This window comes from Leptinotarsa decemlineata, unplaced genomic scaffold (genome assembly GCF_025532065.1).
Source record: "Leptinotarsa decemlineata unplaced genomic scaffold, Ldec_3_MD MMD2_P_RNA_scaffold_4, whole genome shotgun sequence".
Classification (NCBI taxonomy): domain Eukaryota; kingdom Metazoa; phylum Arthropoda; class Insecta; order Coleoptera; family Chrysomelidae; genus Leptinotarsa; species Leptinotarsa decemlineata.
This window is the reverse complement of record NW_027412531.1, coordinates 6,142,195-6,214,283: the sequence shown is the minus strand read 5'-3', so window position 1 is coordinate 6,214,283 and position 72,089 is coordinate 6,142,195. Positions and strand designations below refer to the sequence as shown.

Below are 72,089 nucleotides of genomic sequence, written 5' to 3'. Positions count from 1 at the left end.
AATAGAAATTTTTCCAAAATTCCATCTATTCAACAGTCTCAAGTAGCTCCGCTAACACTTTCGATTATCCCTATATTGAATAGAAATTTATACAAAATTCGATCTATTCAACAGTCTCAAGTAGCTCCGCTAACATTTTCAATTATCCTTATTTTAAATAGAACTTTCCCTAAAATTCTATCTATTCAACAATCCTACTAGCGCCGTTAACACTTTCAATTATCCCTTTTCAAATAGAAATTTCCACAAAATTCTATCTATTCAACAGTCTCAAGTAGCTCCGCTATCACTTTCAATTATCCCTATTTTGAATAGAAATTTCCCTAAAATTCTATCAAGTAGCTCCGCTAACATTTTCAATTATCCTTGTTTTAAATAGAAATTCCTCCAAAATTCTATCTATTCAACAGTCTAAAGTATCTCCGCAAATATTTTCAATTATTCCTATTTTAAACAGAAATTTCTTCAAAATTCTATCTATTCAGGACATATTTCGGTGTATCCTTTCCGAGGCTCTGGTCTATCATATATATTTCTCAGTCGTAGAATCTTCATTAAGAGTCGTAGGGGGCTGTAGAAAATCATTCCTCGGAGCCGTAGAGGGCTGTGTGGCATGGATAAGTTGTTAGAAATGCAAGTTTATAAATGCACAGAATGGAAATCTCATATAACTTCACTAATGCTTTGAATTATCTCCATTTTAAACAGAAACTTCCCAAAAAATTCTATCTATTCAACAATCAAATAGTCACTAACACTTTCATCTATCTTTTTTAATAGAATTTTCCCCCAAAATCCTATTTTATAACCATATTTTTACCTCGAAAATATGTTAAATAAAAAAATTTTAATAGATTAAAAATTTCTGATATTTTTTCCAATTCAACATATTTTGCAAAAAAAAATGTTTGCACAAATTTTGCCCATTATAAAAATTCTATGGAACCTAGTAAAATTTTTGCAATTTTTTGAAAGCACCTTCCTCAAAATAGGTCAAAATTGAGTCTTCTTTTTTTGCTTACTTTTTTCTTTCAATTTTCTATTCTTATAACTTATATAATTTATTTTTGATACTTTTTTCCTGTATTTTTTTCAACATATTTTTCTTATCACTCATTTTTTAACAAATTTAGCACCTAAAACTTTCAAAATTAAATTTTTAATAATTTTACCAATAAATTATCATTTGCAATAATTCAATTTATATGATTTTCATTCTTCAATTATATAAATATTTTCTGGTATATTAAGGATAAAGTAACCTTTTTTTTCGAATAATTTTATGGTATTATATAAAAATTATATTTATTAATAATTTATTATATTTTGTTAACTATACATAATTATATTCATATACTAATGAATATATTATTTTTAATTTTCAGTACCTACTTAAATATTGAATATAATTCCGATAATTTTGTGTAATGTAATTTTTTGCCATTTTTTTGTATTTTTTTTCTTAGGACTTTTTCTGATAAAAAATTTTTACTAGAAAATTCCTATGAAAATAAACAAACTGCCAGAAAAAACTATGCACCAAAAGTTCATAAAAAAATTACATAAGCTTTTTCTAATAAATGCCTTGGTATGAACTATAAGAAAAAGTATAAGAAAAAATAAGGGAAAATCCCCATCATAGAGTTTCTCTAATATATTAAATTATCCAAAGATGCTCGATACCTGACAAAAGGATAATTTTTATAGAATAAATCATGTGTGAAATTGCCCACCACCACACTCTCGTAAATTACATTTAATGGCATTACCCATTTCTACAAATATCAAAAATTTGTGTACATTGAATACTAAAATGTATAAAGATAAGCTAATTTAGCTTCTGGATCCATGCCCCATTTATAAAGGTTTTACCCCTTTTCTTTATAATTATAAAAATATTTAAATTATTACTTTTTCCCTTTTCAATTTTTGGTGCTCTGATGGTTATTTCTTCATATTCTTGATTTGGAATATAGATTGGTTTGGAAATTAATCTTCTTTCAATTATTTCCTTATTGAAATCCCAGCAAAGATTATACCCCTCTGAATTAGCAATAAAATATTTTATCACACAAAAATTTTGTTTTCAATTTTGATATTAAATAATTTAAATGAATTCATTTTCAGAAATTTCAATTTTTTCATAAATTTAATATTGAATTCAGCCCTTCTATTGAAAATTGGAATAGTAAAAATAGCATTTACTTTATCAACTTAGCAAAAATTAAGTCCTATAGTTATTTTAACATATAATCTTAATACAATTAATTTTTTCGTTTTTATTTCTGCTATAGTAAGAGGAATTTTAGTATTAAATCAAATTAGATTACGAACAATTTTAGCTTATTCCCCTATTAATCATATAGCTCAAATATTAGCAAGAATTTTATTTATAAAAATAATTTGATTTTAGTATTTCTGTATTTACTCTATAATTTTAATAGACATTATTTTTATGTATTTGAAATTTTGCAAATTTTTCATTTAAAACAATTAATTTATTCAATAAATCAGTATAAATAAAAAAAATTATATTTTATTCAAATTTTTTGAATTACAGGGTTGCCACGACTTTTGGTAAAATAGGAGTCAATTTAATGCGTGGAGTGAAATGAAAATATACATTATGTATATAACGCTCGCGCTCCCAATCGGATTTATGATGAACTAAAAATGTATATTTACTTTCATTTTTGACACTAACTTACTTCCATTGAACTGTCTATTACTGACATCTGGTATATATATATATATATATATATATATATATATATATATATATATATATATATATATATATATACATATATAGGTAGGTCGTAGGTCATACAGACCTACGACTTTGTAAGGTAACGGACCCCTAGTTGACAGTGATCCAGTAGTTGACAATATAACTTTCATTTTCACAAAATAAGCTAAGTTTTATTATTAGAAACCAGAGATTTACAGTATAGAATAGTGATGCCATCTATCTGTTTATCCCATAAGTTAAAACTTCCTACCTTTAGCAAATTCAATATGGCAGCAAATCACAGTTGCTCAATTTTATGTTGTGGATAAAATTAGTAGTTTTTAAAGAAAAGTGTTTAGAAGGTTAGTATTTTTGCACAACATATGGCATGTTTATTTGTTTGTATTAAATTATTGTAAAACCCGAATGTATATTGCAAGCTATAAGCTAACCCAAAATATGCTTAAAATGTAGCTATGTCATTGTTACAATATTTTAAGTAGGTGTCATCTACTGGTTCTTATATTCGTATAATGTACCGGTAGTCGACATGGATGTCAACTACTACTGAAATAATCGTTAAAGTAATTTGTTCCTAACCACGCTTTACGGCCCTTCTCAAAGCGTGTTGTTTTTTCTAAAATATTTTCAAGGGGATACTTCGATCTGTACCAGTAGATGACAGCATGCCATTTACCAGATCACATGTCTGTCAACTACTGGTGTTTCTTTATTTCAGATATTTTATGATGCCGCCAACTAAAGGAAATATGTTTCGATATTCAAAAGAGCAAATGGAATCTGCATTAGCTGCGATTTCAAATGGTCAATCGGTTGCTTCTGCAGCTAAAAACAATGGAGTGACCAGAAGTACATTAATAAATAGAATTAATAAAAGCATGTCAAAATTTAGAGAAATAGGCCCAGATTCCATTTTGACGAAGGAAGAAGAAAAAAATATTGTTCTTTGGATATTTACAATGGCTGGGTTTCCAATAGGTAAAGAAGCTTTACTTACCAGCGTTCAACACTTAATACAAGAACTGAAAAGAAAGAACCCTTTTAAATCAGATAGATCTGGGCGGAAATGGTACTACAGTTTTTTGAAACGAAATCCAGAAGTATCTACAAGGACTGCTCAAAATTTAACAATAAGTAGAGCTTCAGTAACTAAGAAAAGTATATTAAATTGGTTTCAAGAAATTAAAACTTATTGTAACGGAACATAAGTATGAGGAAGTTTTGAATGATCCCTCACGAGTATTTAATGGAGATGAGTCTGCATTCTTTCTGAATCCAAAAGGTAGTAAAGTCTTGGCAAAGAAAGGCGATAAAACTGTATATCAGCAGGTCAACAGTGATGACAAAGAATTCCTTACAGTTTTAATAACTGGAAACGCAGCTGGAACGATGGCACCTCCAATGATATTGTTTCGTTACGAAAGAATTCCAAGAGACTTAACTGTCAGTGTTCCTGAATGGTGGGGTATTGGGAAGAGCGAAACTGGTTGGATGACTGGAGAAACATTTTTCGAATACATCACAAATGTCTTTTATCCATGGTTGTTAAATGCCGGTATTACTTTGCCAATAATTCTTTTCACGGATGGACATGCATCACATTTAATATTACATCTTAGCAAATTCTGTGAAAGTAATAAAATAATTTTGATTGCCTCATTTCCAAATGCCACTCATCTCATTCAGCCTATGGATGTAGGTGTGTTTCGTACACTTAAGGATGGTTGGAAAAATAAAGTTCAGCAATGAAGATTAACCAATAATGATGCTCCTGTGTTAAAAAAGGTTCACTTTTCCCCCTTGCTTGCTGAACTACTGGAAGAAAGAGTGACACCAACTGTACTTAAAAATGCATTTCGAAAATCTGGTCTTGTTCCTTGGAATCCAAATGCTGTTATCCTAATGGACACTGATATACATGAATCTGATATACCCAATCATTGCAACGCTGCGGCAAGTCACAAAATCAAAGTGTTAGAAGTTGGTCTTAAAGTTCTTAGAAGATAATATTGATGAGGAGAAAATTGCAATATTTAAAAATAGAGATGAATGGGATGGAGACATACGTGATCATTCTTTATCTACTTTTTTTAAAGAAAAAATGTCTGAATTAAACGTTGTTAAATCCCAAATAATAAAAAATGGAGATTTAAAAACAAAAAAAAATGAAAATTTAAGGGAAGAAACTATAGTACCTTCTGAATATAATGTTTCTCTAGAGGAGCCAAATTTTGGTAATGAGAGGAAAGAAACTGAAGTACCTTCTGAATCTAATGTCCCTCTAGAGGAGCCAAATATTGGTAATGATAGGAAAGAAACTGAAGTACCTTCTGAATCTAATGTTTCTCTAGAGGAGCCAAATATTGGTAATGAAAGGGAAGAAACTAAAGTACCTTCTGAATCTAATGTTCCTCTAGAGGAGCCAAATATTGGTAATGAGAGGGAAGAAACTGAAGTACCCTCTGAATCTAATGCCCCTCTAGAGGAGCCAAATATTGGTAATGATAGGAAAGAAACTGAAGTACCTTCTGAATCTAATGTTCCTCTAGAGGAGCCAAATATTGGTAATGAGTTATTTAAAACACCCTCATCTCCTGTTAACTCACCAACTAAAACAACAAAACATTTTACTCCCGAAAGAAGTCAAACAGAAGCCCTACAATTGAGACAACCGTCGACATCATCATATGTGGTTCCATCTCCATTTAAAAGAGCTCTATTTTGGCCTGAGCCCAAACAGTCAAAGCAATTGAAATGAGCTAAGAAAGAAAAAGTACCTTCAGTTATTACAATGGCAACAATATCACAAGAGAAAGCAAATGGAAAAAGCAGTACAAGAGGAAAATAAAAAACTAAGGGCGGAGGAAAGAAAACGGAAAAAGAAGAACGTGAAAAAATAAAAAAAGAAAAACAAGAAAAAGTGCAACTTATAGGAAATAAACGAAAAACGCGCAAAAGAAAAGTATTTATTTCTTCAGATTCAGAAAGTTGTGAAAAATGGCAAGAGTCTGGTGATAGCCTTGATGGTATCAGTTTTGTGTGGAATGGTACAATATTGAACAAAAAGATAAAGTGTGTGACACAGAAAAAGATACAAATTTAGATTTTAAAATTGAAGAACGTAATACAGACCCGACAACTGAAAATATACCTAACAATGGACAAAACTCCACACAAGTGTATAAAGAAGGTGACTATATTCTTGGGTCATTTCCAGGTAAAAAAAGGGGAATATAAATTTGTGTGCGTTATACAAGAAGTGTGCAATGATGAAGTTGAAGTTGTAGGTATGACGGCTTGTGATGAAACAAAAACCGTATTTAAGTTGAATGAGAAGGTCGTAAGTTTCATTAATATTTCCTAAATCATTGAGAAGTTAGAATTTCCCAATATTACTTGTGCTGGAGATCGATTAAAATATGAATTTAAGAAAATGCTTGAAGTTGATGGATAGTTGAAATATCGTCAATTACTGGATCCTGTAGGTGTCAACTACTGGAGTTTTGAAAATATTGAATGTCATCTACTGGTTAATTTGCAACCTGTAAGAAAATCTAGCATTTTTTGTTTAATATTACATTTTGTAAATATTTTCAGTTAATTTCTTATTTTACAAATATTAACAACTATCTTGAGACATAGTCAATAAAAATATTTAAATCTGTAACCGTTTTATTCTCAGATTTGTATATATTTTTTTCTTAAGCTGTCAACTACTGGTTCCGTTACCTTAGGTACGTGTGGCAGATACCCAACGGAAAAACAAACAACTCACCCAGCTAATGCCGCGCAGAGAGTTGAAGTAAAAGCATCAGGCACTTGTGCAACGTCTTCGATTTGGAAAATTCGTCGCAAACTATTTCCCACTATGAAAAGCAGAATTTAATTTTGTTTGGTCGATCCGACCAACCGATAGAGATGGGCCCAAAAGAACCGAACTGGTTTTTCGGAACAGGTATCAGTCAACTGTTCAGTGAACCTGTTCTTTTCGATGAATTGAACTTGTTCAGACGGTGAGTGGCTATTCCAAAGACGCTTGCGCAAGTTGGTGCTGGAACTGGATGACGGGACCGCTATGTGACCTGTGCTCTCGACTGCACCGAGCATGGACAAGTCATAATCGTTTTCCATGAAATTTTGAACATAAAAAATGCAAAACGAATTAATTAAATACCCACCTGTTGCAAAATTGTAGGTCCCTGTCCCTGTAAATTCTTCTCAACGTGGGTTTTTACTGTTCCTTTAGTGCAGTGTTTCTCAAAGTGTGCGCCGTGGCGCCCTGGAGTGCCGTAGAACCTTTACTGGGGTGCCGAAGGCCACGGGTGAGTCTCAAGGTACAACGTTTCACAACATAGATAACTGAGAGTAAAGGTAATACGTCGGTACCTATTAAAAAAATCCTCTGATAATATGATAATATCAGTAATTGCAAAATGCAATCCGTTCAGACAGCCACCTACCTACTTTTATTAACTAAATATATAATGTAATGTTTACGTTCGGGGCGCCGCGATAACCTTCAAAAAACATAAGGGAGCCGTGAATTCGAAAAGTTTGAGAAACACTGCTTTAGTGGGTAGGATTTTCACCGTGGGGTGTTTTTTTAAGCATGTGACGCTTCAAATTTGTCACGGAAGATTTGAAGGAAATAACCTGCTTGCAAATTTCACATTGCAGTTGTTTCTCTGTGATTGAAAAGAAATTCAAAGATGAGACGTCATTTAAGAATAGGTGAACATGAACAGTTAAAAAGAACAGGTTCTCGATAAGAACTGGAACAGTTCGAACAAGTTCTTCAAATTTAACTGTTCAGTGCCATCTCTACCAACCGATAGGCCGCCGGTTTCGGGGTGATTGCCCCATCATCAGTACCGGGCATGGTCTCTTCAAAACGGTGTGAACCGTCTGAGTATCACGACCAAATGAATGCCATCATCGTCACTTCTTCCAGGTTTGGAGACCAGCTCCCCTACCCTTTTGGCTGATTATTGGCCTTGAGAGGGACCAATGGGTACACAACTGATAGATGACGGCATGAAGTCCTAAGACATCAGTGCCGTCCTTCACGGGATACCCCTACCTGGCTGGGGTGGGGTGGATGAAAAAGTTATTCGTCCGTTAACGGGGGACATGAGGGCCTCATTCGACAGAGTGTCGGGGCCTTCTATATCGAGAGGGGTCGTTTACAGCATAATATGTGGCTTCCCTAACTAACGGGTTTTCATGAGTTTCCGTTTTTTCGAAAACTCTCTCATTCCTCGACTGGATGGACTGCCGAATGGAAGGCAGCTGCAAATCTCTGCGGATGGCTTCATTCCGCACGAACCAAGGAGCATTCACAATCATCCTAATTAACTTATTTTGCAACCTACCCAAAATGGAACTGTTGGACGGAGCCGCTTGTCCCCAGACGCCTGAAGCGTACATGATGGCAGGCTTGAACATCGTGTTATAGATCGTAATTTTGTTTTTTTAAAGTCATCTTTGATTTTCTATTGATCAGAGGGTACAGACTGGCTATCCGACCCTCCATCTTAGATTTGACGTACATAATGTGCGGGTTCCAAGTGAGCCTGCGGTCTATCAAAAGGCCGAGGTACTTTACCCGCGCTTGCCAGTCAATCTCCCTTCCAGAGATTCTCACTTTTCTGGCCGGAGAAGATAGTTATCTTCCCATGGTTATCGCCTGAGTCTTTTCCGGGTTTACTCGGATTTTCCAATCGAGGTACCAGCGCTCGAGGTCGTCCAATGCACGTTGCATGTAGACGACGCCGAGCTCTCGACCCATGGAAGATGAGAGAAGAGCCGTGTCATCGGCGTACAGGGATATCTTCACTCGTTCGGACCTAGGCAGGTCGCTGGTATAGAGCGAATACAGCGTCGGAGAGAGCACGGCCCCCTGTGGCACTCCAGCGAGGATCTCTCTGTTGTCAGATAGAGAGCCCTCTACACTGACCTGAAAAGTTCTGCCTTTCAGGAAAGACCCGATCCACCGGATCAGGCCCCGAGGTAGGTCGAACGCGTTTAGCTTGTGTAGAAGGCCTTCGTGCCATACTCGGACGAAGGCCTTCGAGATGTCTAAAAGCACAATATGCACCTTTTTATTAGTATTGAGCTCGCTGATGGTATTTTCGACCAACCTTAGAGCCTGTAGTTCAGTGGAGTGATCCCTCCTGAAGCCGAATTGTTCATTAGGCAGAACATTTCGGTCCTCAACTTCTTCGTTGAGTCTTTGCAGTACAACTCTTTCAGCCAGCTCAGCCGCCGACGAGAGTAGACTGATCGGGCGATAGTTCTGCGGGAACAGCAGGTTCTGACCCTGTTTCGGGAGCATGACGACGATCGCATGCTTCCACCTTCTAGGGAAGTGTCTGAGGGCCAACGAACTGTTGATTAGACTTAAAAGAAATTCGACGCAGTTTTCCGGGAGTCTCTTCAACAACCTGTTGGTTATTGAGTCGGCCCCCGGAGCTTTCTTGGCTTTTGCAGCCTTGATGTGACCCTTCAGCTCTTCCATAGAAGCCGGACGGATGTCGTCGTCGTCATTTTCCCTGAGGAGTCGGTGAACCCGGTCTTCCAGCAGCATATCGCGATCGATGTCGTCATCGTCGTCAACGTTAAGTTGAAACTGACGTTCCATCGTGTCTGCAAAGGCTAACGCCTTGTCGGCGGGGGAGTAGCACACTCCACGCTCTCTGTGAATGGGTGAGAGAGCAGTCTTCTTCCCCCTGAGCCTACGAGTGACTCGCCAAAGCTCGTCACTCCCAGGTTCGAAGGATTCCAAGAGCTCTTCCCACCTTTCGTTTCGGTGCTCAAAGATGGCCTGTTTGACTGGCCATCCTGTTCGCCGCTGTTTTGTCCCCTGGGAAAAGGGTTCGCTGATAGAGCCTTCTCAGGCGATTTCTCTCTCGTATCAAGGCTTTGATACGAGGGGGAAACTCGTTGTAGCTCTTCAGCGGACACTCCTCCCTGGAGGTGGCCGCTCGAAACGCATCATTCACAGAAAGCTCGAAACGCTCAACTGCCGCGTCGAGTTCGTCGGGAGAGTCGAGTACCCCAGGAGTGGCGCGCATCTCTTTGAGCTGGGCTGTGAAGACATCCCAGTCCGTCTTAGATCTCACGAGATACTCAGGGGGAGGAAGATCATCGCCCAGTACCAGGATTACTGGATTATGATCAGAATCCAGTTCCGACAGAACGTAAATTTCGCTAGTCAGAGAGACGTTTCTGAGAAGCGCAATGTCTAGTACGTCAGGCCTAGTCTGCCCGCGATAGTACGTAGGCTCATCTGGTCCCAGCACAAGATATTCATGTCTGTCAACATGCGCATGGAGCGCTTGGCCGTTTCGATTTGTGGCTCTGCTCCAAGGTATGTGCTTGGCATTGAAGTCGCCAGCAGCAATTGTCGGAATGTTGCTTCCCATCAGCAGTTCATCCAGAGATTCTGGGAGTAGACGAATGTTCGGAGGGTTGTAGACCGAGATTATTCTGTGACAACCCCTTCTCAGTTGAATTTCGATCTCCACAGCCTCAGTACCGTGCAATCGAGCACTGTCAATGCCGTATTGGACACACTGCAGGGATCGCTTGACAAAAATGCCAACTCCCCCTCCAGCACGTCCAACACGTTCTCTGTGAAAGAATCTGTAGTTTGGAATGACAATAGATTCGTTCCTTAGATGTGTCTCTTGGACTAGAGCCACATCTATGTTGTTCTCAATTAAAAAGTTTTCGAAGTCCAGCTTCTTTGAACGAATGCCATGAGCATTCCAAAAAACTATCATCAGAGATCTAGGCAACGTTGGTTGCGCCCTTGGATGCAGCTTTTGCAAAGCTGACCCCCTCCTGGACGCGTCCAGACCCCGCAGGTCTCCCTGAGGAGGCTGGTTTCCTGGTTGTAGTCTACCCCTTTTTTTGTATCTTTGGGTACGCGGGGCAGCCGCGATAGTTGGCTGTATGTGCCCCCTTGCAGTTATTGCACTTCGGAGGGTCAGTCTTAGCCTTTTTGCAGGCACTAGTCAAGTGCCTGCCAGCGCATTTGACGCAGATGGGCACTGTCAAGCAATTGCGTTGGCAGTGACCAAAGCGCTGACATCGGTGACATTGACCCACCGAAGTTTTTGCGTGCTGGGGTTCGACCTGAACCTTCACGCTTAAGAGGTCTTTGACCTCAAAAATATGCTTCTGGTCCCTGTCTACCAAGACGAGGACCAGAGGCATAGGTTTGCCAGCGCGCTTCATGCGCGTGACGCTGGTGAGGTCAAAGCCTTTTGCTTCGAGCTCCTCACGAACATCAGTGACTGCCAAGTGCTCTGGCACTCCCCTGATAACGGCACGTAGTTGCCGCTCTTCAGGGAGCGAGTAAGTATGGTGAGGGATTTTTTCCTTCACCAAAAGCCTTGCCAGACGCCGATAGTCGTCAGGAGACTCCGGCTGGACTTTGATACCGTCATGTAGATTGACGGCTTTCGAGAACTTGATATTCTCTTGAGCCGTCAGTTTCAGCAGCGGTACCCATTTGTCCTTCTGTCGGACAACAATGGGTGGAATTCTGGCCTTTGAAGCTGAAGACGGGATGTCTTGCTTCAGAGGGGTAGGGGGTGGGTTCCTCATCATGTAGAGTTTTGACGGTGTTTTCAGATTTTTCGGAGGCACTGTCGTTTGATTCTTTGGCATTTGTGTCCATTTCTGCATCACCAGTACTTAGTTTGCTTGAAGTGGCCACCTCATTAGCCCGATCTTTGGCTATTTGATGAGAGGAGGTCTCGGATTCTGAATAATATTTCCGAGCCTCGTCTCTGACGTTATCCAAAGCCGCTTTCTTTTTCAGCTTTTTAAGCTTCTTTTTAGCTGGCTTTGGTTAATCTGTAATTACTTTTTTGGTCCATTCGTCAATTCGACGTCTCGAGACATCAGGCAGCGGTGGAAAGCCGTCATTGAGTCGTCTCTTTTTGGAGGCGGTGGAAGCGAAGGAAAGTACGCTCATGTTGTCATGTTGTCAGCATCACTGAACTTGCGTTCGGAGAAATAGTCACGAGTAGGTGGAGCATTAGCCACTCCCTGTTCACGGTCCGCCAACACGTGGCGGTCGTTCCCAGGGCTTGGCAATGCTTTGCCAAGCAAGTCCGACTGAGTCAGACCAAGAGCCGAGATCAGTTGGCTTATAAAGCCAATAATCTCGCCCTTCTCCTTCCCAGCCAGGCTGCATACCAGTTCCTCTATACTGCCGTGACTTGAAACACTGTATTGAAACAACCAGTAGCTCTGAGCACCAAGAAAGTAACGGAAAAGAAATATTCAAACGTTCTCACCAGAAACGTTTTCGCTTGCGCAAAACAACACAACGCACGAACTACACCGAGCCAGAAACACTACAGCACGGCTGGTCATTCACTGAGAAATCCGCAAAAACACGCTATATCGCTGAGACACGTCTGCACACTTCGATGGTCAGCACGACCAAATTAAAATAATTCCACTATAGTCATAGAATCTCTCTGCAGTTGATTTAGTGGGATGTCCACTGCGCCACCTGCAGACAGAGCCGGGAAACATTAATTATTATTCCGGCTCCGACTCCGGAGTATACTTGTGGAATTGTTTCCTGGCTCTGTCTGCGGGTGGCGCAGTGGACATCCTAAATCAACTAACTAACTAACTAACTAAATCAACTGCAGACAGATTCTATGACTAGCTGGAATTGTCACCGATACCCAAGAAACGCTAAGAATTTAGATGCTTAATTATAATAAATATTTTATTTAACGGTGTACTGACTCTCGGACTAAGATTAAAAAAAATTGGAAAAGGAAAATCGGCGGAGAGTAAACTCTCGATCGTTCTGTATGAACGATGAGTCTAGTTTTGACTTCTGTTATGGTTTAGTTGAGACTTGTGCAGTCATTGACTTCAGTTATAGTCTACTTAAGACTTGTGTAGTCTTTTTAGACTTCAGTTATAGTTTATTTTGAGACTTTAGTAGTCTAGCAGTTAGTGAGCACGTGGTCGTACTCGTGGTCTAAGTTCTGAGAAGCAGTCTCAGAACGAAGCAGCTCCTGATAGGATGCCTCTAGTTTTACTAGCTACCGAAAGCTACCAGACTGTAAGCGAGTTGGAGGACGAGAGGCGATAAAGCAGTAACGATCTTGGGCATCGACGTAGATTAAAAACCGCAATAAGTTTGCACAGAGCTATTCTTTTCAAGTGTCTGGGAAGTAGTTGAAACCCAAATGAATTCGTTATGACACACTGAGATCAGTGATATATTAGCTTTTATCAAAGCTACCAAACAATCAGAGTCTTTCAGCTTTAACAATTGAACTAGAGTCGCTGTGCGACAACAAATACTTTCGAGTCCAACGAGGGAGATCCCAGGAAGAGGCTTCCGTCGGCGTATTCACTATACGCATAGCGAATACAGCCGGAAGTACGCCAACCCGCATTGTTTATAAGAGCTTCCACTAACAATTATTATTGCACTAACAATCGGCGGCTTTGAACGCCCCTCTGTTTTCGGGAAATTAGTATCCTATAGGAATGGTTAGGCAGGTAAAGTCGCGGTTGTTTTCCTCCTAGATAGTGCTTGTAGGGAAACTTCTAGTCCGGTCCTAGCGGCCAACGTGGAGGCTAGTCGTACCCTCGCGGTTTTTGTTTTAGCTTATTATCTCACTCCTAGGGATTCAATAATAAATTGCGATAAGTAGATTTCGCGAAAGAGAAAGCCAAGGCGGCTACCGGCTCTGGTCTTGTGGGATGCTCGGCGTCGACGGAAGGACCTACTTGCCTGGCCAGGCATGAAAAGTCGATAACCGTGAGAAAATGAACAGCAATTTTCATTTTCAAACAACGCCGAGTCGTCTACAGAATTATTTTCATTTGGTCGTGATACTCAGACGGTTCACACCAATTTGAAGAGACCATGCCCGGTACTGATGATGGGGCAATCACCCCGAAACCGGCGGTCTATCGGTTGGTCGGATCGACCAAACAAAATTACATTCTGCTTTTCATAGTGGGAAATATATATATATATATATATATATATATATATATATATATATATATATATATTTTATTGATGCAACTAATTTTCCTTTATTTTGAGTATTTCAATATTAAATTCTACAAAAAGAATTTGAGCTTTATATCTTCTATTAATTATCTGCGAGCGCTTTCAACAGTTGGTAGTACTGTCATCTTCTGGCACTCCTCAAACTGAACTGGTCATCCTGTTGTTTGTCTCTTTATACGGTCAGAGCGTCTTAACTCAGGTATTTCAGGTACTTCAGGTAAATTTGCCTGTATTTGTTCTGCATCAGGTACTCTTCTTCGTGTTAGATCTTCTCTAGGAATGTGTATGGTTTTGTTTAATATATTGAATGTGAGATCTTGTTGTGTTTTGATTTGTACTTGTTCCTCGATAAGTGATTTATGACTGTTGAATTTATGGGTGTTCAAGTTTTCCCAAATGTCCATGCGGTGTCCCTTGTTGTTTTATCAGTTTTATGATCTCTGGTGGGGGAAATTATGTTTGTTTTGTATGGCGTGTGTTGCAAGGTTTGATTTATATACTGTTGGATTTATGTATGCCTTTTTGTGCTCATTGTACCTTTGGATCAAAAACTATGTTCCAGCATTGAGGAAGAACACAACTCAAAACTTAACTACCTGGACATAACCATAGGATATAACCACAACAAAACACAATTTCAAATGGCAATATACAGGAAACCTACACAAACAAGCTCCACCATACCCGCAAGTTCAAACCATCCACCATCACACAAAATGGCTGCCTATAACGCATTCATATATAGAATGTTAAGGATACCACTCAGCAATGAAGCCCGAAACAAAGAACGGAAAATCATATACCAAATAGCGAACGAAAACGGATACACCCAAAAGACAATAGATAAAACAGAATCAAACAAAAAATACAGAACAAGGATCAAGCCACCCCAACAGACAAAACAACACAACGATGGACAGCATTTACGTACGTAGGACACCAAACCAAAAAACTAACAAACATCTTCAAACCACTGAACATCAACATCACATACAAGCCGAACACGAAGATAACACAAAAAATTAAAAACTATGAAAAAGAAGAAGACAAAGACCAAAACGGGATATACAGTATACAATGCTCGGACTGCAACAAATTCTATATCGGCCAAACAAAAAAAAAACTGATCCAAAGGTACAATGAGCACAAAAAAGCATACATAAATCCATCAGTATATAAATCAAACCTTGCAACTACAAACTTGAACATCCATAAATTCAACAGTCATAAATCACTTATCGAGGAACAAGTACAAATCAAAACACAACAAGATCTCACATTCAATATATTAAACAAAACCATACACATTCCTTGAGAAGATCTAACACGAAAAAGAGTACCTGATGCAGAACAAATACAGGCAAATTTACCTAAAGTACCTGTAATACCTGAGTTGAGACGCTCTGACCGTATAAAGAGACAGACAACAGGATGACCAGTTCAGTTTGAGGAGTGCCAGAAGATGACAGTACTACCAACTGTCGAAAGCGCTCGCAGATAATTAATAGAAGATATTAAGCTTCAAATCCTTTTTGTAGAATTTAATATTGATATATATATATATATATATATATATATATATATATATATATATATATATATATATATATATATATATATATATATATATATATATATATATATATATATATATATATATATATATATATATATATATATATATATATATTTGTGAGAAGAATGTCGGTAAGTAAGTTGGTAGAATAAACGCCATTCAATCACAATTCCTCATTATTTTAGATTTCATTAGAGATTTCAGGATTTACGTTGCGTTTTCAGGATTTCAGATTGATTTCACAAGATTTCTACTTGATGTGCACACCCGAATTATCGAAGTGAGATATTCCTTGCATTAGTGTATTGTAGTGTAGGTTTCGTCAAAAAAAATGAGAATAGGGCCCCCTGTATTTTCAGTCAGGTCAAAATTATTCGAGAAATATTCACCTCACCAAGAAAATAATCGAAAAAACATTTGTAAAAACTCTTGTTTGGATTCTTTATGTCGAATAAAAATAAGATACCCAAGTGTTTGTACTAACTTCAGTCATATTTAAAAAAAAAATAACCACACACTTTTTTCTGTCTTTCAACAATTTTTACAAAACAAGTTAATCAATGGTCATACCCAATCTAAAAAAGTAGACCGGTTTTTATTGCATGTCAAAAACTTAGTGGGTTGCATGAACAGAGTTGGCTGTGTTATCAAGTTTGAATCTCGAAAACTAAGATATATATTTTTATTGACAGGATTTTTTTATATGTAGGTATTACATAAATTATTGAATTAGGATTATTGAGGAATAAATTTGTTACTCTTGAAAGCAATGAAAGTCAATTTTTTGGCTTGAATGGGCCAGTGCGTTAAATTATGCTAGCATATATTTGGTAGTTATTTAAAAGCACTCACCTGATTTTGTAAAGAGAGTTTCTTGAAGATTCCCAATGGTGAATTATTATTCTCGCGAATATAACGTTCCCTAATCACTCACAATGCATCAGAACAAAACATCACTGGTTTTTATTTGGGTTTTGGGTAAAAAGAGTTCAAAATCGCGTGAAAGCGATCACTGCAATTGAGTTTGATTGCCTTACTATCTCTTTCGCTGCTAGGGGGTGCTGAACTTTATATTCAATCGTTCAACCGTTCAACGATTTCGTAAGTAACTTGATTCGTCAAGACAGTGTTCGTTTGAAGTTTTTCAAATGTGGTAATCTTTGCTGCAATGAAGAAAAATGTTTCCTCTTGTTCTGATGTTCTTTCAGTCGTGGTTCCTCCTCAAAAAAATTTTATTCATTTATTTTTTCACCACTTTTCAATGTCTTGACCATGTGATACAAATACCTAGCAATGAAAAAAATTCTTGAACAGGCAACTGATAAAGGCGTTGTCACTTCTTAGCGTATTACTATTGTTAGGTACTCAAAAAATGATATTTTTGTATGGCAAGTGCAAGGTGATTTTGATTATCAATGAGGGCACTCTCTCCGAATAGATAAGAGGATTTCAGTCCTGGATCACGATCCAGTGATCAAACATTGGCTGATCATATTGATAGGGCCGCCCCTACCATACGGCGAACAGAGAGTCCAAGAGAGCGCCTCATTGGTCAAGGAAATAAACTCGCTATTGAATGCACTATTTAAATCATCATATCATAATACACTATTTACTTCTGACATCAAGACTAGATCACAAAATTAGTCATCTACAAGAGTAAAAATATTTTTCAAGGACAAAAGACAAGCACTACAGGAAAATCCTTAAGGCGATCTAAGATCAATGCCTTACGAAAGTAGTGATTCATATTGGATTTGAATCGCTGGAGATTAAGTCCATTTGGAAAACGTTCTCAGGAAGTTCATTTCACGTAAACGCAGTTCTCCAAATGAAAGGATTTTTGAACAGGGAAGTTCGAGATGTACTGATTCCGAACACTATTTCAAACTTTTGAGAAGCAGCCTTTGCAATTCCAGCGACATGATTGTGCCAAGACATATTGGTGTCCATTTTAACCCCTATTCAGTTCGGAGACATTTATCTTTTCAGTTAATCAGTTATTTATTATAAGGAAACTGAAGCCTAATCCTGAAAAGTTTGTTTTCAATAATTCTCACACAAATAACATACCAAGTACAACTACTTGACCGAATAAATGCAGAATGTTGTAATTCTTATTTTTCTGTGTCTTCTCATTGCACAGTAATATTCTCGAAATGATCGCTCATTCCACGATGTCTTAAAATTTGCAGTAATACTACCAAATATTTTAATAAATGCACAGTAGGTACACAGAATTAGCCATGGCCAAACATAAGTACGGCCTCCTATATTTGTGCACAAAATTCATACCGTTTAAAACCCTTGATAGAATGCATTCTTTCACTTGCTTGCATTTTTTTTAATATCTACTTTCTCCAACACAGGCCTTTGGGAGATGGGCAAGATTCGCAAACCGACCTGGCATGTCTCATTCTGTATGTTATCGTATCGAGTTTGACTTCCCGAACATATGGATCATTATATTAAAATTTTTAGTTGGACCAAGTAGACCCATGCCTTTCCTACTCTTAAAACTCATGACTATAGGTATAGGTACCCAAAACCAAAAATCTTCATTTACTGTTTGGGTTATAAAACTAACGAAAATCTATATATTCAATATTTACCATACATAAATCATTCTCCCACATGTGGAAGTCAGAAGAGGGAAAGGAAGAAGGATAGGTATACCACATTGTTCTAAATTTCAAGAAAACTTAACTATTGATAATTAGTTAAATGGCGGAGGTGCACTCATACTAGTTCCGTTATTAAATAATAGGTGGCACATATAAAAACGATAGTTTTCATTAATGTTGCTTGAAAAAATCATCTATCCACTTAGAATAATGATTGAATATCCTCAATAATCACAAAATACAATGAATCAAATTTTATTCGAATCCAAATAAAATGTCCAATAACAGTTTTATTTAATAAAAAAATATACCTATACCTTCTAGTATTGCTTTATAAATTTGCAGTGTAAGAGAATGTTATTCTTGATATACTGTAAAGACAGTTTTCAGAGTTGTGGCATTATTCTTGGCAGGGTGTGATGTGATGCACAGTGTCTAAATAGGAATCATAAGCGAAAGTATAATAATAAATACTGAATAACATAATGTAATGAATGCTTCCATTAATTATAAGTCACACAAATATCAATTTTCCAAGTTATGTTCATTACGATTTGGTTTGCAAAAATGCAGCTTGGGTTACAGAAGAAAAGTAAATAGGTACAATCTCTACAATACATACTTGTTTATATGAATACAGAATAGCATCTCTGTTCTGATCAAGTTATAGCTTGGTCTGTCGTGTTAATCTGAAGTTTAATGGTTAGAATAAATAAACATAGATTCAGATTCAATAAATACATGAACAAAATATAAAGAAAGTATTTCATTTCACTTTGAAATCAGAAAAATGGGAAGAAAATATACTGAAAATAGTTAATAAATCATCTCGCAGTTTCTCATAACAAAATTAATGAAATACATGGTGTATACTTCAATGTACAAGAGATATAGATCCACTGTTCATCAATCCAGGGAACCCAGCAGTTTCATCGATTGAAAACTTTTCCAAATTTTCCCTGTTCAACTCGTTCTATTTTCCAGAAATCGTATGTCTTAGTTTGATAGAAAAATTTGATAACGATTATATAATAGAATGAAAATATTTGAATTGGGCTATTGGACTATTGTTAAATCGTTAAAGTTCTTGAAATTCACCTCCAGTAGATCAGAAACACCTCATTTTGTCATATACTAGGTTTTTTTGTAAAAGTTTTCTCGACCACCTCTATATAAAAATGTTACCAATGATTTGCTTGTTTGGTAATGCTTCACTTACACAAACTTATAGAGAGTCCTAAGAAAATAAGTATTTCGAATTGAAATTCTAAACATTCAGCATTTCCAACATTCCTACAGAGTAGGATCTAGTACATTCTTGCTGGACAATTACTTTCCTGGCAGATACTATGATGGACATTTGATTATATCCGACTAGCATTTGTGCAAGTTTCCTCACGAAGGAAAATCTCGAAGATCCTTCTCCTTTGTACAGCAGCACGATCTCACTGAAATGAACTGAGTGAACACCAACAGGCATTTTTTTGGAATATTACAATTGTCTAACCAAGACAGTAGTGATGTAGAGCACTCAAGTGATTTCATTGAAGCTCCACCACATATTCAAACATTTTTAAGAAGCTTTCCTTGCACTAAAACTCTAACAGAAATGAAATAGGTCTTAAAGAGTGTTGAAGAGTAATAACTGAATTTCAAAACATACACCTTTTACAGCGTTCCTCTATGGTAAAAAGTACTAAGTACCAGACAGCACTGCTATCATACACCTGTTACAACGTTCCTCTATGGTAAAAAGTACTAAGTACCAGACAGCACTGCTATCTTGGATAAATCTGACTGACAAAGAGTAATAATTCGAAATTGGTCTGCCAGACTAAGGAGCAATGCCATTTGTGGTATTGTCGGGAAAATATTCATTTTCTGACAGGCATTTGCCAGATGCCACCAGAAGAGCTGAATGTTTCCAATTTGAATTTGAAATATTTATTTTCTCAGTATGTATGAATCTTTTCTCAATTCAAATCTCAATTCTCTTTATCAGACTTATTTGATTTCTCTCATAGAGAGCATTTCACATATTTGTAACAGAAATATTAAAAGTCAAATACATCTCAAAGAATTATGGTAGATATTTTCTACCTATCAAGTAACATAAAATTTATCTGGAAATGTATTGCAGCTGGTTAAACATGAAAATTCAGCATTTTTTTATGAAGGATCTTTGAAACTTAGTGCTCAAAATTATGTGCAATTTAAGAATGTAAGAATGTCAAATTCTTTTTATAAAATCAACAAGAAATTTTATTCAAGGTGTCTATTTTTATGACTAAACACATTATTCGAATAATGGTAAGATGCAGGGAGTTAACATTGACCACTTGAAGAGCCATACAAAAATGATTAAATGGAAATGTATCAATAGAGGTGAACACTTTCGGAGTCTGACATTTAAAAAAAAAGGGGAATCAACACTAAAACTACAACTGAAATATATAAAATTATCTGTCATCCACTTCTCGAATATGCACATGTAATTTATTCAAGTTGTAATCCTGCAATGAATAATCTCCAAACAGCTGAAACATCCACACTTAAGAGATTTACCAAAATGCTCCTCCCTCAGAACATACTACTCATTCCCTCAAACGCACTGCTGTATGGAACTACAAAAGTAAAACCTATAAAGGAGAGACTATCATACCTAGGAAACCTCTTTTCCAAAAATGAAACTGACTTGGGAGATCCTGCAGGCATTATGTAGGGAAAGAGATGAGGGACAACCAACCAAATTGCCCAGAAAAAACTATTTGGGAAAATATCAAATCACTCTTTTAATTTATAATACTTTTTTTTCCAGAAATATAATGTACCTCAAGTCTATTATGTAAGCATGTGTAAAAATCACTGTAAATATTTAAAAATTGTACACTGGTTGAAGGACTTTGGTCGACGGCTCTATGGTATTCATCAAATATTGACATTTATTATTATTATTTTGGTAACATTTTTGATGAGAAATCTTCAATAAATCTGAAATGATTGTTTAAAAACCCTCAAACCCTCATTATAAATGATCAGCTGTTTTCAAATCTGATGGAAACTTTTTAGTTTATTGATTATTTATAGTAACAAATGAAAATGGGAGAAGATAAATAAGTAACCTATGATCCAGTTAATTCTTCAAGATCTTTCCTCGGAGTATCTTGATCTCATCAACAGGCCTATCATTTCGGTCAGTCTCTACCAGCCCTATCCTTTTTACAATATTCATACCAGAGTGTATTCTTCCGAAAATAGCATGTTTTCCGTCTAACCACTGAGTAGGAGCAAGGGTTATGAAGAATTGAGATCCGTTTGTATCAGGGCCAGAGTTGGCCATTGATAATATACCAGCTCCACTGTGTTTCAAATCTGTGTGTATTTCATCTCTGAAAGTCTGTCCATATATGGAAAGTCCTCCTTTACCCGTTCCTGTTGGATCGCCTCCTTGTATCATAAAATCTCTTATAACCCTGTGAAATATCGTATTATTATAATAGCCTCTTCGAGCAAGCTCTGCAAAGTTCCGACATGTTTGGGGAGAGTGCTTCCAATATAACTCCACTGTAAACTCTCCCATCGTAGTTTCAAACTGTACGAATGGTGGCTGCCACATTTTGTCAGGAATCCCTGACTGATTGATTCCTTGTACTGATATCATTTTGTCTCAGATTTTGGGTTTAATTTCTACAAAAATCTGATAGGAATACAAAAAAAATATTCATACACAAAACAATAAACACCGATATAACCTCAAAATACAATATTCCTTTTCTTCTTAAATCACAAACTACTTACTCTCTAGACGTTTCACGCAGATGATCAAGGTTAAAGTCGCTTTTGTAGTTCATTGTTCCGTCCTATAGGGGTCTCTGCAGATATTATAGGTTATGTCGATTGTTGATTGTTTACATTTTTCCTTTGGAAGGAATTTGATACGTATTATTTTTATTGGTGTTCTCCGATAAGTTAGTTTGTATCTCATATAAACATATTTATCCAGTGTTATTACATTCTTACATTTAATATTTTTTCATCATTCTTAGTGAACTTCGTTTTCAACTATGTCGTGTAGGAAATGCTGCATTTCAAAGTGTTCAGCATCTGCACCGCTACACAAATTTCCAAATCCTTGAAAATATCTACAAAAATTCAGAATATGGGTGCACTCTATCAATGACAGGGATATCAATGAAATGGACCCAGTAATGGTGTATCACTCTAAAAAAATTTGTCATGAACATTTCAATGCTAAATACCATTCATCGATGTCGAGTAGACTTCAAACAATGGCTGTGCCTACATTATTTTTGAGAGGTAAGAAAAACATTTCCATTCAATTCTTGAACGTCCAAACAATAAAACAATTCAGGTAAAATTATTCTTCTCATCATTAACAGTCAGTTCTGACATCTCAATCCTCATATTAGTGTGACTTCTGAGATGCGTAAAAATCTCAATTTGAATATTTGCCACAATTATTTTGAACCTTCATCTAAGCAGTTTTTAATAAGTTTGCCTACTATTTTATTTTCAGATGAAATTGATCTATTCAATCCAGATCAGCCGTCAACTTCTTCAACCGTGCCATTGACATTGGTTTTGGAACCGGATTCCTCTAATGGTATGTACTGGTTTGGTTATTTCTTCATTACCATATCTTGCGTTTTCACGAATAAGTTTTCATATCAATTAATTTATTGGTGGAGTAATTGACATTATTCTTTTTCAGAAAATGCTATTGGTTGTCTGATGTCACCATTTCAGCTCCTGAAGCATTCAGGAGTTTGTAAGCAGGCAATCACACCGAGAAAAAAAAAGTTATATGCATCAGTGAAAGTATTTCAAAAAACAATGAATAATATGAGGAACAGTAAAAAAAACCTTAGCAAAAGATTACATGAAGCTGAAACATTCAAGGATAAATATGAATTGGAGCATAACATGGAAAAGCTGAATTCCTTGGCAGCAATACTGATTCGATTGCAATTTCGAGAATCAAGTAAGTGCAAGAAACTAAGGCGTTTTACTCTTGACGAAAAGTTACTCTCTGTGGCCCTTTACAGAGTCCCAAATGTTATGCACTTCTGTCAAAAATATTCGTTCTGCCAAGTAAGTCAACATTAGGAAGGCTACTTGCCCTAGTAATTGGAAGACCAGACATTCAAGATGTTATCTTTGAATCACTTCAAGAAATGACAATAGAAATGAATTCCTCTGAAAAATATGTAGCGGTTCTGTTTGATGATATGTCAATTTTGCCTAGTCTTCATTTCAATGAATATACTGGCTTCATAGAGGGCTTTGAAGACATGGGTGGAGATATTTTTGATAGCTACATTGCAGATCATGTCCTAATGTTTATGATCAGAGGTTTGAAAAAACAATGGAAAGCTCCTATCTCTTACCATTTTTCCAGTAGAGGTGGTGCAAAAACATTGCAAATGAAACGGTTATTAACTGAAATAATAAGAAAATTAATAAACATCGATCTAAAACCTCTGACAGTAATATGTGATCAGAATAATATTAGTGTCATCAATAGTCTAATGAATGACACCAAAGAGAAATATTTGAGATGTGGTAACATATCCACATATCGAGAAGGTTCTTTCGAAATTGATGAATTCAAAGTCTATCCTATTCTGGATCCTCCTCATTTGTTGAAAGGTATGAGAAATAATTTTATCAAAAAGGATTTACATTATTCAAAAAATAATGTCAGGAAAACAGCAAAATGGGAGCATGTACGAAAGCTTTATGAAAATGATAACGGACCAATTGACGGTTTAAAAGTTCTGCCACATATTACTGATGAACACATCTATGAGAATAAAATTAGAAAAATGAAAGTGAAGAATGCACCTCACATTTTCAGCCAGAGGTTTGCATCAACTCTTCAGTTGGTCAGTCAGATTGGTGAGTATCTCTTTTTCTATATTTTTCATTGCATAATTTTTGTTAAGGATTAAAGCTGATTATTTCAGTTTCAAATATTTTGATTAGTACTGGTGCATAGCTCAATTATATTTATATCAGATACAATTTTTACTATGAAACCTACATATCAAACTGAACATTGATAGGTTTATGTGTATACTACATTTATTGTTGTTTTATTGCAGATTCTGCAAACAAAATCGGAACCCATGTGGAGCATACATCTGAGTTACTGTTTTTTTCGATCGTTTATTTGACTCTTTGAATGGTTCAAAAAAAAATCCAGAGAAGGGAAAAATATTACGGTGTGGTTTAAGTGACACCTCTGATCACCTTCGTTTTTGGAATGAAGAAGCCCTGTTACTGCTGGATGGAATGAAGTTTCAGAGAATAAAGAAAAATGATCAAAGAAGGCCTCCCAGCCTGAAGAATTGGTCATTCGTCATAAAAAATGTGAAGAATATTTGGCAGGTTCTGAAGTCCAATGGTTTTGATTATTTGTTAACAAGACGGCTGAACCAGGATCCGCTTGAAAATATGTTTGGTCAATTGAGAAGCTTTGGAGCCTTATACACCAATCCTTCAGCTTCCCAATTCACAAGCATTTATAAAACTGTGCTTTTTAATACAGCCCTCTCATTTTACAGAAATTCATTCAATTGTGAAGATGACAAATGTGAAAACTTGTTTAATTCTTTGAAGGGACTGTTTTGTGAACGTAACGCTGACAGTAATGTTACTGAAGCTATACAATATCCAGATATAACATATAATCAGAGTAGCACTCTATCTGGATAGTTGAATGAGTTGTCCACTAGTTATGTAGCTGGCTTCATTTTGAAAATAATCAGGAAAAGTATAATATGTTCAAATTGCAAAAACACAATTTTTTCAACCAATTATGAATCTGATGCAAATAGATTCATTTCTATTAGAGAATATGGTGGTGGCTGGGCTAGAAAGCTTTGTTACCCATCCCCTTCATTTGTTTCATGTTTTCATGATATTTATAAAATTATACACTTTTGTTTTGATAGACAATCACATTCAAGAACACTGGTTTATTTAATCAAACAAATTGTTAATGCACAAGTTGATTTTGAATTTTTAACATGTGAAAATCAACATAAATTAAGCGTTATTGATTTGATTTTGAGAATTGCAATTAGAACCATATTGCACCATTTCTGTAAAAGTGTGAATAAAATTATGCAAGGAAAATCCATACCCTATACTGGTACTAATTCAGTTAAGATTCAGGCATATAAAATCTATTTAAATAGAATTAAAAAAAACTGAAAAAGCCACCACATGTAATAGTTCAGGTGCTTGATATTATATTATTGTTTTATTTGATTAACCTGTTTTATTTACTATGCCAAACTTTATAACATTACAATTATTTACCCTTCATATGCGAATTATGTTTCATGAACTGTTACATATGAATATTATTTCTATCTTGCTATTGGAATCAACCATAGCAATGACTTTATATAGTTAATTTTTAAAATTGACTGCTTCCTTCCTTTTTTTGGAAGATTCCCACATTTCTTGTATCGAGATGGAGTAGTAGAAAGCCAAAAACTTTCTATTCCAAAGACTTTATTTTGATTTCAGTAGCAAATTAGAATATGTAACACTTTCAAAGTAAACAACGGTTGAGCTAATAAACTATGAGATTGGAACCTTTGGTGAAAAGTTGAAACTTCTCCTAGAGATCAATTACCCTAACACCAAACTGATATTTTTTGTACTCGACGCGTGTTTCGCTAACAAGGTTCACACTTCATCGTTTCACGAAAAATTGGATTGTTGAACCAGGCTTCAACGATTTTATTTTTCGTGTTATTGAATTCAGGATTGGGCTCATGAAGGAGACAGAAAGAGATTGTATTTTATGCCTAGACGAAATATCTTTGAAATCTCATCTTTATTATGATATTTCCAGAGACAAAATAGTAGGTTTCCAAACGAGTTTGAATGGGACCTCTACTGACATAGCAAGTAGTGCTCTAACAGTAATGGTCAGAGGTTTGGCAAGCAATTGGAAAATACCACTTGCATACTTTTTCTATAAGACATCAGCAACTTCTGATGATTTGAAAGATATTTTGTTCAAAACGGTACGAAGATGCAAAAGTATAGGCCTAAATGTCATGGGGGTGGTTTCCGATCAGGGTTCAAATTTTCAGAAGTTGGTGAAAACTTTGAATGTTACAGACGAAAATCCCATATTTCTGATAGACATAAACTTGTATATTTGTTTGATATCCCGCACTTACTGAAGTCGACACGAAACAATTTGTTTTCTTATCAGTTTTTACTTCAGGGTGGAGAAACAAGAAAACATTACATAGAAACAATGTATAATTATGATAGAACTAAACAATATAAATTGGCTCCTAAACTTAATAATGACCACATTTATCCAAATAATTTTCAAAAAATGAAAGTCAAGTTGGCTTCCCAAGTTTTGAGTCACTCTGTAGCCGTGGCTATGCACACATACATTGACTTCAATATTTTGTCCAAGGAAGCATTAGTTACTGCTGATTTCATTAAAAAAAATGAATGATCTTTTTGATTTATTGAATTCGAGCAATTTTGAGAAATGTCAGGCTTTTATGGGAACGGAAAAGCAGATGAAATGTCTTCAAGAAGCCTATGTCATGTTTCAAAATCTCCAAGTAAAAAAACACGATAGCAAAAATGTCACGAAACAATTGAAATTCATTTTTGGGTGGAAGTTGACTTTGAAAGCAGTTTTTGCCTTGTGGGAGATGTTGAAAGAACGCGATTATAAATATTTGTTCACGCGTAATTTGAATCAAGATTATTTGGAGAATTTTTTTGGACAGATCAGAAATTGTTCTGGCAACGCAAAGAATCCAACACCCATACAGTTTTGTAGAGCTTTCAAAAAAATATTTGCTTTGAAATATTTTGATTCTAGTGAAGGTGCTAATTGTATGGATGATGTTAATGACGTTTTGTTAAGTTTGACGCCAGAATTAACTGAACAATGTCGATACATCCTTGCTAGACCCGACATTCCAAACTATGCTCCTCTGAAAGTTTTCACTCGAGATTATAAGAACCTTGAAAGTCCCGAAGGAAACGCTCTTGTCTATGTCACAGGATACCTCATGAAAAAATGTCTTATGCAACATTCGTGTGACATTTGCATACATTTTAGCAAATCCTCAGAAAACCTTCTTGATCAAGATGTAATTTTCTGTAAGCTAAAGGCTTACAGTACCGACAAATCATCGTTTGGTGGATTAACCGTACCATCAAGAGATATTGTTGACCATGTAATAGAGATGGAAAACATATTCATTGAAAATTTTGATAAAATCGGCAGTGAGAAGGGAATTGGACAGTATTTGAAAACAAAATATTCGAAAATTCTTTTCTCACATCCATGTCAAAAATTCCCCTTCGATTATTATATATCTTTATATACAAGAGTTCGGATATACTTTACTTTAAAATTCATGAACCAGGACATGAAGATTGTTAGGAAACATAAATCATGCAATGTGAAATTGAATATTTTGAATCATTTATAAACATATAACATTATATAATTGTATTATTTTTGTTAATAAAACATGTTTTTCTGAACGTATGTTTATCATTTCATCAGTAAATCACTCTGATCTGTTTCTTAGATCATTTATTCATGAGTTTATCTATCATGTTTCTAGAAGTTGATCGACAAACAACTACTTTCGTATCTTTGTTTATCTGTCTGATACAACCGAGCAAGCAAAGTTTCAACTTCGGAACGTCCCCTGTAGATATCGCGAATAGGAACTGCCCTCGTATAACTGTCATGCGGCCGGCGGCTTCCGGACATCGTCTGTCGGCGTTATGATTTATGGAAATCGCAAAAAATGCAATCCTGAGCCGTACCGACAAACGAATTCCTTGGAGTGAACCAACTTATAGTATTCGGTAAACTTTGTCTTCGACCAATACCATTGCCGTGGGGAGTCTATATAGTAGGTGGTTTGTGTCTTAAATCCGTTATCCGTTATACATTGACATCTCAGAGTAACAATTCAATGAGGAAGGCGGAATTTTTCCATACTCAAAGAGTGGGGGGTTGAAATTTTTTCTGTCGAGAATGATCAATCTGGTCGAGATTCATGTCTGGGAGACCCGACCTGTAAGAATGTCTACCGCCTTAAAGGTTTATTCTCAATATAATGGGGAATGTGGATTTTTTCCATACTCAAAGGGTGAGTGAGGGTTAGATTTTTTTTGTCCAAAATGATCAACCTGGTCGAGATTCATGTCTGGGAGACCCGACCTGCAAGAATTTCTGCCGACCTGCAAGGTTTTTTCAATTTAATGAGGAATGTGGAATTTTTCCATATTCAATGGGTGGGGGGTTGGAATTTTTTTTGTCGAAAATTATCAACCTGGTCGAAATTCATGTTTGGGAGACCCGATCTGCAAGAATTTCCGCCGACCTACAAAATCTATTTCCAATTTGTTGAGAATTGTGAATTTTTTTGGTGGAGGTTCGAAATTTTTTCTGTCGAAAATGATTGACCTGGTCGAGATTTATGTCTGGCAGACCCGACCTGCAAGAATTTCTGCCGACCTGCGAAGTTTATTTTCAATTTATTGAGGAATGTGGATTTTTTTCATACTCAAAGAATGGGGGTAACAATTTTTCTTATCGAAAATGATCAACCTGGTCGAGATTCATGTCTGGGAGACCCGACATGCAAGAATTTTTGCTGACCTGCAAAATGTATTTCCACTTTTTAAAGAATTGTGAAGCTTTTGGGTGGGGTTTGGATAATTTTTCTGTCGAAAATGATTTACCTGGTCGAGATTTATGTCTGGCAGACCCGACCTGTAAAAATTTGTGCCCTATACAAGATTACGGGAGCAATGTCTACTGAGAACAAGTTGCTGACCTTCAGACCTACAAAATAGTTATACCCACCTATAGATAATGTAACATGTAGTTTTCTTATATTACAGATGTGGAAAAGAAATATTGGTTGTTAAGAATCCCAATGCATCCTAGAAGGGATCTACTATTGTAGTTCGCAGCGGAATATAAACTATTCGATTGAACCACTATAATACGTTAATGTATCCCCAATCGCAAGGTGCGTATGTTCGTTAGACCGCACTGGACACGGCAACCGATTCATCGGTATGATAATGTTAAAGAGGTTTTTGTATGTTGACTTTAAGGAAGAGACTGCGACGCCGAAGCTCCGTTGTCTGCGAGAAATCGTTTGCTACTTTTATGAAAAAATAAGTGATATGTTTTCTTTTCGCCATAAGAGCTTTGAAAATCAAATACATGCTTCAAATTAAAAAATAAAGCCAAACCATTCGCTGAAATACAAACATAACGTGTTCATCTGAAAAGTAAAGAAAAATGTTACCCAAAAAAAAACTATCCCTGAGTTCATTTAGAGTAATGCTGGCACGAAGTTCGATAACTCCAAAAACAGAAATGACTTGGAGATAAGTCAGGTGATCTGGAAGGCCACTTAATCCTACCACATATAGTTATAAATCGACCAGGAAACGTATTTGGGAGAAATTGTGTCACTGGTCGTGCATTTTGTGTCTTGAACAACATCCTGTTAAAAACAAATGTCCTCAAAATTGATAGAAAGTAGATGAACTGTTGGAATAATTTGATTTTGTAGTAGTTGTAGGTATTTGACAGCATTCATAAGTTACCATCGTTAATGAAGGGATCTAGGTATAAGATAGTCCCCTAAAATTCCTGCCAAAACAGTATTTGTAGGTATTAAGTACGCATATGAATACTAGATACTGATTTTCCCAAGACCAATATCGAAAGTGGATGGTTTGTGTTTCCTACCTAAAGAAAATGATTATCTATCTGTAATAATACGTTTTTCAAAAACCAATCATTTTCATTTAGTTTTCCCATCATGGTTTCACAAAATTCCATTCGGATGGCTCTTTTCTGGATGGAATCCAGAAACTTCAGGGAATGTTTGCATGCAGAGCTCCATACACGAGAACAATACTCCAATTATGGTCTTATCTGAGCTTTATAAAGCATCAACAGTTGCTGAGGTGTGTACAGTTTTCTGGTTCGGACCAGTGTTCCAACTTTTTAAGAAGCAGCCTTTATCATTCCGGCGACATGATTGTGCTAAGACATATTGGTATCCATTTTAACCCCCAACAAACTTAACGAAGCAGAAAGCGAAATTGTCTGACCTGACATCATTATATCTGGTTCGGAGAGTTATGTTATTCAGTTTCAATTTGTCTTCTATTATTAAATAAGTAGTTATCCACAACAATGCATCTCCCACAATACCAAAATCTCTCAGTTTGTTGACCAACCTTCTACGATCTACAGTTTCAAAAGCTCTTTCTGAGTCCAGAGAAAGACTGCTCCTATGACTTCCTTCCTACCTCTGGCTTCAATCCAATCATCTAGAATACACTGAATAGCTATATTTTCCACGAAACCCTGAGTGTATACTACTTATTAATTGTAATTGGTTACTTTTTAGGTGAGGAATCAGTTTTTCATACACTATGTTTTCTGAAAGCTCCTCAATTTAACTGAGTACATTGATAGGTCGAAGATCTACTGCCTTCTGAGAGTTCTATACCTTGGGGATGAGTATTATTGTACCTTTAGTTGTTTTGGAAAAATATTAATTTCAAGAGAGGCTACGATCAGGTAGACCATAACCAAGAAATATAAATGAGATGTTTTAGTGACTATAATATTGAGGAATTTTCTAGTGTACTGTTTATATCAGAGGGAATATCAAGAACTTGAAACAATATATAAGGCTAAATTGAAACATGCTAAAAAAAATTGCAATGATGATAGAATCTCTTCTGCTGACAATAAGGTGAAAGAATCCTGGAAAATCATCAAGGAAGCTCAGAATGGTTATACTGGCAATGCCATACCTTGTCTACAATGTGCTGAAGGTAGTGACATTCTTTCTGATAATTTTGCTATATGCAATCTTTTCAGTGACTATTTCTCAACAGTCAGTAGTAGCATATCTAAACCTGTCACTGAAAATATCAGATATGTGCCATCTGCTCATCAAAGTATTTATTTATATCCAGAAACTAAAATGGAAATTGAACAAGTTATCAAAAAAGTTTGTAAGAAGTAGTCCCGGTCATGTTATTAAAAAGGTTGCCAATGTGATTTCTGAGCCTTTGGTTCATATAGTTAAATCCACTTTCATTGAGGGAAGGTTCCCTGATATATTGAAAATGTCAAAGATTTTGCCAATATACAAAAATAAGGGCTGTCGATCTGACTGTGCATCTTACATGCCTATATCGCTACTTAGTTTTCTAAGATTATTGAATACTGTTTCTATCAAAGATTGTATGATTACTTTGAATCATTCTGATTTTTTTCTTCTAGTCAGAATGCTTATAGAAAAAATAAATCTACAGTTGGTGCAATTGATCAACTCTTTGAACATGCGCTGGAAATCTTGGAAAACAAACAGCAGACTTCAGGATTATTTTTTGATTTAAGCAAAGCATTTGACCTCGTTGACCATGACCTACTGTCTCACAAATTGCAATTTTATGGTAGGGGAAAGTTGGGCAAAGCGGAATAGCTAACGTTTGACCTTGTCCTGTGGTCTTAGTGGTGCACCTAGAAAAATGATTTTATGGGCAATCGGTTGCTATATTATAAACATTAACAATGTGTAAGCTGAAAACCGCTAATCCAATGCCATCTGAGAAGAAAAAACTAAAAACCTAAGGAAGTGCAAATTTCACTTTGCCCGCCATGTTGCGGGTAAAGTGGAATTTTCAAGAGGGCAAAGTGAAAAACGACAAATTGTATTCAAACATTTTAATAATAAAAAAAATTAAAGCAATTCGAGTAACATTTTATAATAACTAAGTTTAATAATGAAAAATAAAAGTAAATTAAATTTAGGTAACGTTTGATAAAAACATAGTTAACAGTCTAATTCAGGTGATATTTGATTAAATTAAAATATTATGGGGTTGCATATGTAGCCAGTTCCGGAACATCAAAAAAACCACGTCTCAGTATTTTTGGTTTATTAATTTGCATATGAATGTTGTTACGTTATCCGTAAAAGGTACCTATTTATTGTCGCTTGCCCACGTACTAATAGCTCATATTAAGATCATAAACAACCACCCGATAGCTGCTGCCACTAACGGAAAAATTAGAAACTTTGTTGGTCCTTGATCAAGGTATTTTAATCATTTTCAGTTGGAAATCGACAATGATACTTGAACTGTGAATTTAACTTAGGGATTTTCGTAAACGCTATAAGCGGTTGTAAATCACATGTTCACAGAAACGGATTCGTAATAGTGCTGATTTGGAAGGTTGAGAATTCCGTTTTCTTATCTCTTCGGAGGATATTTATATCAGTTTTTTCCAACTGTATATGAAAACGTCTTCGAATTATTAGGGTTCGATAATCGGAGGTGAGTTTTCAAGTATTATTCCTTGTGTCATCACAGGACAACAATATATCCCATAATACGAGGAATCTAACAATAATTTAATTTCATGCGTTTTTTTTTTTTAATAACTTTTTGTACCACCCAGAAAAACCCGATATTATTATACGAACACTCATTTGGGGACAAGGAAATGAGGAAATGACACATGAGATTTCATTCTCTTCCTTGATGGAGCAGCGTAATAGTGCCGTATTACAGCTGGCCCTTTGGAATCGAGGCTAAGTACCGCATAGCGGCATTAAGGACTTTCCTTTTGAGTGAAAATTTAATATCTATATATATATATATATATATATTATTTTTTATATTAATACCTTCACATTTCACATTACCAATATCATGTCTTCCGGTCAAATTTCTCTTCAGAAATTTCTAACTAGAAAATAAGTTTTCCCCCTCGTTGTGCAGGAGATTGGAAGGGTAGTTCTCTTTTTCCCAAACACCCTGTCCAGTTTTCTCTGTCGTGCACGACCCCCCTCCGTGGTTGGCTATTATTTATTAGTTACGGTTTTCCTTGCACATTGCCAAACCCTGTGTGAAAATATGTCAATATATCCATTTGCCAAATTTTGAGTTTTATTGGGGCATTACTGTATCGTGGATAATTTATAGATTTGGATCTGCTTGCTATTACATTATATAGGGTTAATAGTAAATCTGTTGGCGCCCTTGGAACATAAATCATTTGTATAACTCACCCCCCCTCTCGCTGTCTAAAAGCTAGCTGTGAGCAAATAACCCTATCCTGTTTATATCAAAAATACCCCACATATGAACTAATGATTAAATAAATAAGTAATAAGAAAAAAATATTACGTAACAATGTCTTCTTGCTCATAAGTCATTATGTCGTCCTTTTTTGGCCAACGAAAATATTTTTGGCATTTTTCCATGCATTTTACCGTTACTTGTTTGTTCACATGGTTTATAACGATCCCAGGAAAAAGATTTCCGCCATAGTTTACTGCAACCCAGCTCCCTTCTTCCAAATCTGCAAACGTATTTTCACCTGTGTGGCCATTTGGAGAGGTTTGGTCATCCAACTCGAAGCTACTATCATCGTTCAGGGGTGGATCTATTTCACTACTTTCACTATCAGTGTTATTCTCAGAAAACAATAATTGTTTCTTCACTGTTGTTTTTTTTGTTTCGGTGGTTGCTTTGGTTTCTTGGCTATTTTGAACTCCTGCATAAAAGGGGTTGAGGTCGCAATTACTATGGATCCATGACGTTTCTTTCTTTTATGCATGACATCTACTTGACTAAAAACGTGAGGAATTGGTAGTATATCATAAGAAGACATAAGAACAGCACCTTCCAGACTTACATTTAAAGGTGTTTGTGGTTTTTCTTGTACGGCATATGACCTTTGATCTTCACTTGTTCCAGGAGGTGCCAAACGATTGGTTGTTTCAGCTGCAGCAAAGGAGCTGGCGTTGAAAATTCTTTGAAAGGGATAGATGCCCGTTTTTTTGAATCCGGAAATAGCCGTTTCCATTGTGGCTGCCTTTAAGTAGGCTTCTCCAAATAGGGCTCCAAGTTTGTGAATAGTAACAATATTTCCGGGGTGTTCTCGCAGCCACACTCTTACTGATTGTTGATAAAAGGTGGAAATCGGATACATAAAGGAGACATTAAGTGGCTTTAACCGATTTGTGCAATGTGGAGGTAAAACAAGGATATCAACGAAATTTTCTTTGGCAACAGTTAACATATCAAGGTTTTTTATGTGAGTAGAGTGGCCATCTAAAATTAGGAGGACGCGGTCTTCAGCTGTTGGCTTTGCAAATTTCAGAAAATTTTCAAACCACTCAGCAAATATGTCTGCATCCAACCTGTTGAATGGGTGAGAATTTTTCTATTTGGGGGAACTCCGTTTTCAAATGTCACATTGTGTCGAACCCTTGGAAATACCAAAGCTGAAGGAATATATTCTCCGGCCGCATTGAAACAAATTTCGGCGGTAACCAGGGTGCCTCTCTCTGCTGAGGACAAAACTCTCACCTGTTTTTTTCCTTTTTTCGATATAACTTTGGAAGGCTTATTTGGAACCGTGGTAATTCCTGTCTCGTCGCAATTATATATGCGATTCGGGGGATATCGTTGAGTTTCATATAAATGATCAAGTAGGTCAAAAAACTTATTAAGAGGCTGTGGGAGCACGTGACTAAATCTGTCAACGATATTTTCATCTCTCTTCTTGCTTTACTCTCTCTAGCCAAATTAATCAAAGACGCACGTCCTTGCTGGCGGGTAGCGGAAGTATGCAGTCGAAATAAGTGCGACGACAATGAAGTACAACATTTCTTAGTGAATGCCTACATTCGCCTGTTCATCATTTGGCAACGCTGCGCTGGTGAATTCAAAAACAAGGGTTGGAATACAACCGATGTTATGGTTTCATTTCTTTCTCAGTGGCGGGGCCAGAGATCGCAGTGGCAGGCGTTAAAAATTGAAAATACGAAAATGATGTGAAAATTTTCAAAATTATTTTAGGTTTCTCTTGTTTGCAGTTGAGTTTGTGACTCCAAAGAATGTAGCTTTGTGAAAAAAGATTAAACTTCTATTTTTTATCAGAATAGGTTTGTGACATTAGTATATTTGATGCATTTTATGCTAGCCATACTTCTAGAATAGCTATTTATGTGAAGAGTTACGAAAAGTTTAATTTTGTGTAACGAGCGCAAGTTACAAAAAATGAAATCCTATCGTGTTACATAAAAGATTTTTTAAATTTCGTTAAAATATTGTTTTCATTATTTTTTGATGATAAAGTATCGAATCTACAAATATTTTCACTAATCAAGGATGATACTCATCACATAGCTTGTCACTTTGGCGTCTTCTATACATTCAGATATATAGGGAAGATATAGAGTAATGACTGATTAGAGTTCTGAATGGAAATTTGTTCTTTTGTTGTGTGATTTCCGAATTGAAAAGTATAATGAAATCACTGAACCCAGACAAGAATTAGCGAATGATATAAAAATATAGTTATAAAAGGCACATTCGATAATCATTTGCAAAAAATAAAACATGTCATGATTGTTTACGAGAAGAGAGGCGTTTCGTTTTCGATAATTTCATAAATATATTTTTTATATCATTCGGTGATTCTAAGCAAGGTTCAATCATTTTTCCTTACTTTTCAACTTGGAAATCACTCAACATAAGTACTAATTCTGATTCAACACTAGATACAGTAATTTTTTGTATTTTTTCACATTTCAAAATCACTCGAAACGAGTTGAATGAATTTATAGAAGATGTCAAATCGACAAGTTTTATGTGTTAAACATAATTGATTAGTGAAAATGAACTGTGACTAATACTCAAAGAGTTTCATTGAAAACAATAAAATATAACGTAGAATGAGCGAAAAGTAAAATAAATCACATTTCTATGAAATATATTTATTGAATTTCATTAGTTCGGACTTCCATTGCCTGATAGTATATAAAATGATTTGAAATCCCTGAAAAAACTAAAAAAGAAGAATTGAAAAATTAAAGAATAAAAATGAATAGCTGAAAACCAATGAAAACCAATTTAGACCCGATTTGAGACAAAATTATAAACAGATTTATAATGAAATATTGGACAGCTTTTTAATGCAAATCAAAATTAGATTTGAAGATTTACTTAAATTAAACTAATTTGATTTGTTGTTGTTTGAAAAATGTTCGTCCTATACCAAAGATTTTCCCAAAAAACTTTATAACGACTCAATAGTTCAGTATCCATTTTTCGATGTTATTCAACTGAAAAATGAATTAATCGTAATGAACAGCGACCCTCAAATGCTTCAAAATTGCAAGGCTCCTTCAGATTCATTAAATTTTATGTTTAAAAATGATTTGAGAGATTGCATGCTTGAGTTATATGAACTTATATCTATAATTGTGACAATTGCCATAACATCAGCGTCAGTTGAGAGAAACTTTTCAGCATTGAAAATAATTAAATCCTTCAGTAGAAATTCCATGACTCAAAATAGATTAAGTGATGTATCTCTTCTTTCAATTGAAAGAAGTTACAGGCAATCCCCGATTTTATGACGAAGTAATTGACTACTTTGCCATTTTTAAAAATAGAAGGATTCCACTTATATTTAAAGCAGAGTAGGTATATCAAAAAGTCTGTATATATTATATACAGACTCTATATATATATATACTATATAATGTATATAAAAATGCATATTTTATTTATTTAAGTTAAGCACTTAACCACAGATATTACAAAATATTAGAGTTATATCTTATTTATTACAGTTTGTAACACAAGCAAAGCATTTTATTTTTAGGTTTTTGTTTTTATTTTCTAATTTTTTTTTTGAGTTTTTGTTCGTATTTTTCAAGAAAGAATGTTATGTTTGCTTTTAGTTTTTTTTTTCCTTCCTATCGAAAATTACAAAATATACCTTTTAATTCACCTTTCAAAATGCGGGACCCTCGCAGACTATATTGAACTTGAATGACCGTCGATTAAAAGTAGTTTGCGGGTGCCTGGTGAATTCACTTAAACCAAACCAGATTTAAACCTTCCTTTCTACCCCATTCTACCTTTCCTTTCCTGGCAAGACACGACTCTCACCTCCCCATTGGTTCTTGCTGGACAATAAAATTTACTTTTAGACCTGTTTTTATAAGCATAATTAAGTACTTGTGCTTATAAAATATTTGTAGCAATTTTTAACAAAACTGTTATATTAGAAGAGAAAAGTATTATTTATTGACTGAGAAGAGTTCATTTATATTAAACTAGCGAACCCGGCGAACGTCGTTCCGCCTAAGAGTCAAAGAATAGCAAATTTATGATTTTAAAATTGATACAAAATTAATAAGCATTGAGTTATCAAATTTTTTTATCATTATTATTATTATTATTATTATTAACCTTTGTTGATGAAATATTATTTTTCAATATTTACAATCCTATTCCCGAAGAAGATAAAGTCAAAAACGCGAAAATCATAAAAATTGGTCCAGACGTTCTCAAGTTCTGTCATTATTATTATTATATCATATTTCAACACTCATTATCCCATTCCCAAAGAAAACAAATCCAAAAACACAAAAATCAAAAAAGTTGGTCAAGCTATTCTAGAGTTCATTTATTATTATTATCATTATTATTTTTGAATTTCACTAGTTCGGACTTCCATTGTCTATTATATAAAATGATTTGAAATCCCTGAAACAAGTAAAAAAGAATAATTAAAAAAGAATAGTTGAAAACAACAATTATATTAAGCAACAATAAAACAATAAATCATTTTATATAATAGACAATGGAAGTCCGAACTAGTGAAATTCATCACGAAACATTGTCAATCACCTTCAAACAAACATTATTATTTTTATTGATGAAATATCATATTTTTGTACTTATTACTCTATATTATTCTATTCCCATTGAAGACAAACCAAATAAAATAAAATTCATAAAAATTCATTCTGCTGTTCTTGAGTTACTTTATTATTATTATTATTATTTTATTGATAAAATATCAATTTTCAATACTTATTATTTTATTTCCGACGAAGACAAATCCAAAAAGACAAAAATCATAAAAATTGGTCCAGCCGTTCGCGACTTCGCCATTATTATTATATCATATTTCGACACTCATTATCCCAATCCCGAAGAAAACAAATCCAAAAACACAAAAATCAAACGGGTTGGTCCAGCTACTCTAGAGTTCATTTATTATTATTATCATTATCGTTATTTTTATTGATAAAATATCATATTTAATACTTATTATTATATATTATCCTATTCCCAATGAAGACAATCCAATTCATGAAAATTGATTCGGCTGTTCTTGAGTTATTCTATTATTATTATTATTTTATTGATGAAATATCATTTTTCAATGCTCATTATTTTATTCTCGACGAAGACAAATCCAAAAAGACAAAAATCATAAAAATTGGTCCAGCCGTTCTCGAGTTCTTTTCTTATATATATATATATATATATATATATATATATATATATATATATATATATATATATATATATATATATATATATATATATATATATATATGATGAGCTGTTTTCTCAGGTTTCGCTCCGTGTTCTGTGTATTTTCTCCCCATAAGGATTATTTTCACAACGTTTCGGCAAAGTCTCATTTGCCATCTTCTGGTGATGTCTGGTTTTTTCAACTAGACATCACCAGAAGATGGCAAATGAGACTTTGCCGAAACGTTGTGAAAATAATCCTTATGGGGAGAAAATACACAGAACACGGAGCGAAACCCGAGAAAACAGCTCATCATACTTTATCCGTGAGAATCTTCGAGTTAACAAATATATATATATATATATATATATATATATATATATATATATATATATATATATATATATACAGGCTGATTCACGGTGGATGGCACATTAGACGTTTCTGGTGAACCAGACAACGGATCACTTTGAAAATTTAATGGAGGGCATATTCGGACATTCTCTAGCCAACTAAAATATTTTCGACAATGCGGTGTTGCCGCTTCTATTAGAAAGCAGTAGCAACTTTGATTTTTCAAATGGAACACTCTGTATATAATATTATTTTTGGAATCTCCAACAATTGCCCGACAACTTTTCTTGATATTTCCCTATACCTATCTGTTACCGTTTTCGAAATAAAAATTAATTTCAATTTTTTTCTTCGAAAATCATGACTTCTAAAAATGCCGATATCTTTTAGTTAAGAAGTACTATGATATCGAAATTTGGTTTGGAGTTAGGTGATACTTGGACACTTCCCACACGTCAGCCTAATCTCCGTTACTTCAATACAGGGTGGTAAAAAAATACAGTTTTTTCGTTTGCTTGAAAAAGTTGCTGAAATTTGATTATTTTAAATGGAACACCCTGTATATTATTGAAAATTCGGAAAGCTGCTGAAATTTGCTTTCTTTCTATGTATATCATACCTATACCTAACTAGTCAAGTTTCGGACTTATGAACATTTATTTGTGAAAATGTCCCTTCAGAATGGTATTTCCATTCGGTATTTGGTAATCAGGCCATGATTACTATTTGACAGTAGCGTTGTGACATTCTCCTAATAATATCGACATTTTCGTCACTTCAGAAGTTGCAAATACCTTCAAAACGATGGAACAAAACTATTCAAACGAAGTTCTTATGAATTTGTTTATTATTTTTGGACAGTGTGACAAAATTATCAGCAGAACATGTAGAAAGTTCAATGAAATGTATCCGAATCTACCGCCAATGAACCTCAAGAAATTTATACGAATTCAGAACAATTTCAATATGTTTGGATAAACTTTAAAAAAGCACCAAGAAACTTGAAATTGAAAATATTGATATGAATAATTATAAAAAAGTTAAACAATCATGTGGAATATTTCAAAATATGTTCGAATCGCTGGCCGTTCACTTCCAAGCACTTTAAAATACGGGTGTTGACTGCTTTCGTGGTGGCAGATCTGATTTAATTGGGATCCAAATCTTCAAATGTTTGGGCAATCCTTTCTAACAATTCATCTCTCGAACGCACGGGTATTTTGTAAACTTTTTCTTCAAACATTCCCCACAAATAAAAATCTAATGGATTATGATCGGCCAATTCCATGGTCCCAAGCGCCTCATCCACCGATCGTCAAATAGTCTATCCAGTTCTGCGCTCACTTCTCTTGTGCAATGTGCAGGAGCTCCGTCTAGTTGGTACCAACAGTTTCGATAATCTTCGAGTGGCAGATTATCCACGAAACTGTCTACAGTATTCTCCAAAATATTCAGGTAGCTTCTGGATGTTAATGACTCCTCGTATATCACGTACCTCAATTTGTTGTCCATCAACATGCAGAAGACATTAAAACTAGATTTTTCTTGAAATCCGGCTTCTTTTGTGACGTGAGGATTTTCACTGGACCAATAATGACGATTTTTTCTATTGAAAATCCCTTCTCTCGAAAATTTCGATTCATCAGTCCAAATAATTTTATTTAAAAAAAGTGGATCTTCTTGAATGCGTGTCAACAACATTTCACAAAATTCTACTCTCTGTTGAGGATCTTGAGGCTTCATTGCTTGAATTTTGGTGAATTTATAATCATGCATTTTATGTCTTCGCAAGATTCTTTGAACCGATGAATATTTTATACCCAAATCTTCTTCAGCACTTCTTATCGATGACTCGGGAAATGCGTGAAAATATGCTAAGACATTAATCTGGTTGTCTTCGAAAGTTACGGGTCGAGGCAAGTTTCTTGGTGCTTTTAAAGTTGAACCAAATGCATTGAAATTGTTCTGAATTCGTATAAATTTCTTGAGGTTCATTGGCGGTAGATTCGGATACATTTCATTGAACTTTCTACATGTTCTGCTGATAATTTTGTCACACTGTCCAATAATGATAATTATAATAATAATAAACAAATTCATAAGAACTTCGTTTGAATAATTTTGTTCCATCGTTTGAAGGTATTTGCAACTTCTGAAGTGACGAAAATGTCGATATTATTAGGAGAATGTCACAACGCTACTGTCAAATAGTAATCATGGCCTGCTTACCAAATACCGAATGGAAATACCATTCTGAAGGGACATTTTCACAAATAAATGTTCATAAGTCCGAAACTTGACTAGTTAGGTATAGGTATGATATACATAGAAAGAAAGCAAATTTCAGCAGCTTTCCGAATTTTCAATAATATACAGGGTGTTCCATTTAAAATAATCAAATTTCAGCAACTTTTTCAAGCAAACGAAAAAACTGTATTTTTTTACCACCCTGTATTGAAGTAACGGAGATTAGGCTGACGTGTGGGAAGTGTCCAAGTATCACCTAACTCCAAACCAAATTTCGATATCATAGTACTTCTTAACTAAAAGATATCGGCATTTTTAGAAGTCATGATTTTCGAAGAAAAAAATCGAAATTAATTTTTATTTCGAAAACGGTAACAGATAGGTATAGGGAAATATCAAGAAAAGTTGTCGGGCAATTGTTGGAGATTCCAAAAATAATATTATATACAGAGTGTTCCATTTGAAAAATCAAAGTTGCTACTGCTTTCTAATAGAAGCGGCAAAACCGCATTGTCGAAAATATTTTAGTTGGCTAGAGAATGTCCGAATATGCCCTCCATTGAATTTTCAAAGTGATCCGTTGTCTGGTTCACCAGAAACGTCTAATGTGCCATCCACCGTGAATCAGTCTGTATATACATATATAGATTCAACTAAGTAGATAATCAGCGAAACCATAGCTTACCATAAATAAATAATAAAATCCCTATTGACGTAAAAAATAAAAAATAGGTATATATATTTAAATAAATACATGAATAAAAAAATAAATCAAATACAAAATGAAAATTAAAAATTATCTCCTCTGCGGAGAATCGAACCCCGGTCTCCCGCGTGACAGGCGGGGATACTGACCACTATACTACCGATGACCTCTAATTATTCTAAGCTACCTCTCCACCAATTTTCAGCCAAATTGGTTCATCCGTTCTTGAGTTATCAATAGTGTAACTAACACCACTTTCTTTTATATATATAGATAACTCAAAGACAACCCTTTTTCCTTGTTTTTTTAACCGGCCAGTTTTATACATATACTTTTCGGCAATACACAATTTTTGTTTGCATTTATGCAAATATTACGTATTTTGCTTTAAATAGGTGCAGTACCCCAAAAAATGTCTTCAAGTATGCCCACTGACTATACGTGAAAGATTTCTTTCCTTTTACGAGGAATTGGGCAAATTTGGATATGCAGTTGGTTACCTCGTTCACAGGCAGATGGAGCGACGACAAACCTGTTGTTTGTTGTAGTCTTCAGCTTAGTTCGAGGAATGATACTCTGACGGAATTCGATTTTCAATTATCGGAAATCATCGACTTTATGTTGATGATATACACTACCTTGCACTGACGAGTGGCCAAACAGCCCGAAACCGGTCTGCAAGTGTGTTCCAATAATTGAAAATCTATTGCGGCAGTTGTATCGCCAACAGCATATGCAGGAATAACTTCAGTGAAGAATCCTGCACTGACACCTGTCGGATATAATCCAACGCCCTTCGTGGTATTAGCCAGGGGAGTAGTTGTTTTCTGATAGGTGTCAGTCCATTAACCTACTGTGTAGGGTGTTGAGGCTGGCCTGAACGAATTGTTCTTTTAGATGATTTGACATATTTTTTATATAATATCTCATTTCTTCACAAAGTGTTTTCGCGATTTTCAATATGGCGATGCCACTCCATAGGCCTCTTAACATTAACCTCATTGAAGGCCGACGCTCTAGCTGCCGAAGTTTTCTCTGGAAGCCGCAGTGATAACTTCGTGTTCCTTTTAAAAAATCCGTTAACCCAATCTTTTCCTGCTACTTGTTTTTCATTATTAAATGGGTGAGGAATGTGGTTTCTAACAGCAAATTGATATGCGAGGGACTTAAGATCTGCTATGGTTAAACCAAAAAGTCGTTCTTCCATTTGTAAGACGTAATCGGCTAAAATATTTTCTTGTTCCTTACTAAATTCAGAACGATATCATTCAAGTTTTTTATCAGCATGTTGATCAATTGGTGCTTTTATTCTTCGGAATAGTGTAGTAACAGGAATATTGAACTGGCATGCTGCCGCAACCAGTACAGCTTCCATGTTATTTTTATCCTATGATTGGTAAGTTGTTTTTCTTTTATGTTTATACACCATCTTTTATCTGAAAATAAAAAAAACGCTTGATCATATCATGCGAAAAAACAACCATTTCACTTTGCCAAATATTTCACTTTGCCCGCAACACCTGTGATTCACTTTGCCCGCCTACAACCGTTAAAAAAATCCACCTGTTTATCTCAAACGGGAAATCAGGATCAATAAACACATTAAAATACTTCCAAACACGTAAACTATAGCTGACAAATATATAGAGGATAAAACACTTACCTTTTCTTTATTATTCCTTACAGAAAACAGTAAAAAAATTACAACAAAACGTTCAAAAACACTAACAGTCGACCTGTCACATGAACGATTTCAGATAAAATAACCATATTGCATTCACAACTGCCAACCCAAGCCAGCTATGTTCACATGGCAGCACAACTTAAACTCGCTATTTTAAAATAAAATATGCCGATTTTTCACTTTGCCAGCCTATTCCGCTTTGCCCGACCTTCCCCTAAACGTGGCTCTGCATTGAATTGGGTTGGATAGTATCTGACTGATCGCAGTCAGCTGGTCTGTGTGAAAGAAATGAATTCTGAAAGGAAATGTACCTATATAGAGAGGGGTACATCAAGGCTCTGTTTTGGGACCCCTTCTATTTTTGGTTTTTATAAATGATATTTCGAAATTTTCTTCAAAAGCTTCCATTACTGTTATTTTTGCCGACGATACTAACATCTTAGTATCTGCAGGAACTATGTCCGAAGTAATTGTCAAAGCTAATGAAGTAACAAAGTGGTGTTCTATAAATGGCCTGCTGCTAATTCTCAAATGCTTTACTCTGTTACTAAAAATACAAAAATTCATAAAAGCTATTTGGTTAGATTAAAAATGAAACTTCCCATCAATTTAATTGTACTAAATTCTAAGATGTTGGTATTGATAATAAACTTACCTGGAAGTTCCATGTTGGTCGTGTCAAACTGAAGCTCAGTAAACATATATATTTACTTCGTCGGTTAAAACAGAGTCTCTCTTGATGTTCTCAAGCTTTTATACCACAGTTTAATTCAGTCAGTAATTTCTTATGGTCTTGAACAGTGGGGCTTATGAGCTAAAGCTGATGAAGTTTTTGTTATTCAGAAAAAGGTAAACAGAATTCTGGCTGGTGCATATATATATATATATATATATATATATATATATATATATATATATATATATATATGTAACACCTCTCGAAGAAGCGAAGCAATGAATAACTCGTCTTGATAATGCCATCTGAGATGATGATGAAACGTCGACTATCAAATAGTACACAACGGATGAACACCCGGAAAAACAACACATCATATATATATATATATATATATATATATATATATATATATATATATATATATATATATATGACAATGTAAGTACATAATTTTCAACTGTACAATATCAATTAGTCTTATGTTCTATTATTGTAGTTTTCCCTGAGGATGACAGTATACATTGTCGAAATGATTGGAATATATTGTTAAAAGAGTACACTTTCTCAATTGCTGTTTACCCAAATATTTACCCGTTTAATTCCTAACTGGTCAGCAAAGACTATATTTTTTCTCTCTATATATATATATATATATATATATATATATATATATATATATATATATATATATATATATATATATATATATATATATATACTCAAGAAATATGGAGGCAAACCGCGGACACGTGTTTCTGGCTATTGGCCTCATCAGCGCGGTGCAGCCAATTGCAAAGATGTACAACAACTGGTTACCAAAAATGAAAAAACATCACATATGCACGGTGTCACCAACAGGAGCTAACCGCACATTTGTGGTTTCAATTAGAAGACCCAGCATTCCCAGGCATCATCTAACATCACCACGTAGGCAGCTATAGCTACCTGCGTGACTTCCGGTTCCAGGTGATGTTAGATGATGCCTGGGAATGCTGGGTCTTCTAATTGAAACCACAAATGTGCGGTTAGCTCCTGTTGGTGACACCGTGCATATGTGATGTTTTTTCATTTTTGGTAACCAGTTGTTGTACATCTTTGCAATTGGCTGCACCGCGCTGATGAGGCCGATAGCCAGAAACACGTGTCCGCGGTTTGCCTCCATATGTGTTGTTTTTCCGGGTGTTCATCCGTTGTGTACTATTCGATAGTCGACGTTTCACCATCATCTCAGATGGCATTATCAAGACGAGTTATTCATTGCTTCGCTTCTTCGAGAGGTGTTACAATAACAAAAACTTCATCAGCTTTAGCTCATAAGCCCCACTGTTCAAGACCATAAGAAATTACTGACTGAATTAAACTGTGGTATAAAAACTTGAGAACATCAAGAGAGACTCTGTTTTAACCGACGAAGTAAATATATATGTTTACTGAGCTTCAGTTTGACACGATCAACATGGAACTTCCAGGTAAGTTTATTATCAATACCAACATCTTAGAATTTAGTACAATTAAATTGATGGGAAGTTTCATTTTTAATCTAACCAAATAGCTTTTATCAATTTTTGTATTTTTAGTAACAGAGTAAAGCATTTGAGATTTAGCAGCAGGCCATTTATAGAACACCACTTTGTTACTTCATTAGCTTTGACAATTATTTCGGACATAGTTCCTGCAGATACTAAGATGTTAGTATCGTCGGCAAAAATAACAGTAATGGAAGCTTTTGAACAAAATTTCGAAATATCATTTATAAAAACCAAAAATAGAAGGGGTCCCAAAACAGAGCCTTGATGTACCCCTCTCTATATAGGTACATTTCCTTTCAGAATTAATTGATTAATTAAAATTTTTGTTATTATTTGATTTCAATGTTGAACTTAGATTTGAGAAATGAGAAAACATTGAAATTAGTTTTAGTCAATGTTTTCCCATTTCTCAAATCTAAGTTCAACATTAAAATCAAATAATAACAAAAATTATTTTAAACATCACTGAGTCCAACCTCAATGACAATGTTAGTACATAATTTTCAACTGTACAATATCAATTAGTCTTATGTTCTATTATTGTAGTTTTCCCTGAGGATGACAGTATACATTGTCGAAATGATTGGAATATATTGTTAAAAGAGTACACTTTCTCAGTTGCTGTTTACCCAAATATTTACCCGTTTAATTCCTAACTGGTCAGCAAAGACTATATTCTTTCTATATATATATATATATATATATATATATATATATATATATATATATATATATATATATATATACAGAGATATGAATATTAACGAGTGTGTATGATATAAATCAAAAGGGAAAAATTCGTGGACAGAACACTCAAAAAATAGGGGCAAACCGCGGACACGTGTTTCTGTCTATTGGCCTCATCAGCGCGGTGCAGCCAATTTCAAAGATGGACAACAACTGGTTACCAAAAATGAAAAACATCACATATGCACGGTGTCACCAACAGGAGCTAACCGCACATTTGTGGTTTCAATTAGAAGACCAATTATATATATATACATATATATATATATATATATATATATATATATATATATATATATATATATATATATATATATATCCTTCCATCGTTAAAGCGTCCATACATTCTGAAATCACATTTATTAGAGCGTCCAAGTGCATAGAGCGTCCGTATACGGACGCTCTATGCACATTTTGAGTCCCTGGACAATAATAATTTGTCCAGGGACTCAAAATGACATCACGAACCTACTAACAAAATTTTTGTGTGACGCTCTTTTGGTGATAAAATGAACGAAAATATACGGTTCTCGTATATTTTTAGTTCGCCCAATTCTCCGGCAGAGTCGCTAGAAGTATTAGGTTGTATATAGAGTATACATTTTATCTTGACAGTTATTCGCGCTTAGAGCGTCCCGATGTTTGACAACATTGTAGTTCCAGTAAAACGTTAAATAGCTTATTGTTGAATGCAACAGGTAAAAAAATATATTTCTGATGTAGTCTGAGTTTTCTCTCAAGTATATGGTCTAGTCTTTAGAGCGTCACGTCAACCAATCTCCTCTAATAGCGCCGAATTAAGAGAATCGGATACATCAACGTTAAGCAAAGGTTTAGTAGTAGTAGGAAGGTCAATGAGCTAGCGCATTTCTTCAATGATAGTATTCTGTTATATATAATTATTTGTAGCGTAGGATATTACATACAAACTATTCTAGGCCTTCTAAAAGACAAGTATAATGTCAATATCATACAGGGTCTTTCACAAAGAGCGTTCGTTAGGAATATATGGAGAACGATTCAAAATAAAAAATTGAAATTTTGTGGTAGTGGGTTTTACAAAATGGCCTTCTCAACTAAAATATTTTCAACTTCTGGTCTCTTTCCGGTATAGCGGAAGTTTTACTTCGTAAAACAATGCCTGTACCCAAATGTGTTAGTTTTCGAGATATTAATTTTTGTCTGAAAAATTTGTCAGTTACAGCGCCACTCCGAACTCATAACTCATAGACAGTAACAGTAACAGTTGAGAATGTGAAATTTCACAGAATCACACCTTGAGCATCAAGTCATGAACAGGTCCATCGAATTTTCGAAAATAATTTACAGGGTGATGGAAATTCCCATCTAAAACATAACATCGAGAAAACTGATGAAACACGATTTTTTCAAATGGAAACCATACACTATTCTATTATTTTTGGATACTACGAAAAAAAAAGATATTGAATTCATGAAGAATGTCCTATTCCTAAAATACACCCCTGGCAAGATATATCCGATTTTGGGAAATATTTGATTCTGTGAAATTTCACATGTTCACCTGTTACTCTCAAAGAGTTATGATTTTTTCGGTGTGGTGCTGTAACTGTCAAATTTTTCAGAAAAAAATTAATATCTCGAAAACTAACAAATTTGAGTTCAGGCATTGTTATGCAAAGTGGGTCTATAATGGGCTGAAAAATTCAAAAATGTAATAAAATACAGGGTGTTTCATTTGAAATAAAGAAATTGCCCTCAATTTCCGGTATAACGGAAAGAGACCGTAAGTTGAAAATATTTTAGTGGAGAAGGTCATTTTGTAAAACTCATTACCACAAAATTTCAAGTTTTTATTTTGAATCGTTCTCCATATAATCCTAACGAACGCTCGTTGTGATAGACCCTGTTTTATGTTTACTACCCCTGAATTCATTCGGAAGCTAAAACGCGATAAAGAAAATCACTTTAATCAAGTTATAAATCTGGTTTTTATTGTTTTGAGACCTGATAAATCGTAATTATAAAACAATGTATGGTGTGGGACAAATAAAATGTATTTTTTACACATAAAAAAAATAATTTCTACTATAAAATCCACATAATAAACAAAAAAACTACAATATTACAGAGTTCGAATTGGAAAAAATATTCCTGAAGGAATACAAAAATTAAAAATATTAAAATTTTCGCTTACTTCTTTGTGCGTTTTAATTGCATGTATTCATTTTGAATGAACACCTTAAGTTTTAGCCAGTCTTTATTTTCAAATAGTATAGGATGTCTTTCTTTCAACTCGAAACATTCCAATTTCTTGGGGGGTATACTATTTTTTATATTATTAGAAAAAAATGTACGTGCTACACGTTTTTGTTCCTCTGTCCAAGGTACTAATGTTCTCTTTGATCCTCTTCTTTCTTTTTGACGAAATGGGCTAGTAACTACTTTCAAACGTGATTCATTGATAATATCGTCACTAGTTCCTGGTAGAGTCATGCCAATAGCTGTATCTGAATTCTGGGGCAAAATATCAATTTCTCCGTCGTCGCTATCACTTAACACGTCACAGTTTAGATCCAGGCCTATATTGATCTCGTCCAGATTCTTTCCTTTGTATTGGGCCACGTCTCCTTTTTCCATTAGTAACAATAGTTTGGAGATCTTCGCTGTTTGGAAAACCTCATTAGGCAATCGGTACGAGCCACGGTGAACATTTAATGTATGGCCCATAAAAGTCGATAACTGTTCTAAATCGCATTCTGACATGTTAAAGATTTGCGTCAGTGTAGCTAAATGTTTCCGTAATTTTGTAGCCGTAATAGCTTGAGGGTTCTTTGCACCACACTGGACCGCATATTTTTTAATGACTTTGTAACCACAAATAGGCTGAATTGTATTGGGGTTTGCAAGTAGATAAGAATTATTTTTCGCTACTAATCTGTCACGATTTTTTAACAATATACTGATATTGTCTTGAATATCGGGACTGAAAAGAACAGGTACACCGCGCCCTCTTTTGCCACGAATAACTATCCGTTTGAACGTCTGCAGTAATATTTTTTCAGTAGGAGACACAACATCTTCGAACTCTTCGTACTTTTGTGAAGTTCCTTCAGATGACTCGTAGATGTGCAGCGGAAGCCTTTGTAGTTCACCGGGTCGTCGTCTATTAAGTATAAGAACCTGACAAAATGTAATTTCTAGTAAACTAACATAAGCATCTCTATCATAAGGTTTACTGTTTAATTGATGTACTAATGACTTGACCTTGTTACTCAGATAATCCTTTAGAAGCTTCAAATCACTTGAATACATTGTTATTGTATTCCACTTTTTCATATTGAGATCATTTGAAGCTTGTGTTGAAACTTGGTAGCGCCACTCACTATCAAACAATTGAATTAAACCTCTTAAGTCAGCTTCCGCCTCGGCAGTCGAAATCGTTGAATGCACTTGTTTTCTTTTAAGTACAAACAAAATCCCTATTTCACAACATTGCTTTATTGCTGTTCCCAAGTTGAGTGGTGTTGATGACGATCCGTAAACTTCGTTTTCCTCATTATATTGTCCAACATTTTTGGTTGCCGCAACAAGTATATCGAAGTTTTGAGGATGTAGAGAATCGAAAAGAGTTTGTATTGTTGGCTTAATTTTTTTGACTTCAATGAGTAACCGGGCAAGTTCTCTCATTTTACGAGAGGTTACATTTATAAAGTGCTTCTCTCTGTGCGTTTTGTAATACCGCGCACCAAATGCACAGATCAACTTATCGCTCTTGGCAACTAGGGATATGGCATCTGGTCTCATTCTTGGAAAAACTTGTTCCCGAAGTTGTTTGTCGATTTCTAAATTTTTCAGAAGTAGATTTTGCCCATTTGCTTGATGTGATTTATCACATCACATGCACTTCTTGCGATGTCGCCAAAGCTGCTTGCTCGAAAATAGTCCCAAGCAATTAGTGCAGGGTAAATGATTTTTATTGAATAAAGAGGATCTGACAGGTTTTTTTATATTGCTACTATTAAGAAAGTTCCCCTTTTTTCTAATAGCTTCTAGAAGAATTTTTCTGTTTATATTCTTAGGTGAGAGAGATATGATTTTTTTAACATCAGTTTCATATGAGTGAGATCTTACGAGGTGTCTAGCGAAATTGAGAACATAACTTTCACAGAACATACAAAAGTTTTTTTTCTTGTTGCCTAATCTCTTTTCTCGGTTCAGTTTGAAGGCGCCTAAAATGGTTCCTTGATTTTCAGACTGGATCAAATCATTGCTTTTGGCAGGAACCTCGGTCTAAAATGGAAAAAATATAGTAATAGTAGTAGTAGGTACAGGGTAGTCCATCTGTAACACTTTGGTTCATAATAGCCAATCTGTGGAATTTTTGAATATTTTTTTCATAGGTAAATTATGTATATTGTATATTCACTAGGGATATATGAAATAAAATATTTTGGAATATACAGTAAGTGTCACAAGTTGTATGCATCAGTTATATTTTTTTAAATGGTGCATCCAGTAGACACTTCATCAAAGTTTAGTAATCTCCTCTTGGGGTTCATTTCAACTACTACTTAGTGTCTAAAATAACTTGTTACCGAGCTACTCGGTGTTGAATATAATCTATTTTTTATCTTTATGTTACTTTTACGTCAAAACAAATGAATATTTCGCTTAACGGTTTACATCGCCTAATTGGTTAGCTTTTCATTGATGGACCTGAAAAACTCATACAAAGTGGTCAAAAATTACGAAAAATATGAATTATTCGACTACCTTGTACAATCTTTTCGATATCATCAATGATGGGCTGTTAAGAAGTCAGGATACGTTGATGTAAACTTTTTTGTTGAAGTTGTTAAAGTTGAAGTTGAATAATAGTCAAATTTCAACACTCAGCTCTTAAAGGAGATTCTATTGAATATTTTTCCAAAAATTCCATCTCCTAACTACTATAGACCGAGGCATTACAGGTATACAGTATTGCACGTATTGATAGAAAATGAATTAATAAAGAAACAGATCACATAATTATCAAATCTGAAGAAATGAACTTCAAACGTTCAAGCCAGTCTCGGATATACCTTCACAGTAGGTTGAATGGACTGACGCCTATCAGAAAACAACTACTCCTCTGACTAATACCACGAATGACGTTGGATTATATGCGACAGTAGTCAGTGCAGAAATCTTCACAAATAATTTCCTGCATATGCAATTGGCAACACAACTGAAAGAGTCGACCTTCAGCCACTAACGAGTGGCTAATGAGCCCGAAACCGGTCTGCAAGTGTGCCCGTTCCAAAATTGTATTGCCAATTGAATATGCAGGAAATTTTCTGTGAAGATTCCTCCACTGACGTCTGTCGGATCTAATCCAACGCCCTTCGTGTTATTAGCCAGGGGAGTAGTTGTTTTCTGATAGGCGTCAGTTCATTCAACCTACTGTGTAGGTATATCCGAGACTGGCTTAAACGTTCAAAGTTCATTACTTTAGATTTCTTTACTGCCAGTCTTCAAGCATAGCCCACTGACTAATAAGAAAAAAAAAACATAATTATCAGTTATCAAAATTTTTTCAAGAGTCAATGAAATTCAATTATTTCCAATATAGTGTAAAATGACTATTTACACAGCAAAACCTTGTGATAAATATTAAAAAAAATGAAAATGATACTGACTTAAGGAAGTTGTGGTACAATATTGTCAAAAAAATCAGAAAATGAGCTACATAAAAGTATAAGAACTTGTAGCTAAGTGATCCATAATTTTTGACTAAAACTGTACCCGTGGAGACGTTACTCATTCAAAATTGATATACAGTGTCATCCCCAAAGTATGCACCATATGGGAAACTTATTTATTAAGGGTTTTTCGACAAGAAGTTATTCTTGATAAAAGTGTGTGCATTCCTTAAAACTAAACATGCACTAATAAAATACAGGACAACACACGAAATATACGAGAAGCCTTCAAATATTTGATTTTGTGAGAAGAATAAAGAAGAATAAAGTACTCTTATTTTGAAAAATCACGGGAAATGTTATTTAAAAAAGTTGTTCAGTATTGAAAAATATATCTAGATTTGAAGTCATGGCCATCTAAGTGTTTTATTTTTAACCCATTTTTTTTAATGGGGACTACGAAAAAAAATGTTGCTGAAACGATAAATAGACAGCAACGATTCATTTTAGAAACCTGTAATATTACAAATTACACAACTACGGTATTAAACATGATCAATTTTTTTCAAAAGTTGATACATTTTCAAAGTTTTTGGTGCACAGTTTTTTTTATTTTTTGTTAACACTGAAAATTACACAAAATTGTACAATATTGTAACAAGAACTTAATATTCAATGATATCAAATCACAAAACATCAAAATAAAATAGATATTTCGGAACAAACTCATTGATTTTCTGGAGATTCAACGTAAAACGCTTATTTTGGACAAGAAAAATAGAATAGAAAAGAAGAAACAGACACAAAACTACGAAAACTACAGTCCATGTTGAATACCCAATTTTTAATTAAATTTATCTCGGATTCTAGGTGGTAAATCGACCAATTTCAAGGGTAATCGTATCATAATGTCTTTATTACGTACACAAAAAGTTTTAATTTTCCGACGGTACTCCTATACCACGACAACTACCCTAAATTTCAAGAGTTCAACATTTAATCGTACAATTCAATTTATTGATATCGAACAAAAATCAAATGTAGGAATAACGATACTTTGTTTTTATTTTAATGGCCTTTTTTTCTTCTATTTTTGATTAAGGTTGTTTCGTTTTTATTCTTACCTCGGGGTTATCCACTGCAGGTATATTACTAATGGGAACGTGATCAAGTTCATCTTCGTGATAATATTCTATTGCATTGCCTGACGCATCTGAATTGTTCAAAGCAGCTATATTGCTAGTGGAAAGATAATCAAGATTATCCTCATTATTAATTTCTGACGAATGTAAGGGCACCTAAAAGTGTTTGATTGTTTTTAAAACGCTTTTTTAAATTTTGTCCATGGAGCACACATTTATTTTTGAGTTATAATTTTAAAATTTTAAAGGTACTTATACACGTGTGTATGGACAAAACGTTTTCACAAAGAAATATTGTTGATAAAAAGTTCTTCATCACAAAATATATATAAATTACTTTTCGAAACATTGCCTCCGACCTTGAATTTCCCTGAATAGATATTAAAGCATATCACAAATTGTATTGCTGAATATTATGGACTTTTATTGTATAACGTTTTATGAGAAACATATTTTTTCCATTGGTAGACGCACACTATGAATGTAGAAAAAAAACAATTATTGGTAATAAATATTTCACAACTTTGGCATTGAACATATAAAAACGAAAATATGAGATGATGTTACAAAAAAAAAGAAAATTAACTTGTTACCAAAAGCAAAAAAAACAATGAGTAAAGTAATAATTCATCCGCAAAAAAACTTACCTGACAGTAGAGGGGAAAAGACGGGTCTGGACCTCCCCCCAAGGGTATGCCCCCCCAGATACACACCACTGACTGTGACCTTGATTCGTTTTTTTATTCTCTGCCTATGAGTTGACCTTGAGTTGTGTGTAACATGATGAGGTGAAACCCCTTTTTTACTCTCCGCCCATGACTGGCATTGAGATGTGTAATGAGGTGAAACCCCTTTTTTACTCCCCGCCCATGACTGGCATTGAGATTTGTGTGATGTCATGACCGTGAACCGCTTTTTACTGTACAGCTATGATTTGGCCTTGCATGGTCACATGACCTTGGAAATTTCCTAAGCGATTTCGAGCTTCGAACACGTCATATGACCTTGGGAAAAATTTTGAACGATATTACTGATGTATTACCTTGAGTTTGAGTGATATTTAATAAAATGACGTAGATTTACCTTGCATTGGAGTGGGGGGTTATGCACATATAACATGTGTGTTGTGAATGTTTCTTTTTTGTCCGTATTCTCATCATAATCGTGTGGTATTATATAAAAGATGTATACGTGTAGTGAATGTGGAAATAGTTTCACTCGGAGTGATAACTTGCGTCGTCATCAGCGAGAATCATGTATTCTTGCAAATAATGAAGGACCATCAATGTCGAAGAGGCCTAGGTTAAACGCTCCATTATCTCCAGAAATGCAAACCTGTTTGTGTTGCAATTTGAATATTGCAAGTGATCAGATGAATATTCATCGGAGGACTTTGCAACATAGAACAAATGCATGTATTCAATATGGGGACGGTGTTAAAATCATACGCACAGCATTCAAGTGTAGAATTGTGAGCTATAGAGTGGATAGTCAAAACCGTCACATTGATTACCCAACATTTTTCAATGAATTGAAGCAAAAAGTTTTTAAACTACTCGAAGAAGTGTTAGTTATCCATAAAAGTGTGAAAGTCAATATGGAGGTGTTTGGACGTTACTATCTTCAAACTAAGGAGAATTTAGAAGTAAAATCATTCAATAGTCCCAATCAAGTTGTCGATCAATCGATGGATTTGAATGTGATTTATAACATTTTTATTGATGCTTTAACTGCTCAAGCAATGGAATTTCAACATCGAGATTCAGGTAAGTGATGTATTCACAAAATTGGTTATTAGATGTGAAGAGAAAATAAATTTTCAGGTTGGACTATCGAGGAAATTCTGTTTATGGAAGTAAATGTCAACAAGTATAGTCCCCTTGGAGGCTCTTCTTATATCAAGTTACCCAAATTCATTGAGTTGAAGAAAAGTGTTGTGAATGTTATTAATCAAGATCAATACTGTTTTGCATGGGCTGTAACTTCAGCTTTGTATCCTGCCAGTGTGAGAGTGTGTGAAATTTCATCTTATCCTCACTTCTCTACCGTGTTGAATGTAGCAGGTATGGATTTTCCAGTAAAGTTGAAAGATATTCCTAAATTTGAGATTATGAATGATTGCTCTATCAATGTTTATGGTTTAGAAAAATGTTTCAAAAACGGTAAAGATTCATATGATGTTGTAGGCCCGTTACATTATTCGAAACGTAGACTTAATAGTCATGTGAATCTGCTTAATATAATGGATGATTCTGGTAACAGTCATTATTGTTGGATTAAAGATTTATCGAGATTAGTATCATCTCAAATATCAGCACATGAACATAGAAAATATTTCTGGTTGTTTATTATACTTTAGTAATGAGCGGGGTTTATTGCGACATCAATTGAATGATTGTAATCACATATCGACAACAACACCAACCCCTAAATTCAGAGTTGATAAATTCGGTGAATGCGTACCTGAGAATATTTTGAAATTTGAAAATATTGAGAAACAGTTGAGGGTTCCATTCACGGTGTATGGAGATTTTGAATCAATCCTTAAACCACTGCACACAAATGAGCCAAATCCTGCTAAGTCTTTCACAAATCGAACCTATCTTCATGAACCATACGCTTTCTCATATTTCATAAAGTGCTCTTTTGATGATTCAATTTCAAAATTCGTATTGTATAGAGGGGCTGATGCATCTAAAGTTTTCATTTCAAAGTTGGAGGCTGACGTCACCAATATATATATCACAAATATTTGAAAAATATCGTTCCAATGAACCCTTTGACTGTTGAGGAAGAAAATGATTTCAATAATGCCACTACATGTGCTATATGTGGAAAGACATTCGAAGAGAATGACATTAAAATCCGTGATCATTGTCACCTGACAGGAAAAAAAAATATTGGGGCAACACATTCCATATGTAATCTCAATTTCAAATTGCCCAATTTCATTCCGATCATTTTCCATAATCTCAGTGGGTATGACTGTCACTTGTTCATAAAAGATTTATGCACCAATAAAAGTAAAGTTGACGTCCTCGCTCAAACTAAAGAGAAATATATTTCTTTCACGAAACATTTATTTATGGAAAACAAATTAAATCGAAATGGGCAATTGAAAAAAGTATTTTTGAAATTAAGGTTCATTGATAGTTTCAAATTTATGAGTGCATCTCTTCAAGAGTTGGGCGATAATTTAGATGAGAAACATTTTGTGGAAATGAGAAAACATTTTCCAGAAAATGATAAATTTAAACTTATGAGACAGAAAGGTGTTTTTCCATACAGTTTCATCGATTCTTTAGATAAATTGAATTATTCATCTATACCATCAAAGGCGGACTTTTTTGACAAACTGAATGAAAGACATATTTCTGATAATGAATATGATAGAGTGAAGCAGGTATGGAAAACATTCAATTGTCGTGATTTGGGTGAATATTCTGATATTTACTTAAAATCAGATGTTCTATTACTGTGTGATATTTTCGAAAATTTCAGAAACATGAGTTTGAGTACATATAAATTGGATCCTGCACATTATTTCACATCTCCAGGACTTTCTTGGGACGCTATGTTGAAATATACAGACATCAAGTTGGAATTATTAACTGATATAGACATGGTGCATTTTTTTCAAAAAGGTATTCGTGGCGGTGTTAGTCAATGTTCGGAGAGACAGCACATTGCAAATAATCAATTCCTTCCAAATTATAATCCTAATGAAGCTTCATCATTTATCATGTATTTGGATGCAACAAATCTGTATGGTCATAGCATATCTCAATCACTACCTTTTGGAGGGTTCACATGGTTGACCTCCGATGAAATAAGTAAACTAGATATCGTCAGTATTCCAGATGAAAATTCTCAAGGATACATTCTTGAAGTTGATATTCACTACCCCGTTGAAATGCACGATTTACATTCAGACTTACCATTTTTGGTTGAAAGTATCATACCGCCTGGGTCAAAGTCTAAAATAGCCAAACTTATACCTAATTTGAATGATAAAAATAAATATATCGTTCATTATAGAAATTTGAAACAGGCGCTTCGTAATGGTTTAAAGCTGATTAGAACCCATAGAGTTCTCAGATTCGATCAGTCACAATGGTTGAAAAAATATATCGATTTAAATACTAAACTGAGAAATGAAGCCACCAATAAGTTTGAGAAGAATTACTTCAAATTAAATGTGAACTCTATTTATGGGAAAACTTTGGAAAATGTTTACAACAGGAGAGACATTCGAATTGTTACACATTGGGAATCTATACGGGGAGGAATGGGTGCTAACGCTTTGATAGCTCGCCCTAATTTCAAAACATTATCCATAATTGCAGAAGACTTTGTAGTCATACATATGGATAAAGTTAAGGTTTGTTACAACAAACCATTGTATCTGGGGTTTAGTATATTGGATATGTCGAAAACTGTCATTTACGACTTTTTCTATGATGTTATTAAAAAACATTTCGGATCACGTTCTTCTCTTCTCTACACCGACACAGACTCTTTGATTTTGAAAATAATGACAGATAATTTTTATGAATTTATCATTGAGAATGTTGATAAATTTGACACTTCCAACTATCCGTTGGAAAATAAGTTCCATGTGCCAGTTAGGAAGTCGGTAATTGGAAATATGAAAGACGAACTTCCAAACGATACTATTATTAGTTTTCATGGGACTGGAGCAAAAGCATATCACATCCAAAGTGTGTCAAATGAAATTAAAAGGGCTAAGGGTGTCAAAAAATCCGTGATTAAAAATCGGATTTCAATTGACGATTACATTAGGATTGTTGAAACAGGTGGAACAATATTGCGAAAGATGAATGTATTCAGAAGTGATTTACATGATATTTATACTTTGATGTGTAATAAAGTCGCTCTGTCGCATAACGATGATAAAAGATTCATAATTCCGAATACTACCAAAACATTACCTTGGGGTCATTCCGATATTGAATTTTATCAAACAAGCTCCCAACAGAATCTGAGAATTCTTTTGGAAGTAATGAAAGATTCCAACAATACCATCGATGAAAACCTAGATCTCCTTATTGCATTATTGAAAGAGCAATCGAGTAATTGAATTTTACAAATCTAATTTTTGCTTTTAACATTTTGGAAAATTCATATTTGACGAAAAGAATCGTTCAAATCGTTTGTGGTGTCACTATAAATTAGAATTAAGATTTCATGTTCATAAGTGATTGAGTCACAATTAGTTTAGCGCGAGTATATGATTTAGAAAAAATATTCAATTATTATATTTTATTCCAAAAACTGACAATTGCGCGTATTCGCCATTTTTGGGAAAAAAAGATGTTTAGTATCTAAGTTTTGTAACTTTGTGGGTAGAAAATATCGATATTCAAACAAAAATTTATGATTATATGTCTCTGAAGTCTAGACAATTTCATTATTTTATTGAAGGGAAGCGAGAAGGTGTTTGGTTATTTGGAGAAAAAATATTTTATCATTATATGCTGTTGATGTCGAGACAATTTTCATTCTTTTATTGAAGGGATGCAAAAGGTTGTTTGGTTTATTTTTGGAGAGAAAATATTTTATGATTATATGGTGCAGTATTCTACTCAATCTCATTATTTCATTGAAGGTATGCCAAAGGATGATTGGTTTATTTGAAGAAAAAATTCGGGTAGGAAACCCTGACCGTAAAATCCATTAGCACGTTCAGAAGTGCATTGGCATATTTGAGATAGAAACCCTCGAAGAGTCCATTCAGGAACTTTTATAGCGTGTCTAGACAATATTATTTTATTGAAGGGATGCAAGAGGTTGAATGGTTTATTTGAAAAAAAATTCGGGTAGGAAACCCTGATCGTAAAATTCATTAGCACGTTCAGAGGTGCATTGACATAATTGAGGTAGAAACCGTCGAAATGTCCATTAGGATATTCGGGAAGTTTTATAGGGTGATAAAGGCGGAATTCTAACAATTTTGTGATTATATGACCCTGCACTCTGAACAATTGTAAAATCTCAAATTAGTTTCTACCAACAATAAACTGTTACTACCCTTTTCTTCCATTTTCAATTTTGTATCGTTGGGACAAATCATAAGACTCGAATTCAATCCCCACCAGAAAGGGCTGACCTTTCCGAACAGCAGAACAGAATCAGAAGGGACGACACATCATTCTGTTTTAGTATCTCTTACCCATCGAACTAACTTGCAGTGACACAGTCAAGTCAAGTGATATAGTTGACTCAAGCAACCCAATAATCATCAACGATTCTTAGCAGTTGAAGTTATCTCAATGTAAGTACAGTGTACTATATTATTCATTTCGAATTGAAAGGGTTATAATTTTAGGAGTGTTTAATTTTTTGAATTTCTAATTTGTATTCAATTCAGTGTTCATATAAAATTATCTATTCCAAAAGTATTTTTTTTTTGTGTAAATCAACTGATTTTGATGAAAGAAGATGTTTTCGAAAGAGAGTTTTTATTTATACTTAATATAACCTTGAATATTCTGAACAAAATTTGAATGTTTCTGAAAGGAAGTTGAGATGTGACGATGATATATGAAATTCTTTTCTGAAATTGCTTCCTTCTTTTCAGTTTCTAATTTTTTTTTGTATAATTCAGTGTTCATGTGAAATTATTAGTTCAGAGTTTTTTTTTCATATAATTCATTGTTTTCTATGAAAGTAGTTGTTTTTATGTAAACGTAATACAACCTTGAAAAGTGTGAAACAAGTTTGAAGGTTTCTAAAAGGACATTGAGATTTTGATGATGTTATATGGAATTCTTTTTTGAAATTGATTCCTTCCTTTCAGTTCAATAAAGCAGCCAGGTGAAGCAACTCCACCAAAGCCTTCAAATCTCAGCAGCTGAAAATTCATCTCGATGTAAGTACAACCTACTATATTATTCATATCAAACTGAAAAGGTTATATTTTAAGATGAGAATAATTTTGGTAAAGAACGGTTATTTATACTTAATACCTATAACCTTGAATATTCTGAACAAAATTTGAATGTTTCTGAAAGGAAGTTGAGATGTGACGATGATATATGAAATTCTTTTCTGAAATTGCTTCCTTCTTTTCAGTTTCTAAATTTTTTTTTTGTATAATTCAGTGTTCATATGAAATTATTAGTTCAGAGTTTTTTTTTTCATATAATTCATTGTTTTCTATGAAAGTAGTTGTTTTTATGTAAACGTAATACAACCTTAAAAAGTGTGAAACAAGTTTGAAGGTTTCTAAAAGGTCATTGAGATTTTGATGATGTTATATGGAATTCTTTTTTGAAATTGATTCCTTCCTTTCAGTTCAATAAAGCAGCCAGGTGAAGCAACTCCATCAAAGCCTTCAAATCTTAGCAGCTGAAAATTCATCTCGATGTAAGTACAACCTAATATATTATTCATATCAAACTGAAAAAGTTATATTTTAAGATGAGAATAATTTTGGTAAATAACGGTTTTTGTTTTTCTATAAAGTTTTTTTTTTGTATGATTCAGTGTTCATATGAAAGTAATTGATTTGAATGTAATTTTTGTTTCATGTAATTCAATGTTTTTTTGAAAGTAGTTGTTTTAGAAAGGGTACATTGTGATTAAAAGTTACTTCTTCGTATATAGTTACCTCTTTTGAAATTGCTTTTTCTGAAAGATTTCCACTGTTTTGTATCAAGGTGATGAAAAGAAAAGATGAAAACTTTTTTGTTAGCTAATAAAATTTAATCATTTTATATTGTCTATTATTTTTTGATTTCAGAACCATGTCTTTGTTGAAAGAAGCTTTATTAAAACCATCAAGCTCTGTGAACCGATCAGAAATGTGTGAAATGGAGCGCAGGGATGTAATTGTCCACCAGAACGTGATCATTCAGGAAGGCGGGGAGATACCACAACCGGTGATGACTTCCATTCAGCAGATGCACAATGCTAAATCATTTTTAAATGGATTCAATCCAAACCATGTGGAGATGAATGACAATCCCTCAAACATTGATAATGTGATGGCGACTCACACCCAGAATCTTGATGAGTCACTTCCTAACTTATCACAAACTGTTGTGAGTAACATATTAGAGATGGAGGAAACATATTCGAAGAATATGGGATCTCCACATAGTTCAATCATTCAGAACAGTTCGGATGATGACCTTGAGAGACGAAAAAGAAAAAAAATGGAGAGTGATGAAAAAATAATGAAGAAGGCGAAGAAGTCTAAAAAGTCTACCTCGAAGTCGCCATCTAGAAGGAGACACAAGGCGAAACACGAAAAAAGGGATAAAGTCAAGTCGATAAAAGTGAGAGAGATGGAAGTCATAGCAGGACCTTCTACATCACTCCATCAGGTAATTATCATTACTCAAACGCGACAAGATGTTAGTTCATCATATCCTTTCATTCCACAGGTTCCTGAATACAATAATGTTAGTGCTGGAAGCACGCCTCCCCCAACGATTGACCTCGAAAACTCAGACGATTGGTTTTCATTTATGAGATCCAGGAGAGACAAATTTCTAGAGATGTATCACGCTTACAATGGCTTCGAAACGGAATATAGAGCGAAGAAGGAAAAACTTGTTGAACTGGAAGAGCAAGTTTCTCTCCTCAAAGTGGAATGTGAACAAATGAGAGCAGCTCAACGAGAGAGATCTGCTCACATGAAAAAACTTTCTCCCAAAATTCGACAATTGGAAATCTTCAGTAAGGAGATACATGAAAATTCCATCTTACATCTCTTGTAAAAATTTTTATCTTTCCCTATACATTTGCAATTCATGTATCATAATATTTTCTATATTATTTTCATATCTGTATTATTCAGAGCAATCGTGTCGAGAAATCTCCCCCAATAAATATTTTGTAAATATTTTTTTTTGTATGTTGCTAATAAAGTTATATGTGAGTGTCACTTTCTAGTCATATTTAAAAGTGTAAAATTGATTATTCATATTTGAAAAAATGAATAATGAATGTATCAGTTTATCATTTAGTTTAAAAAAAACAAAATAAAGTTATGTAATGCAATTTCTATTTATATGTAAAAAAGTATATTTTATATTTTGAAAAATAAATAAGGAAAATAATGATTAGTCATTTTTATTTCTAGAAAACAAATAATATTTATGTATCTTACTTTCTACTCATAACTAAAAGTGCAAATCTGATTATTTAAAAAATATATAAAAGTAACAATTAGAAAGTTATTTTCAATCTCTGAAAAAATTAAAATGATTGTAGCATTGATTATTAAATGTCGTCAATGCCACAGATCAAAAAAAAATTCTACATCCTATATTGAGATGGATGACTCAGATGAAGACAAATCAATAGTTATTTTCAGAAAACAGAATGAGATTATCATTCATTACATTCAAAAGTTATCTGTCGAAAACAAAGTCAATCGTTAGGGTTAAAACTCCATGTCAGAGGGTATATGACATTTCATAACACAAGGTCGTATGAGATAGTAAAACCAAGGCCAAAACTCCATGTCGGAGGGTATATGACATTTCATAACACAAGGTCATATGAGATATAAATAAGTTGTGTTCATATATCGAGGTCATGTGACACAAAATATAATCAAGGTCATATGACACACATATCCCAAGGATTTGTGATGTTATTCATTGTCAATGTCGAAAGATTGGAAGTTTTCAGCTTTACATTGCAAGTAACTGACCACTTGTTCCCTCATAATGAATCAAGTAAAACCAAGGCCAAAACTCCATGTCGGAGGGTATATGACATTTCATAACACAAGGTCATATGAGATATAAATAAGTTGTGTTCATATATCGAGGTCATGTGACAAATCCTTGGGAAATATCCCAAGGATTTGTGATGTCATTCATTGTCAATGTCGAAAGATTGGAGATTTTCAGCTTCACACTGCAAGTAACAGACCACTTGTTCCCTCATCATGAATCAAGTAACACCGGTTGTGCAAGAAGCCGATTCAACGAGTGAACCATATTTCGTTCCTTCTGAGGATTCAGCTTATGGAGACATTCAAGTTGAAATTATCAATTCAACGGGTGTGGACAACAACTTTGATGGATATTCAGACACCACAATTGATTTGGATGAGGACCGTGGTTTCGAATTCGACGCTGACGAATACGGTCTATTTGACGACCCAAATGATAGCGACGGCGACTTTGGTGTGATGAATGAATTTTTTCCAATCTTTCGGGATTCACCCAGCCCTGACCTTATGGAACCGTATTTGGATGAAGAAATTGTACAAAATCAATTCGCCGACCCCCCAGAAATCATTATGATAGCTGATTCTCCAGATCCTGAAATAGTCGTTATCGATGATGATCAGAATGGTTAGGTTACGCTAGTGTACTCGGAGTGTACATAATTTGGTTGGTGCACACGGAATACTGCGTGATTTGGGGCAGTGTTCAACCTAAGACATTATTTTATTGAAAACTGATTACTCATATCTATCACTTATAGATGTTAGAAAAAAATTAGGTAAGTTCAATACAAAATTCAATGTGAAAAATGAATGATGAATATAAAGATAAAGCCATTTGTTTGTTTCATCTCGTTTTGTGTTGATGTTGTCTCGAAAATTTGTTGTTGCAATGATTTTTATTTTTCAAATATCTACTATCTCTGATAGGTTTTAAATTATTAATATCATCAACACGAAAAAACGACTTTTTGAGCTCTGAAGAAGAATTCAATTGAATTCAAATCGTCGACTAGAATACAATTATTTTTTAAGAAAAAAACTTGGATGTCTCAACAATATACTTTAGTTTATCATGTATATTGTGTCAATCATATTTTTTGAGAAGGACTTTTCTTCTCCATCAAAAGGTTCATTATTAAAATAACATCAACAATAGTGAAATCAATGATATTTATTATAACATTTCATTGTGGAGGGACATTGTTACAAATAATGCATGCATCTAAACGGCGAAAATTCGTCAGAGGTCTGTCACAAGATTCACACCAAGTTTGTGTTATTTCCATCATCGATATAGTGTAATGTAAATCCATATGTTCATATTCGCCTCCATTATTTCTATTTCGATGGGAATAAAATCTAAAACAACACCAACATAATGTGTGGATGTTATCATTAATGGTTCGTATACGCACATGAGAGTCCGTCACACAGTACAGATCTAAATTATTTTCCACTGTCTCACTAATGTTCATCCACCGGCTCCCTATTATAATGTTGCCATTGTCTGTCGCTGGATCATCATCAATGCCTTCATCTTCAAGTTCTGGATCCATTACACCTTCATTATCCTGCAAATTATCAGCAGCAGCTATGGCTCCACCATCTTCTTGTGCTACATCGAATATATCGATTTCTCCTCCGATGTTATCTTCTCCTTCGATAATGATGTTGGGAAGTTCGTCTTCTTCATCCGAAAACCAATTATTTTCATCTTCAAGTGTCAACCTTGTCAAAACTTCATTAATTTTTGCAGAATTCATTTTTCTTTATTTCTGAGTGAAAAGCTTGAAGTTACTAATAGTACTAGTGAAGTGAAGTTTCAGAATCAGCATTCGATTTTTATGATTTGTTCGATTGTGGAGGTGGTAGCCCCACCACTCTTCTCCCTCTATTCTCTCTATGAGTTTATGATAGGAAAAATAGGTTCATGAGAGTGCAGTTGAATTTGTCAGTTGAATATTGCACCATCTAATAGTGAATACTAATATGCCTTTTCCGAAAGAATGGAATTCAAAACCGAAAGTGTGTGGCGATCCAATTAAAATTGATAACACTATATTTTGTAATAATTGTCAAGGTTATTGGCCTGAGACGTATATTAATCCATGTACTGGTTTGTGTCGTAGATGTGTGTTGGAGAATCCAGTTCCAGTTCCGAGTCCATTCACAATTCCGAAGACGTCAAATGATTCATCTCCTGAAGTATGCGTCCATCATCAGTGCTACAAATGTTTTACCAAAATCGTGTATAACAATATAGGAATTTGTAGAAATATGTGTGTGAATTGTGCATCAAATCGCGAGTTACTAATTCAACGTTGTATGCGTTGTGATAACTACAAAGTAGATTGTTGGAACAATTTATGTAGTATGTGTAGAAATGGATGGATATTATGTGGATGTTGGGATTGTTGGTGTTTGGAGAGTGAAGATCAGATGAGGAGACTAGAAATCTATGGCAACGTTATTCGATCTTACATTCCATTGGTTATGGTGCCACCTATCACAACGAACGCTAATAATTAAACAAATGCATTAATAGATATAAATGTGATGAATAAAATCAGTTTGAATATTGTTTGTTTTTTTTACTATTTAGAATCAAAATTCAAAAAAAAAATTCAATTTCATTTATATATCTTTATTTTTCATCAAAAACAATAATACTGCAATTACATTAATGAATTTTCATCAATCCAAGAGTTATGATCTCCAGAAAATCCCAACCATTTCACAAATAGGCGACGTCCTTTCTTTTTCAAAACTCGTTCAACCAAATATGTATTGGGATCTTTCGCTTTATTCAACTCCATTTTATAAAAGCAACCTTTGATTGGATGTCCATTCACATCTTCTAGCTAATAAGTTATAGGGTCTGTACTATTAATTTTCACAACTTTAAAAAGTTCAGTGGTGAAGTTTGCAGTATAGCCTTTGGCGAATATGTTTTTAAATTTACTAATTCGTACCATATCTCCAATTTTGAATTGACTTTTTTCACGTTTACCACTTGGCTTCTCAGATTTTGTATAAACGAACAATTTTGTAGATGGTTTTACCTCTGCAGGCTTCATGCCAATGGTGCGATGAACTTTGTTGTTATATTGATTGGTAATTTTAGGAAGAACTTTCAACCACTTGTAATGGCCTTGAAGTGAAAATTGTTTATAAAGCCAACTTTTCAAAGTTCTGATAACTCGTTCGGCAATTGAAGCTTTTTTTGTGCTGAATGTTGAGTAATGATTGATATGGTGTTTTCTCATTAACGATGAAAATTTTGAATTATAGAACTCACTACCGTGATCAGATTGTAAGTTTCTCGGCACATGCTTTGCATCTTCCAACACACTTGCCATAGCTGCAGTAACTGAATCAGCAGATTTATTTTTCAACGGTTTTGACCATACATATTTTGAATAACAATTGATTACTATGAGTATGTATCTATTCCCGTTATTTTCTTTAGCATATGATTGCATTTCCATCAAATCCATCTGCCACAAGTCCGAAAATCCCTTTATTATTGTCTTTCGACGGGGAAAATTTCGACGCGCTGGCTTATGTATTTCTTTCACAATCTCCCATTTTGCATCACTCATATTACTCAAGATTATTATGTTAAGGATTCACTTCTCTACTGTTCAAGTGCAGGTTTAATTACTGACTGATCAAATTCATCAACTCGCTCAGTAAAAGTACCAATCAATTCAGTTATAACGCTAATTCACATTTCCACATTCCTCAAATCATTTAGTGATGAGTCAGTTTCACAAACTGATTCTGTGTTTATGACTTTGTGATTAATAGACTAATCCTTCTTCACGTAATTCCTCAATTATGGACAATATTTCATTATCGTGGCCGGTATGACCAGCCATTCGTGAACTCCAAAGTAATCGAAGGCGATCAATCAATTCTTCGAGTTTATTCCAATATACATAATCTATATGCTTATTTCTGATATATTTTTTTTGGGTTGGCGGTTTGATCATGCCAGCACCTTCTCTACTAGAGTTTGGCAGAGGGTTTCCATTGGATAATAGTGGTAGAATTATTTCACGATATTTCTTCCAATTATTCGATAGTAGACCCTGTTTTCTTTCATTATATCTATATGCCGCCTTTGTTAATTTGAGTATATCACCATAAGTGCTCATATCGGAAGAGGGAATATTTCCCGATGGTACTTTCATGAATATCAATTTATATAATTTTGGTGTGCCCTGATATGTGGCAATAGTTTTACCATTTTTCTTGAACACAATTTTCTCATCGATAAATTCCACATCAGCTACACCCATTTGTAAATTTCCCGTATCAGTGTTCATGTGTACTCCAAAGACTGTATCGTATGAGGGATTTCCTGATAGTAACTTTTGTATATGCATTTGTACTTCATCACCATTATCAAGTGCATTTGGTGATTCTGAATTTGAAGTTGACAATTGAGAAGATTGATGAGCCTTCGAAAAAGCACCTTCAAATTTTGGTTTCAACTCACTTTTAATTATAGTTTTAGCGGTGAATGGTGTACCACTATCTGTTTTCTGTATAACTCCATTCATTTGAGATAATCCTCCAGTATTGGCAGATATTGCTTTCAATGGTGTTATTATTGGCTCGTAGATTCTCTCGAGTGTTGATTGATCACCTTGGCGACTATTCTTGATATAATTGAATTTCTTTCGAACGGCATCCGTTGCTTCAATTAATTTTCTTTTTAAACATATTTCGTCATCATTTTTCCCCTCCATATTGTTTTCACTCCGAAAATGAGTACAATGAAGTGTTGTCTACACTATCCAGCACTTGAATGAATCAATTATTTCAAGAACGTCAAGGATATATGAAAGCGTCAAATCCTTTTCGATAACGTCCATCTAGCACTTCTCGATCCTTATCAATTACTAAAAATCCATATTTATCTTTCCAACATCTCGCACACATATCTTGAAATTGCTTGAATGTAACATCTGGTGACACATGGTCGGAAAAAATATGATTGAGATTCATATCATCTTGTTTGAACAGCACAATAAAATTTGCATTATCTCGAATCAATTGTTTTGGGACTCGTGAATATGTTTGGGCTAGATAGAAACAATCCACATTTTTATGACGACCCATACTGAAATATGATCGTATAACATCCTGTTTCTCACACATAACATCATCAAAAATGAATATCGAATCCGCTTTGGCATCTGACGGTTCTACTATTTCACCTGCGTTATTGGCGAAGGTGTAAAATCCCAATCCTCTAATTGGAGTTAGCACTTCACGTAAATACTCATATTTAGGTTGATAAAGAGATTTTGAATACAGATAAACATTTGCAAATCGTAATCCTAGAGGATGAGTCAGAAGAGAAATCATAACATTTGTTTTGCCACAATTAGAAGGTCCAATAATCAGTCCGCGAATGGATAGTGGAAGTAAAGATCCATGACGCTGTTTGACACCACTTCCCGATCCACAACCCACTTTTTCATCGAAATTATCGATGGAAAATTGTTGCTTTTGCTGTAGTATGCGCATTGTATGACAGTTGGAGACTATATAAGCAGGGTTCCATATCGATTTCTTTATTTAAATGGGGGTTATGAACCGATGCAGATCTACTAAATTGCATTCGAATAAAGTTGGTAGAGGATTAGTAAATTCACTCATTAATAATCTACCATTCGAATTACACTTACCTGGCTATCAGTATTGCGGTCCCGGCACTAAATTGCAGAAAAGATTGGTGAGAGGTGATCCAGGTGTCAATCAACTGGATGTTGCATGCAAAAAACACGATATTGCATATTCACATAATCCCAACAATCTTGTAGCTAGACACATAGCGGATCAGGAACTTGCTGAAAGTTCTTGGAATCGATTCAAGGCAAAAGACGCTTCTATTGGAGAGAAAGGAGCCGCTTGGCTAATTACAAATATAATGAAGGGAAAACGTCGATTTGGTATGGGTTGCAAGTCACCATCCAAGCCGTCGCGCATACAAAAAAAACGTCCTATCAAGAAAAAAAAAGCTACAAAAAAATTAAAAGATTCTAAGTTAATAGCTTTTGGATCTGGAATCGTTAAGAAAGTGCGCGATGTTTTACACAAAGCGGGAGGAAGTGAATTTATTGTCAAAAATTCTAAAAAAGCAACTGAAATTGCATTAAAAGCTGCACGCAAATATACGCGAGATGCAGGTGGCAAAAAGAGAATTCGCACACCTCGAATCATACCAATTCCTAAAATTGGTGGAATACTACCACTCATTCCAATTTTTGCTGGTTTATCAGCGTTAGGAAGTTTAGCTGGTGCTACAGCTGGCATAACGAAAGCAGTTCAAGCAGCCAGAGCGAGTAGGGAGCAGCTGAGTGAAACAAATCGACATAATAAACACATGGAGGCAATTGCTTTAAGTAAACAAGGGAGTGGTATCTACTTGAAACCTTACCGTAAAGGATTAGGACTATATCTGAAACCTCAAAATCCAAAAAACTCATAGATTTGCTACCTCAAAGAGCTCTCTCCAACATCGACCTCATCTATCACGCTAAGAAAATGATGATTCCATATTTTCGGGGGGTATATATGCGTGATGATTTACCAAAATCAGGACCACGCCGATATGAATCTGCTATAGTAAATCTGGATAGTCGACATGGCCGAGGAACACATTGGGTAGCATACAGAAAAAGCGGCACTTCTGTGAAATATTTTGATAGTTTTGGTGATTTACCCCCTCCCAAAGAATTGATTTACTATTTCTATAAGGGATCAAATTCTATCAATACTATTACTTATAACTATGAGCGTAAACAACAATTCAACACAGTATGGTGTGGTCATTTGTGTTTGAAGTTTCTCCAGAACAAATCATGGAAATAACACCAGCACAGGACAGAAAGAGTATCAAGAGGATGAGTCATTCATTGATCGCATATTCCAGAGCACGCACTTTACGAAAAATGAGTAAAGAACAACTCGCTGATATGCCGAAAGAGGTGTTGATTGGGTGTGCATCACATGAAATTGCATCTGTATGGGATAAGTTACCACAAAACCTACAAAATGATATTGATGTGATGAAGTATCAGTACTGCCAAGAGCATTACAATGATTCCAGCGGCGGTAGCAGCTGTATTTCTGATGTGAATGATGGTCCACCTACAAGAAAAATTTTCTGTTGTTATTGTAAAGTGAATGATGTGAATGTAGTCACAAATAGTGATATGGATAGATCGCCGAAAAAGCAACGATTACTCCACAATTTCTGCTGTCAGCAATAAAAAGACTTGAATCAGTGAAAATTCATCAGTCATGTCACGTACGTTTTCATTGTCGGGATACTCTAGCGAGTTGAGCGCCAACTTCTACCCTCCCATCGAATTGGATGCCACCAGTAATTATGGTCTGGGATTACATGGTTTCTACTCTTACAACTCCATATTTAATGTAGATGCTAAGAATAATGTTATCGGCTATTCGCAGACAATAAAGTCACCCCCCACTATTATAAAAATTCCACCTGGGGCTTATGAAATTGATGAAATCAATAAGGTGATTCAAAGATTCATCAAATCCAAAGAAGTGAAACTAGAAAATGGGGATGAAGAAAATATCAACGAAGTATTTCTCCTACATGCAAACAACAACACTCTGAAATGCGAAATGCGCTCCAAATATTTCATCAATCTCAAACATGAAAACACCATTGCTGAACTTCTGGGGTTTGATAATAATGTGTTCGGTTGTGGTGAAACACACGAATCAACATTGCCTGTGAATATCAATAAGGTAAGAATAATTCGTGTGGATTGTAATGTTACAGCTGGAGCATATTCAAATGGTGATGAAATCCATATCATCTTTGAATTTGATATTGATGTAGAGCCCGGTTACAAACTCACCAAAGAGCCACAAAATATTATATATATGCCAATCCAACCTGGGGGTCGTCAGTATCTCGACAATATCACTCTACGCATATTGGATGATAATGGTAAGCTGATCAATTTCAATGGTGAAAAAATAATAGTTAAATTGGAATTGATAAAGCTATAACAATCATCATTTCTCATATGTTGAATCACAACATCAACGACCGTCATAAGTGTATCACAAAAATGAGTGGAGGAAGCATCGATAAGTTTGGTCGCAGAAGTAAGGCTGTTTCAAATACTGTTTTGCGAGGACCACCTGGAGCCGGTTTCAAATTGACTTCCGATGGAAACTTCGATATGGAAAATAAACGTTTGAAAAATATAGCACAACCTGAAGAGAGTACGGATTGTGTTAATCGTGATTATGTTGGTTTTTACATCTCAAAGATTAGAGGAGAAATAGATTCTGACATTGATAAAATTAATTTGAGATTAGATAGAGTAGAAACACATTCCTCATCTGTTAGAAAAGATCTCATTGCGCTTGGACTGAAGTTAGTAGAAACTGTGAGAAATTGTGAGCATATGGAAAAGGATATCAAATCGATGCAATCTGATTTGAAAAAACAACCCTCGATAAGTATCCAAACAATTGACCAAAAACGATGGTGAGCGATGATCATCTGTGAAAAAATCAATATAAAGCTGAAACTGATAAAATAGTAACTCAGTATTTATTACTTCCCAGCGCTGTGCAGATGATAATATTTGATGAAGATATAAACTCTACAAGTATTGTAAAAAAAAATGGGATTGTGCTTTAATAGTCATCGATTGCAGCAGCGGCAGCTGATGAATCAACGTAATGCATTTGGTGGAGAGTATAGTCATGTGCATTTAAAGGAGGGGAAATCTAAAAGTCGATTCATTCCACATATGTTAGCCAAACGGTCAAGATATAGAATAAGTGCTGGTAGCGTGAACTTTCTCAAATCCATTGGTTTGAAGGTGCGATATAAAAAATAGTAATAACATGGCTACCATCACCACAAGTGATAAATTGGAGGTATTCGAAGAGCCAATGTTCGACCATTCCCTCATTAGCCATCATGAGCATACATATAAGCCGTATGGTTCACCATATTACAAAAATTCAGATGAAATAAGAATTCCAATCAATTTTCAAGATCTTATACTGGATATAGCAGACAGTTACATTTATATCGAGGGGAAGTTCACACCATCTGATACCACGAAGCAGTGCTACCTAT

General features: G+C 34.7%; 4 protein-coding genes and 1 long non-coding RNA gene across 10 annotated transcripts; 2 read left to right on the top strand and 3 right to left on the bottom strand.

Moving 5' to 3' along the window:
• Window positions 1–21,073: 21,073 nt before the first annotated feature.
• On the bottom strand, window positions 21,074–21,802 carry Cypl (peptidyl-prolyl cis-trans isomerase-like 1 Cypl). The gene has a single exon (XM_023171366.2). The coding sequence runs from the start codon at window positions 21,682–21,684 to the stop codon at window positions 21,157–21,159; it is 528 nt and encodes a 175-aa protein (XP_023027134.1). The 5' UTR covers window positions 21,685–21,802; the 3' UTR covers window positions 21,074–21,156.
• Window positions 21,802–24,344, top strand: LOC111515130 (transposable element P transposase). 3 transcript variants are annotated; one of them, XM_074186744.1, is made up of 5 exons: window positions 21,802–22,340; window positions 22,561–22,647; window positions 22,756–23,025; window positions 23,090–23,942; window positions 24,149–24,344. In XM_074186744.1, the coding sequence occupies exons 1-4, from the start codon at window positions 22,220–22,222 to the stop codon at window positions 23,137–23,139; spliced, it is 528 nt and encodes a 175-aa protein (XP_074042845.1). In that variant the 5' UTR covers window positions 21,802–22,219; the 3' UTR covers window positions 23,140–23,942; window positions 24,149–24,344. The 3 variants fall into 3 exon arrangements, with proteins under 3 accessions (XP_074042845.1, XP_074042844.1, XP_074042843.1); XM_074186743.1 differs by having other exon boundaries at window positions 22,756–23,942; XM_074186742.1 differs by having other exon boundaries at window positions 22,561–23,942.
• Window positions 24,345–41,792: 17,448 nt separating this feature from the next.
• LOC141487603 (uncharacterized) lies at window positions 41,793–43,522 on the bottom strand. Its single transcript, XR_012468466.1, has 2 exons — window positions 43,440–43,522; window positions 41,793–43,212 (listed from the first exon to the last, which is right to left on the bottom strand). It is a non-coding gene; the product is annotated as an uncharacterized lncRNA (long non-coding RNA).
• Window positions 43,523–52,028: 8,506 nt separating this feature from the next.
• LOC141487589 (uncharacterized) lies at window positions 52,029–62,183 on the top strand. 4 transcript variants are annotated; one of them, XM_074186739.1, is made up of 4 exons: window positions 58,318–59,515; window positions 60,538–60,609; window positions 60,986–61,571; window positions 61,632–62,183. In XM_074186739.1, the coding sequence occupies exons 3-4, from the start codon at window positions 60,990–60,992 to the stop codon at window positions 61,965–61,967; spliced, it is 918 nt and encodes a 305-aa protein (XP_074042840.1). In that variant the 5' UTR covers window positions 58,318–59,515; window positions 60,538–60,609; window positions 60,986–60,989; the 3' UTR covers window positions 61,968–62,183. The 4 variants fall into 4 exon arrangements, 2 of the variants coding, with proteins under 2 accessions (XP_074042840.1, XP_074042839.1); XM_074186738.1 differs by lacking the exon at window positions 58,318–59,515 and adding an exon at window positions 59,737–60,112; XR_012468459.1 differs by lacking the exons at window positions 60,986–61,571; window positions 61,632–62,183 and adding an exon at window positions 60,041–60,112 and having other exon boundaries at window positions 52,029–59,515; window positions 60,538–60,610.
• Window positions 62,184–64,133: 1,950 nt separating this feature from the next.
• Window positions 64,134–65,327, bottom strand: LOC141487588 (uncharacterized). Its single transcript, XM_074186737.1, has 2 exons — window positions 64,351–65,327; window positions 64,134–64,294 (listed from the first exon to the last, which is right to left on the bottom strand). The coding sequence occupies exons 1-2, from the start codon at window positions 64,696–64,698 to the stop codon at window positions 64,274–64,276; spliced, it is 369 nt and encodes a 122-aa protein (XP_074042838.1). The 5' UTR covers window positions 64,699–65,327; the 3' UTR covers window positions 64,134–64,273.
• Between the last annotated feature and the right edge of the window lie 6,762 nt (window positions 65,328–72,089).

Coding starts and splice junctions, on each gene's coding strand:
- LOC141487588 (XM_074186737.1), bottom strand. CDS start 64,698: ATGAATTCTGCAAAAATTAATGAAGTTTTGACAAGGTTGACACTTGAA. Junction 64,295..64,350: donor ACTGTGTGACGGACTCTCAT/GTGCGTATACGA, acceptor GTGTTGTTTTAG/ATTTTATTCCCATCGAAATA.
- LOC141487589 (XM_074186739.1), top strand. CDS start 60,990: ATGTCTTTGTTGAAAGAAGCTTTATTAAAACCATCAAGCTCTGTGAAC. Junction 61,572..61,631: donor CTTCTACATCACTCCATCAG/GTAATTATCATT, acceptor TTCATTCCACAG/GTTCCTGAATACAATAATGT.
- LOC111515130 (XM_074186742.1), top strand. CDS start 23,219: ATGACAATAGAAATGAATTCCTCTGAAAAATATGTAGCGGTTCTGTTT. Junction 23,943..24,148: donor TCAGTTGGTCAGTCAGATTG/GTGAGTATCTCT, acceptor GTTTTATTGCAG/ATTCTGCAAACAAAATCGGA.
- Cypl (XM_023171366.2), bottom strand. CDS start 21,684: ATGATATCAGTACAAGGAATCAATCAGTCAGGGATTCCTGACAAAATG.